This window comes from Saccopteryx leptura, chromosome 2, assembly GCF_036850995.1.
Source record: "Saccopteryx leptura isolate mSacLep1 chromosome 2, mSacLep1_pri_phased_curated, whole genome shotgun sequence".
NCBI lineage: Eukaryota > Metazoa > Chordata > Mammalia > Chiroptera > Emballonuridae > Saccopteryx > Saccopteryx leptura.
In genome coordinates this window covers 72953394-73025482 of record NC_089504.1, presented here as the reverse complement: position 1 = coordinate 73025482, position 72089 = coordinate 72953394, and the positions used below count along the sequence as shown (strand labels likewise).

Genomic DNA, 72089 nt, shown 5'->3' with positions numbered 1-72089 from the left:
TATTGAACTGGAACCTCAGTAAGCGTAAAGAAATGCAATGGTGAACACTCACAAAGAAGTTGGTGTCTAAAAAGTTTAGAGAGACTTATGATTTTCCAGAATGGTTTTGACCTGTAGATGTGACCCATGCTTTAGAATTCCCACCCAAATGTCATCACTTCATGGTCAGTGCCCATTTCTGGCAACCTCTTATTAATAGCTCAATTCTTCTCCATAATTTAGGCTTCCAGCTTCTCATTATCCTTAGTGTTATGTGGGAAGAAATGCAGAAGTGGCCTTTCAGTATTTTTAAAAAGAAGAAAATAAGAAATAGAAGTTTGTATGCATTTTTTTATGTTTGTTTTTATTTTTTGACAGAGACAGAGAGTCAGAGAGAGGGACAGACAGGCAGGAAGGGAGAGAGATGAGAAGCATCAGTTCTTCATTGTGGCTCCTTAGTTAATTGATTGCTGTCTTATATGTGCTTTGACAAGAGGGCTATAGTAGAGCGAGTGACCCCTTGCTCAAGCCAGCGACCTTGGGCTCAAGCCAGTGGCCTTGAGCTTCAAGCCAGTGACCTTTGGGTTCAAGCTAGTGACCATGAAGTCATGTTTATGATCCCACGCTCAAGCCAGTGACCCCTTGCTCAAGCTGGTGAGTCCGTGCTCAAGCCAGTGACCTTTGGATTTCGAACCTGGGTCCTCCACATCCCAGTCCAATGCTCTGTCCACTGTGCCACCACCTGGTCAAGCAGTTTGTATGCATTTAAAAATTTTTTAAAACATTAAAAGATTTTATATAAAGATACACATGAATGTTAACATTATTTGGAGGTTAAAATTCAAGAACTCCCCATGTTAGAATTTTAGATTTTAGTCTTATGAATTAAGAGCATTATTCTACAGTTGAAAGTTAGCATTCTTAAGCTATCAACATGGCTTGCTGCATGCATGGAGGGTAGGGGAGGCAGAAGGGTAAAGAGAGGAGAGGAGGGGAGAGGAGAACAGGAGAGAGAGAGAGGGAGGGAGAGAAGAGAAGAGAAGGAGGAGAGAGAATATGAATGTCATTTTCTTTTAGAAGTAGGTATGAGTCAATGCAAATACTTTTGTGACCATAATGAGATATTTTGAGCATATGTACCTTATATAAAAAATAAATACTGTAATTATGCCCTCAGAATATTAAGGCAGATAGTTACTGGTTATTATATCCATTTGACGAATCATCAAGAACAATTTTTGAAGTAGAAAAATGCTTAAATCATAGCAGCACAAATCACAGTAATAAAGTAGGGGAGACTTTGAAAAAGTGCTGGCTACACTGGGAGCTGTTATATAGTCAAGATTATTTGTGATAGAGTCTTCATGGCTTTTGTATTGTTTAAGTCTCACAGCAACCTGGAGAAACAAATAATATTAATGCTGCTCACGTAAGATTCATTTGAAGCTCCAGGAGGTAAAACTGCTTGCCCAGTATTCACTGGCATTGCGTAGGGAAGCTGGGGTTTGCCCCAAGTTATATTTTACTCCCAAACTCATGTTATTTCCATTACCTACAGATGGGTATTAGCTCCCTTTCAGAACTGTAAAGGGATTCCATTGCTGAACGTATGTTTTTAAGAAGCCAACATCAAGTCACTGTTTCCGATGTTCTGGAAGAATTCATATTCTAAATGAGGTAGAGATAAAAACTTAAATTGATTAAAAAAATAAATGCATTCCTGAAATATTTACTTATAATGATTCATTAAGGAACATTAGGATATTCTACAAGGCTGTTCCCATGCTCCACCGTTGATTTTGTGTGGATTACATTCCCTCCTCTAGCACAGAGCCAATAATTGAGACTAAATATGGCACTTGGTACAACCCAGATTTGAATAGATGGAGAATTAATTCTTTGGTTTACAAGGTGATGACCCTAAAAGAAATGAAAGCATTGGGAACAGTTTATGAAAGTTGTGCAATAATCAGGGTTGGGCAGAAAGGTTTATGATCTTTGAACCAGGGAAACACTTCCTTGCCAGTCTGATGTGGTGAATGCCAAGAGCATGGCAAAGTCACAGGGAGAAAAACCCCAGGCACCCTTCCATGCCAGAGATAAAAGGCAGTGGGAGTGCAACAATTGCTTAACCTCTTTTTCTTTTTCTTTTCTTTTCTTTTCTTTTTTTTTTTTTTGGTCATCTCTCTATATCCAACCCATGTGTTGTAGCTGATTTTGTGGTAGCTGACCTTCAAATTCCATGGTAACCTTTGTGTCATAATCTTAGGCTGTCCTTTGGTAGTTTAAAAATGTCAGTGTTTGTTTTAAGAACATGACTAAAATCTACATATTTAAGCTTCATTATGCTCTCAGAACCACTTCACATTTGGATTGATTTTGTAAGTCAATGTTGTTTCTTAGGAGGTCAATTAAAAAGATATTATCATAAATATCTGAGGTGCCATAGTATAGGATATGGTCTCAGAAAGAAACAGAGAGAGAGGGAGGGAGGAAAAGAGGAAGGAAAGGGACCAAGGGAAAGAGCAAGTATGGGAGTGAGAGAGCTCTCCCTATAGGTAAAAACCTAACAGATTCCTGCAGACAGGTGTGACTGCTCTTGCTACAATAGCAACCAATCTCATTTGACAGCTGTACAGAAATTTGGAGCAGAAACACATCCCATTCTCATTGTCTTTCTCAGTTTTGGTTTTATGTTAGAGATGATTTAGGAGAAATAATGAGATTTAGAAAGACAAATTTTGATTATTGTAAGTACATTGTTACAACTCCTTTTGCAAGCAAAACGAGAGGAGAGAAACAGAGGCAGATTTAATGGCAGGCACACCCGGTATGTGCCCTGGGCCCCGACTTCTGAAGGGTCCGCAAAATCCTAACTTTACACTTTTTCTAATGTAAGGGGCTTAATATTTTATTCTGTGCCCGGGGCCTCAACGGACCTTAATCCACCTTGGGGTGGGGGGAGCATTTATTTATTAACTTATTTACTTAACCAACCTAAAATTTAAAAACATCTGAGGTATGACAAAATCTGTGGTAAATTAAATATATGTAAATTGGTAACATTTTTGGAAGACCAATGATTAAACTTTATTTATTTTTTACTTTTATTAATTTTTAGAGAGGAGAAAGAGTGAGAGAGAGAGAGAGAGAGAGAGAGAAGGGGGGAGAGGAGCAGGAAGCATCAACTCCCATATGTGCCTTGACCAGGCAAGCCCAGGGTTTTGAACCGGCGACCTCAGCATTCCAGGTCTATGCTTTATCCACTGCGCCAGCACAGGTCAGGCCCCAATGATCAAATTTTAAAATCAGGCATATCATTAGACTCAGCAATTTATTTTCTAGGAATTTATCTCTAAAAAAAGTGATCAGGCCCTGGCCGGTTGGCTCAGTGGTAGAGCGTCGGCATGGTGTGCAGGAGTCCTGGGTTTGATTCCCGGCTAGGGCACACAGGAGAGGCGCCCATCTGCTTCTCCACCCCTCCCCCTCTCCTTCCTCTCTGTCTCTCTCTTCCCCTCCCCACAGCCAAGACTCCATTGGAGCAAAGTTGGCCCGGGCACTGAGGATGGCTCTGTGGCCTCTGCCTCAGGTGCTAGAACGGCTCTGGTTGCAACAGAGCGACACTCCAGATGGGCAGAGCATCGCCCCCTGGTGGGCATGCAGGGTGGATCCCGGTCAGGCACATGCAGGAGTCTGTCTGACTGCCTCCTCGTTTCCAACTTCAGAAAAATACAAAAAAAAAAAAAAGTGATCAGCAGTATGTAGAGAGATTTATTTATAAATATATTTAATACAGCCTGACCAGGTAGTGGCGCAGTGAATAGAGCGTCAGATTTGGATACGGAGGACCCAGATTCGAGACCCTGAGTTTGCCAGCTTGAGCAAGGGGTCACTCGGTCTGCTGAAGGCCCGCAGTCAAGGCACATATGAGAAAGCAATCAATGAACAACTTAAGGTGTCAAAACGAAAAACTAATGATTGATGCTTCTCATCTCTCTCCATTCCTGTCTGTCTGTCTCTGTCTATCCCTCTCTCTGACTCTATCTCTGTCCCTGTATAAAATATATATATATTTAATACAAATCCCAAGAAAAATGCTGAGCAAGCAAAAGCAGCTCTATAAATGTCTGGCTATAAGCAATGAGTTAGGTTATGTAAAGCCCTCACTTGGACAACTCTGCAACCAGGAAAAGGGAGGTGATAGAAAAACACTTAACAGCATGGGATATATTTTCAATATGGTGTTAAATTTTTAAAAAGCTAAAAAAATGCTGGTGTCAGCAACATATTCAAATATATGTATACACATATACTCGTATATATATATACAATATATACATACTTATACACATACATGGAGGTATATAATAGTCACCTAAGTTAATATAAAATATATATGCATATTTATCAAATAATGGAGAAGTTCTCACTTTGTGGTGAGATTATAGGTTTAATTTAATCTCTGTGCTTTTCTATTGATATTTTTATGAACTTTAATTATAAAAAGAATTCGACTTTAAAATTTCTTTTTAGTGTTTTCCATTTTATTCTTAAATGTTTTTGCATCCCTTTTTTTTAATAGGTGGGTTGTTTTAACCTTAAATAAAGAAATTAAGCCCTGACCAGACAGCTCAGTTGGTTAGAGTGTTGCCTAATATGCCAAGGTTGTGGGTCTAATCCCCTGTCAAGGCACACACAAGAATCAACTAATGAGTGTGTGGATAGGTGGGACAACAAATTGATGTCTCTCTCTCTGTTTCTCTGTCTGTCTGTCTGTCTGTCTCTCTCCCTCTCACCCCCCCTCCCTCCCTCACCCTTTCCCTCTCTCTCCCTTTCTCCCACCTTTTCTCCCTAAAATCAATAAAGAAAGAATTAAGTGGAATATTTTTGAAGGGGTGTCCTGGGTGTTTTAATAAGTGAAAATCTCATTTACCTAATAACTTTACAGTATATTAAGTATAGGAAATTTTCTAAATAGCCTTTGCTAAGGCAATTATTAAAACCCTAAACTATACAATACCAATAATATTATTGTTCTTTGGCTACTTTGTGGCAAATTTTTGTTCTCTCTCTCCCATAATGAAGCACGCTGCCTACTCTGACACATAACTATCTCTGAACTTCTTTCTTAAACAGTACCTTCCAATTTTAAATATATTAGCTAGAAAAAGTTTTAATCCATGAATGTTCAGGAACTCTTTAGCCTGGTTTCTGTTATGCTGTGTAAGTTAGCAAATAACTGGGTAGGAGGAACTGGGATACAAGATAATATTATAGGAAAGGATCAAAGCAGCCTAAGTGCCCATCAGTAGATGAGTGGATAGAAAAGCTGTGGTCCATTTACACAATGGAATAGTACGTGGCCATAAAAACAAAGGAAATCTTACCTTTGTGACAGAATGGATGAACCCGGAGAGCATTATCCTAAGTGAATAAGCCAGTCAGGGGAAGACAAGTACCATAAGATTTCACTCATATGTAGAATCTAGTGAACAAAATTAGTAACAAGTGAGGTAAAGACAGACACACAGAAAGCAGGCTGACAGCTGTTGGGGGCAGGGGTTGGGTGAGGGCGGTAGAGGGATGGAGCAAAAAAAGGGCAAAAAAAAAAAAAGAGAGAGAGAAAAACTCGTGGGCACAGACAACAGAGTGGGGATTGCCAGGATATGGGGCTGGGAGGGGGATGAGGCCGGGGAGGTATAGGAGGGTGCAGGAGGGATAAATAATGATGGCCAGAGACTTGATTTGGTGTAGTGAATACATAATGTAGTGTACAGAGATATGGTGTAAAATTGGGCACCTGAAACCTATATAATTATGTTAACCAGTGTCACCCCAATACATTTAATTAAAAAAATAATAATCTTGCCTGGACAACAAATGCGAAGTGCAATTTCACAGGCACAGCAGTAGGAAAGTAACCCTCCCTCTAGATCAAATGGAAGTCACTTTTTCATCTAATTCTCCCTAATATACAGCTATTTATTTTTTAAAATATCCATTGGCCAGCAGGAACTAAACAATGTGAAAAGCCTGTTTTCTATGCCTGAAGTTGTCTAGCTCTCTGTCTTTATAGTTTGCTCCAGACTGATGCAAACACATCCGAGACATAGGGCTCTGTTACCTTTATGTTCTGTACCAGGAGGCTAGTGCTGCACCTGGGACTATTTTGGCACTAAGTCTTAGACAGCCTCATGAAATATCCTGACTGTAGCCTTCACTAGATTCTCATACTCTGTGGAAGGGGGGCGGGGGGAGGGGGCGGAGCATCTTTAATAGATTTTAACTAATCTACATGTTTTGTATCCTTTTAATTTCACCAATGAATGCCCATTACATATATTAATATGCTAATTAGCAAAGCTTCAATGACTGATCCGTACTGGAATAGCCCCCCAGTCAGAGGAGCTGCCTCTGGAGTATGGCCTTTCTTATGTGGTGCTGGCCAGCCATCCCTGGGGGGTGGATTGTTATGAGAATAACTGACTATACCTAAAGTTAAAGCTTTCACTGGCTTGTATACACTGTTATATTCCCTCTATCTACATATTTTATTTTATTTTAAAATAGATTACAGATATTGTGACAAGGGATACCTAATATGTATTTAATGATCCCGCTCATGGCAACAACTTCTGCTTTCCTTTCAGAATTGGCCAGCTGAGGGTATTAATGGCCCTGTTCTTCTGTTCTTTTACAGTTTTCCTGTCTAAAGCCAACTGGTATTGTGGGCTTGTGGGTAATGAGTGTTAAATTATGTCCTTGTTGAAAATTCTTGTTGTTTAAACATGGTTTATCAAAATCATGTGCCTTGAAAATAAAATTATGTAATTATGTAAACACCTAGTATTCCATCAGAAATATAGTTCATCTGGCTAATAAAATTGTGGACCCTGACAAGACAGTGGCACAGTGGATAGAACATTGGCCTGGGACTCTGAGGACCCAGGTTTGAAACCCCGATGTCACTAGCTTGAGCACGGGCTAATCAGCTTGAATGCAGCAGGGTTGCTGGCTTGAACGTAGGATCATAGACATGATCCCATAGTTGCTGGCTTGAGCCCAAAGGTTGCTGGCTTGAGCTTGAAGGTTGCTGGCTTAAAACCCAAGGTTGCTGGTTTGAGCAGGGGGTCAGTGGCTCAACTGGAGACACCCCCTCCCCCAGTCAAGGCACATATGAGAAAGCAATCAATGAACAACTAAGTTACCACAACTGGGAGTTGATGCTTCTTATCTTTCTCCCTTCCCATCTGTCCCTGCTTCTCTCTCTCCCTAAAAAAATAAATATAAAATTGTGGTTATTTTTATTCATATCAATGCCTTGAAAACAAAAGGATCAAAGTCAGGACTAGAGGGTAAGGATGTGGTTGGACGACCTCTGTTGGGAGAGATAGATGAGTCCCTGGGATGTATATCCGGAGGTAGAGGGGTTTGAGAGGTGATGAGACATCAAATATAACTTCAGGTACTATACTATTTTCCCTCTTGCCAACCCCGGATGTACATATTTTGCACATGCAAAGTTTATGAAAGTGTAAATCTTAGTCTGTATAAAGAATTTCTTAAAAGAAAATCTCAACTCACAAAAAAATGCATTAAGTCCTAATTCAATGAACTGTCATCATTTATTAATATTCATTTTCTAAGCATGATGTGAGTAACTTAAATGGAAGTATTTGGGGTTTCTGTGTGAGAACTGTTGTAATCTATAATAAAGAATCAGACTCCTGAGTGTATTCATTCCAATATGCCATCAACTTCAGACAGATTCTTCATGCATTTGGATCAGAAGTACATTGAAAGAATGTTTAGTTGATATATAACCTGGCATTACCTCATTCCGAGTTGTGTATGAATAGGGATCTTAAAGAAGGATTCACTTAGTTTGCTGGAATATAGCCTCTGTTTTATAGAACTTAAGTTCCCTAGTGTAATATAATATCTTTGTTTTGTGTTATTGTACCATTCCTAATCATATACATACGTGTACTTTGTTTAAAATAGTGTATAAAGGTCAAGCCATATTTTATTAAGAAGGGTTGCAATGCACATTATTTACACAAGCATTTTTATATAGTTATAGAAATGTGAAGAAAGATGACCCAGGAAAGAATTATACAAAGTTATATTCACTCTTTTAATCAGTTCTCATATGGCCGTCACCCAGGCTTTTCCTGACTTACCCTTCTGCTCCCCAACTAAGCTTTCCAATGAGTTTTTCATTAACAGTTGTTTCCTGTTTGTCAGAATTATGTTTTATTTTGTTTTGCTCCTGTTTAAATGACAAAGGAATAATGTATGAAAATTCCAAATTATAAACATTCATTTAAGGAATTCTATCCCTGTTCCCTTTTACCAATGTTCTTTTCAACTTTTCCTGTCTCTGCTCCTTTATTCGGTTCTTTTTATTCCAGGTGTCCTTCTTTACCTACCCTTGGGGCTGTCTTATTTCCTCTCTTCTTTTCCTTCCTCCTCTGTCTCCTCCTCTTTCTTCCCTTCTTGTCTCTCTCCTTTTCTCTCTGTTATTTTTCTTCTATACTTATATTTAAAGGCTAGAAATTAGTGTGGTGTCCTTATCCAAATTACAGTATATTTCACACTGTTCCTTTTAGTAATGTTAGCGAGCATTTATTTAGTACTTACTTTGTATTTTATCATATTTTTCTAATTCTAGAAGGTAGGTTCTCTTATTGTTCTGATGTTACAATTTGTGTCTTAGCTAAATTCAGCAATTTTCCTATGGCCACACAGCTAGGAGCTGTGCTTTATTTCAAGATGAGCACTCTTCTGATTCCAGAAGTTCATGCGCTTAATCATTATTGAGTGCTTTTTAAATCAAATTCCCTGTGATGAGGTGCCTTTCTTCTACTTGATTCTAGCTCCTTATGGATCTCTTATAATTTAGAAAACCCAGTGTCCTTATCACCCAGCATCACTTTCCCCCTCCCCTCCCTATTCAACATCCCTCTGCATCTGCTGAAGCTTGTAGAACAAATCAATTAAATGTGTAGAGGATGTCTTGTTCTTTTATAGTTAGGGAAAATAGAGGTACTGGGTTGACAGAAGAAAGCTCAGCCAATCCTAGAATTTATTTTTTTAGATTTTATTTATTCATTTTAGAGAGAGGAGACAGACAGAGAGAGAGAGAGAAAGAGAGAGAGAGAGAGACGGGAGGGAGGAGCAGAAAGCATCAACTCCCATATGTGCCTTGACCAGGAAAGCCCGGGGTTTCGAACTGGCAACCTCAGTGTTCCAGGTCGATGCTTCTACTCACTGCGCCACCGCAGGTCAGGCAATCTTAGAATTTTTTATTTTCAGACAATAAATTCTTTATTCTCTGTTTGTATTACCTTCCATCTCTTTGTAAGTGAATATGGGAGATTAACATTCTGTAAGAGCCTAGAACGAGCAGAATAACCACCTTTCTATGGATCAGGCAACAATATATACCTTTGCCCCTGATCTCTGATTTATAACTTATGTAAAGTTCTGACAATTGTGACTTGACAATAACAATTCTAACAATCATCATCTTATTTTAATCTTCACAGTGTGGTAATTACAGCAGAATTTGGGTGCCATTTTACTATTTTAGGAAACAGATATGTTAAGTGATTTAATAAAATACATTTAGCACCTCAGTACCTTTTTCATGCTCTACACTGAACTAGAGACTGCTTACTTTGTCTCTAAGTGTTTCCTGTCACCCCAGCCTATGTAAAATCATCATGTCCAAAATGAAATTTGTCATTTTCTCAAACCATTTTTTTGTACTTTCTTATTTTAATTTATGACACCATGATTTGTGAGTTCAACCTCTCTCACACATTTAGAAGTTTGAAAATCTCTACTGTGTCTGTGTCCCCTTCCTCCTTACATTCAGTTAATCATTAAGTCCTGCTGAGTTTTTTCAATAAAAAATTTTCTAGCTGGTGATCAGGTTCATCACCTCATGATTACATTATCATAATTGAATCTGGACTGATTTCCTTCTTTACTGCTTCCTTTCTCATCTACCTTGCATGATGCTGTTTCTAAGCACTTTTCCTAAAAATGCTTTTCATCCTTTTAGGAACCTGTAATGACTCCACTGTCTCTAGCCCGAAGTCTAAAGTATTTATTCTAACTTTCACAGTGTGATCTCTACAGCATAAAAATATCTTACCTATTCTATATAAGCGCCATGCCATCATGAAGTAAATTTCTTGTTCCAGTTAGAATAGCTTCCCCATAGTTTCACACACATACATACTCTCACACTGCCATTTTTAACTTTTGCTGATGCTGTCCTTCTTGTCTGGAATTCCCTACTTCTTATATTTGAGTCCATTATTCAATACCCAGACTCATTTCTCCCTTCTTTGAAGTCTTCTCTTTCTATACTTTCCTTTCTTAGTCAAATATTGCTATTTCTACTATGTCAGCCATCATGCTAGGGGAAAAAAAACATGAAAAAGACACAGGGTTTATGCTTAAGAAACTTACAGTCAAAGTAACTTACATGCCTGCAACAGAACAACATCATATAAGTGTTACCCCTGTGGTTGCTCCATTCTGTGAACTCACATTTCACTAACACATGTCATTTTTATAATAATTAGGTAAAAAAAAAATCAGTGGTGCATCTTTTGTGCAAAACAAAGTATCTGGGTTTGAAGAAGTAAGAATAATCATATGTAGTTCCTGACCAAGAAACTTATGATCTAGTTGGGAAAACAAATTATAGAGTAACACATTTTAAAATTTAAAGACATGATGAATGACATAAATGTGGCTCAAATAAAAAGTGGTCATGGAAGAAGCTATGAGCTAGAAAATTCAGGGATGTTTTTACAGAGTAAATGAGAAGTTTGTTTGCCTTTTAAATGCATCTATGAGCTTTCAGGGGGAAAATGATAGCACATAAAACCCACACTGTCCTCCTCTGAAATTAGGAATTTTGTGGTAATTAATTTCAAAGAGAACCAGTGTAGTCCCACTGCTGCAATTTTCCCCTAGCCTATGGGACAGTGGAAGACCTCCTGGGGCCTCTTTAGTAAGGTTTGGGAAAGAGGCTCAGTCCTGAGCTTGACTCATTTGCTGTAGCCTTATCTCTGTATGCTGAAAAACACACAAAATGAGAAAACTTCTTTAAATGGCTAAAACACACATTTTGAGGCCCAAGGGCTGTTAACATGATATAAGGTAGCAGAGCAAATACTTAAAAATAAAGGCAGCTGCCAGAGCTTCCCAGAAAGTATGGCATTGACTCTGTTGTCATAGTAATCCAGCCATTGTTTCATTGTTTGTGTTTTGTTTGATTTTGGTCACACAAAACACCATCTACTATGCTATGAGTTTTTATCTGTGTGTGTGTGTAAGACAGAGAGATGACAGTTCCTTAAGTATTGTATTTCCACCATTTATAACACATTGCAGAAGGAGTCTGTCCCATTTACCACTATGGGACAGGGAAGTTGAACAAAGGAAGATTAAATATGAAGATTTTCTATCATTATGTTTTATTCATACTTTGCTTTGTTTCAGGTCATATATAGAGTATTTGAAAGGTCAAGTAGAGGATATTAAATTTTTTAAATTTGTATTAAAAAATGGGAATATGGGTATGATTTCTGTTTTTCTGTCAGTCATTGCTATAAATCCCTGCTTTTCATATTATTGGTCATTTTACCTAATATTCATTTATTTACTAAAATACTTACTGATGCTGACCTAAATCAGAATAGGTAGAACACTGGTATCAAAGTATCTTTGCAAACAAAATGATTGTTAGTTCCTGAAGAAATGTAAGATAAAGTATGTTAATTAAGTATCCCATTTGTGTTCGCTCAGAAAAGAAGACTTGTTCAGCGAGGTTATTTGCTTCCAGAACTGGGTCAAAAATACAATTCTCTCTATTTAGGGTTGGGAAAGACTATTCAAGTAGATGTTCATTGGATATTTAATGTGGCATAAATCTGCACTAGCTTGCAAAAGGCATTGATAAAGTCAAAGACTCAGCCTTGATTTCTGTATACATGGGCACGCATGTAATTTTTAAAGAGGTTCTAATAACATTTCTGCCATGAGGCTGTTCCTTACATGATTACTACAGCCTTTTGATTACTTAATAGGTACCATAACTATATGTTCCTATTTAACAAATAAAGACAGCATATTCCAGAGAGTTAATTTGTTCAAGATTACCTAGAATCCATACAGTTCTGTTTTACTCCAAAACCTTCTCAAATATAACACCAATATTTCTCCCAGCTTTCTGCTTTACAGGTAGGTCATTATGAGATCAAGGATAAGGCTGATTACGTATATTTGCTTACTTATTTTTTCTGCCTATGTGCATGTAGTGCCTTGCGTATAATTTATTCTGCTCTTTACTAGTCCACAGAATACAAAATAAAGCCAAGCCACAAAAATTGTTTGTATGTTTGTGTGTATATGGAGGGGAAAGGGAGACAGTGTCAGAGGTAGAAATTATTCTCTGCTAATTCTTGTGATAGGAAATAAGAAAAAGTAACAAAGTTTTAAAAACTGGTGTTTTGGTGCTCGCTTCTGCAGCACATATACTAAAATTGGAACGATACAGAGAAGATTAGCATGGCCCCTGCGCAAGGATGACACGCAAATTCATGAAGCATTCCATATTTTTAGTGACAATGTATTGTGTGAGACCTTTTCATCTTGTACATTTTCTCTTTTTTCTAAAAAGGAAATAATAAAACTTCAAAAAAAACACTGGTGTTTTAAACAAAAGAAGTTTAAGATAACTGCAGAATTTAATGCCTATTCTGTGGAAGGGAGTTGGGATTGAAAACATGAATCAATCTACCATGTACCCCTCACAGGAACAGGAAAAACAATTCAACAAACTGTTTTAGTACTTGTTTTAATAAGCATCAACATTCATATATTTTATAATAGAAATGGTGTGCTACAGTGCTGTTCATAAGTTTGAGGGATTGTAAAAGTACAGAATACATCCTTCCCAACTGACAGGAGTCTACTAGAATGTTTCCCAATATACATGATATGCAGTAGATTGGATCACAGTGTTAATGGGCTTTACCAGACACAAGAAGTTCAGTAGTCTAATCAATTTGGAGAACATTTTGAAAAAAAAAAAAAAAAAAAGATTAGAATTTCTTTATTGCAGAACCACTCAGAGCCTTTAATATGATTAAATGCATTTTAAGTTTCCAAGAGGGGAAATAAGCTTTTCTTAAATTTACGTAGCCATGTGTTACCTTTTCCTTAGAAACCTTAGTGTAACTGTTGTTCTATATAAAACATTTCATGATATATTTTTTACAGTTTAAGTAAAAATACATAGCATACATATAATCAGTTATAACAGCTATTTCGAAGTGAAATGAATCTTTAATATATACAACAAAGACAGTTAATATGACTGAAGAATAGGAACTGTTTACAAATCCTTACAGATCTTTATATTTTCTCTACATATAGCTCATGAGGATTTTTTATTCTTTGTTTTATTAGGTAAATAGAGATGCATTTTAAGGAAATATAATAAATTTCTTTCACTTACTTATCCATTTAATTTTATAAGTATTTTGAAGCTTAGAATATTGTGTACAAAATGTACAAATTATCTTTCTCACACTCTAATACATGACACCCCCAAACCCTGCAATCCAACAATACAAAGTACTCTTCTCACCATCAACATTTTACAGTAGATTAAGTTTTTTTTTTATTTTAGAGGTTCTCATTCTAGCTCCTCTTTTCAAGTTTTTCAAGTATTAGCATGCTAGAAGATATGAAATTAAGATATAGAAATAACTTATCTTGACAAGTTATTTAAAATGTGAATACTGTATTCCCTGAAGGAGTTTGACTTTAACCATACTGTATGATTTCATAAATCCTAATAATCCCCACTTTGCCAAACTTGGTAGTATTGTCAAAAATGAGGTTGAAGGATGGGCTATAGTTTGTTCCTAGTTTGGAAGCGAAGACTGAAAATACATAAAGTTCCAGAACCACAAACTCAGAGTTTTCAGGGATTCCAAAAGAGAAATTGAAAGCCTGAAAAACTAACTTGTCAAAAGCCACAACGAGAGTTGGGTCCAGGAAAATAAAGTTTGTCTATGCTTCGGCTTCCATTCTACATTACGTATGATAGAAGATTCTTTTTTTTTTTTTTTTTCTTCTGTATTTTTCTGAAGCTGGAAACGGGGAGAGACAGTCAGACAGACTCCCGCATGCGCCCGACCGGGATCCACCCGGCACACCCACCAGGGGGCGATGCTCTGCCCCTCCGGGGTGTCGCTCTGTTGCGACCAGAGCCACTCTAGCACTTGGGGCAGAGGCCAAGGAGCCATCCCCAGCGCCCGGGCCATCTTTGCTCCAATGGAGCCTCTGCTGCGGGAGGGGAAGAGAGAGACAGAGAGGAAGGAGAGGGGGAGGGGTGGAGAAGCAGATGGGTGCTTCTCCTGTGTGTCCTGGCCGAGAATCGAACCCGGGACCTCTGCACGCCAGGCCGACACTCGACCACTGAGCCAACTGGCCAGGGCTGATAGAAGATTCTTAATACTTTTTGTTTCACTGATGACATAAAGTTGAAGATTTTAAAAAAAACAATGCTCATTTAAAAAATAAAAAGGAGAAGGAAGGAAAAACAAGAAAGGAAGAAAGAAAGGAAAGAAGGAAAGATGAAGGAAGGAAAGATGAAGGAAGGAAGGAAGGAAGGAAGGAAGGAAGGAAGGAAGGAAGGAAGGAAGGAAGGAAGGAAGAAAGAATTGGTATCTGTGAACATTTTTACAATACAAAAATTAGCCTAAAATTTCAACAGATTCACAGCCTCTGAAGTTTATCCATGACTCTTGTAACCTTTCAAAGAACCAGACCTCAGAAGCCAACTCAGTCATGAGAAGTGTGTAGTAGAGCAGGAGAACTCGAGCCTTAACCCGCTAGGCAGAAAACCAGAAAGGAGTATCTGAGAGGTGAAGAGTGCTGGAGAAACTGAATGGAGCAGACAGCCTGAGAAATGATGCCTTAAAACACAAATGAGATCCTGGACTCAACCCTGAGCCATGGGTGGATCTGAAGCTAAATAGTATATTAGATGCTTTGAGAACTTTACTATGGAGTAGAATATAGCTCAGGTCCCAAATGGGCCACTGGGTGGTGAACACACACAAAAAAGTGTAAATAGAATGGTGAGGGCTCTGAATAGTGAGCTGATATAAATCATATTCTACAGAATGTAGATCAGAATATGTGGAGACCCAAATCATCCTACTGAAACAGCAATAACAAAAACAGCTGCAACAAATCAACATCTCCATTGGATTTTAGCTGGTTACATGGGTTAAAAGTAAAAGGGTAGAGAAAGATGAAATTCAAAAGCCAAATGAGCCTGACCAGGCAGTGGCGCAGTGGATAGAGTGTTGGACTGGGATGCCGAGGACCCAGGTTCGAGACCTCGCTTGAGCATGGGCTCATCTGGTTTGAGCAAAAGCTCACCAGCTAGGACCCAAGGTCGCTGGCTTGAGCAGGGGGTTACTTGGTCTGCTGTAGCCTCACGGTCAAGGCACATACGAGAAAGCAATCAATGAACTACTACTAAGTGCCACAACAAAGAAACTGATGATTGATGCTTCTCATCTCTCTGCGTTCCTGACTGTCTGTTCCTGTCTATCCCTCTCTCTGACTCTCGCTCTGTCTCTGTAAAAAAAAAAAAAAAAAAAGCCAAATGAGAGAAAGCTAGAAGAGATATATTCATATAGACAGAATAGGTTTCAGAGCAAGGAAAACTGCCAAGAATTCAGAATTCAGAGGAATGACATAGAATGATAAAAGGGTCAGTTCTCCAAGAAGACCTAATTATTCTGAATGTTCATGGTCTTAAAAAAACTTTAAAATACATGAAGCAAAAATGATAGAACTGCATAAGAAATAGATAAATCTACAGTATGGCTGTAAAGACTTCAATACTTCTCTCTTAGTATTATATTTGAAGAAATAAGTTAACAGTAAGTTAGCAAATATAAGGAATAACTGATCAACCATCAGCCAGTTAGGCCTACTTCTATATATAGGATATATATGACACTCCACATAGTAACAGTAAAACATCCATATTTTTTATATTCATCTATCATCAAGATAGAACAAATCCTGCATCATAAAGCAAGCCTTAACAAATGTAAAAGAATTGAATTAATGCAAAGTATATTCTCTGACAACAATGTAATTAAACTAGAAATTAATAATAGACAGATATTTGGAAAACCTCCAAATAAAAACATTCTTATAAATAATCATCAGATCAAAGATGAAGCCTCAAGGGACATTAGAAAATATTTTGATCTGAACCACATTGTAAATGCTGTATATGAAATGTATGGAACGAAGCTGTATCAGTGCTTGGGAGGAAATTTATATCATTGAATGCCTGTATTAGGAAAGAAGAGAGTCTCAAGTCAACAATTTAAGTTTCCACCTTAAGAAATTAGAAATTAAAGAGCAATGTTAATCAAAAGGAATCCAAATGAATTTACTAATAAAGGTAAAGTCAGAAATAGAAAACTGAACAAAATAGAGGGAAATAGCGATGAAATAAAAAGCTGTTTCTTAGAAAAGATCAATAAAATTGATAAACCACTAGCTGTAATGACCAAGCGAAAAAGAAAAAAGTCAAAAACTATCATTGTCAGCAATGAAAGAGGGTGTCATTTCAGACACTAAAATGCTAATAAGGAAATTCCAAGAACAACTCTGTGCACATACATTCAACAAAGTAGATTAAGTGGATCAATTCCTTGAAAACCACCAAAGAAGTAAATAACAAATAGGCCTATCACTATTAAAGAAATTAAATTTGTAGTTTAAATTTTCCAAAAAAGGGATGGCTTCCATGGTGAATTCTACCAAACTTATTCCAAGAAACTCATTTTACAAGGTCAGAATTACCTTGAAGAAAAGAAAACAAGAGACCAATTTATTTCTTGAATATAGCCATGACATTCATCAATGAAATGTTAGTAATTCAGGCCTGACTTGTAGCACAGTGGATAAAGCATTGCCCTGGAACGCTGAGGTTGCCGGTTTGAAACCGTGGACTTGCCTGGTCAAGACCCATATGGGAGTTGATGCTTTCTGCTCCTCCCCGTTTTCTCTTTTTTTTTTTTTTAATTTTATTTTATTTATTTTTAGAGAGGAGAGAGAGGGAGAGAGAGGAGAGAGAGACAGAGAGAGAAGGGGGAGGAGCTGAAAGCATCAACTCCCATATGTGCCTTGACCAGGCAAGCCCAGGGCTTCGAACCAGCGACCTCAGCATTTCCAGGTTGACACTTTATCCACTGCACCACCACAGGTCAGGCCCCCCTATTTTGTCTATCTCTTTCCTCTCTCGCTGTCTCTCTCCAATAAAAATGAATAAATAAAAATCTAAAAAATAATATTAGCAATTCAAATCTAGCCACATATAAAGTAAATAATATATAATAACCAAGTGATGTGGTTTTTTCTCCTGGAATGCAAGACTAGTTCAACACTTGAGAAACAATTAATGTAATCCACCATGTTAATAAGCTAAAAGGATAGAGTGCATATTTATAATGATTATGTGTAGGAATACGTTATGAAGACATGCAGAGTTAGAAAAACAATTAGAGACAGCAAGGCACCCTAGGGTGAAAGCCCTGAGTGTAGGAGAGTCCAGGGCCTCTCTGACCCTGCACTGGAAACAGCAAAACAGCAGGAGAAGATTCAGCAACAGAAAATTGTTTAGGGTCTCAGAGCAGAGATTAGAAGTCAGCATATTCCTTGTCCTTTACTTAATCCCTTGTAAACTTCTTTTGTTCCCTTGAATTATTGATACTGGCTAATAAATATCTGAGTAAGGCTGGGGAAGGGGCGTCAGTCCTTTGGTCTGCTAACCAGGCTGTTGCTTCCCCTTGACCTCTTGGAGCATGTCATCTCGTCTCCAAGTAGTTCATTGTTGCCATGACAATTATGCAATAATATTATTTGACAAAAATTAACACGTACCTATAAAAATGTATCATATTTCTACACTCTCAATGTATAATTAACAATTTTAAGTTAAATATATATTTTCTGATTAGTCCCAAATAGGGAAATATCTAAGAATAAATCCAACAAAATGTGCAACATCTGTTTGCCAAAATCTATATAACTCCCATTTTACAAAAAGAAAAAAAAAAAAATCAAACAACACCTAAATAAATGGAATGACATATAGGTCTCATGGATTTAAATACTCAACGTACAAATCCATACTGATTTATAGACTTAATACAAGTAAAAATACAAACATGATTTCTGCATGTTTAGGTAAATTGATTTTAAAATTTTTATGAAAAGGCAAAAAGAACTAGTAAGCAAAAGAATTCTATAAAAAGAATAAAGAGGATCCACGCTATCTTATTTTAAAATGTATTATAAAGCTATCAAGATAATATAATAATAGTCATCATACTAATAAAAATACTATAATATTGACAAGGGATAGACACATAGATTAATGGAATAAAATACAGTAAAAATATACTCAACATGGTCAATTCATTTTTTTACAAAGGTGCAAAGGCAATTCAAGGGAAAAAGAATAGTCTTTTCAGTAAATGGTCCTGGAAAAATTGAGAACCATCTGCATAAAAAAAAGATTAAAAAAAAAGGAAAAAACTGTGATCTTTGCTTCACACCACACAAAATTAATACAAAATAACTTATGGATGTATCTTTAAAATATAGAACTGGCCTTGGCCAGTTGGCTCAGTAGATAGAGCATCAGCTCAGTATGTGGATATCTCTGGTTCGATCCCCTGTCAGGGCACACAGGAGAAAGAACCACCTGCTTCTCTTCTTCTCCCTCTCCACCTTCTCTCTCTCTTACTGTCTTGGAGCCAGTGTCTTGGTTGGTTTGATTGTTGGCGCTAGGCACTGAGGATAGCTCGGTTAACTTGAGCATTGGCCTAGATGGGGGTTGCTGGGTGATCCTGGTCGCGGTGCATGCAGGAGTCTGTCTCACTATCTCTCCTCTCACTTTAAAATAAAATAAAATAAAATAAAATATGAACTTCAAAACTTTTCAAAGAAAACAGGAGAAAATCTTTGTGACATTGAGTTCAAGTTTTTATTGCTATGACACCAAAAGCATGATCCATAAAATGAAAAAAAAAGTATATATATATATATATATATATATTGGGAAATTAGACTTTATTATCTTAAAAAAAATCCTTTGTCTTATGAAAGCCCTTTGAAGAGCATAAAAGATAACTACAGACTGGGAAGAAATAATTATAAATCACATATTTGACAGGGGTCTTATATTTATTTAAATATATCTATTTAATATCTATTTAAAAACTTCCCCAAATTTAAAATAATAAGAGAACAAACAACATCATTTAAAAATGGGTCAACAATCTAGGCAGACAGTTCACTAAAGAAGATGTATGGATGGCAAATAAGCACATGAAAAGATGTTCAATTTTATTAGCCATTAGGGAAATGCAAAATAAATAAACCACTACACACCTATAATATTTTTTTTCATATTAATACCCATTCTAGTTTTTTAGCTAGCTTATTTTAATATAGAGATAAGAATACTGCTGATCTTAATGATATGCTTGACTAATAAAATACAGTGATATTTTGAACCTCTGAGACTATATCAAAAAAACCTTGCACCTGCTTTTGGGGCCTATTGAAACACTTTTATAATATTTTTCTGGGAGAAGCCAGCTGCCATGTAAGTTGTCAGGGTACCTTGAGTCTACCATGTGTGGCTAGCAAGCAGTGTTGACCAGCCCCCAGAAGTTACAGCTTTCCTAGCCCAGATATTGTACCTGTGAGTGGAGTCATTTTACATATATCAGCCTAAAAAACAACATAGAAAAGAACCAAGACCCTAGGAATCTGTTCACAACTGAGCTGTCCCAGTCATCTCTAACCACCCACTCACCTAAAACTTGAGATATTATGTATCTCTATTAGTTTACTACTTATTTGACAGATAAACTGTGGTTCTTTCTGCAACATTTACTTAATTTTAAGCAAACATTTTATAAAACATTACTGAGCAATAATTACATGCCAGAGATTGTGCTATTTTGTATTATCAGCTCCATTAATTCATATAGCCCTGTAAAGTAGTTACTACTATATTATCACTGCATTAGCATTTTATAAATGAGACAACTGTGACATAGGTAGAATATAAAATAGAATATATATATTTTTCTCAAGATTATTTATTTGGTAGATTAATTACTTTTGCCAAACATTATATTTCAAATTCCCTTCCTAATTGAAGATTATGCATTCTGCTCTGATGAACTCAGGAGAGGCCCTTAATAATGTCAGTGACATTCCCAGGAAGAAGCTGCAAGAGTCAGGGAATACTTTGCCGTGTGTCTTTTCCATTTGTCTCAAAGATGAGCAGTCTTCCAAATATATACGCTCCTCCACCACCCTGATTCCAGAGTGTTGCCAATGTGAAATAGGACTGTGGCTGATTCATGATGAGTCTTGTAATGTGAGTGAGATCAATGTGACTTTTGAGATCACTACTGCAGGAAACCCATCCTATCCTCACTGATACTTTCACACAGTGAGTTGGGACTTGATCTACTTATTAGTATGCTTTTTTTTTTTTTTCAGAATCTCAAACAGTATGCTGGAAGAAACTTAATTTGAAAAACAGTAGGCTACATACAATATATTTCTTTGAGAAGGTGTATGACCTACTACAATTGTGATTTCAATTTTTGTATATAAGAAAATTTCAGAAGATATACTACATAAACTGTTTTTTGTTACATAGGTAAATAAAATGTATGTTATTCTTTCATGGGAAATAATTTTTCTCCATTCGGTGATATAGGAAGATGATTAAATTTTTCAAACTGAATGGTCAGGATGTGAGATCTTATAAATATAAATATGTTTATGAGTAAAGTAATTTTACTCATAAAACATCAGAAAATTTCATTTCTTTTATCCAACAAATTTATTGTTTTAACTTATTGGGATACAAAGAAAGATAGACTAGATTTATACTAACAAAGACTCATGTTAAGGATGCTGTGTGTGGGGAGGAGAGATAAATATAGGAAGAATAATTAGAGTAATATGGGTAAGTGATATCATACATTTATGATCAGTGTGCCACAGGAGCATCTTGGAGGGGGTGTTTAACATTTATGAAGACGTTGAGAAAATCTTCCTCCGATATGAATAGCATTCCTCAGATTTCAGGATAAGAGCATTATGGATAAAGCAAATCTAGTATCACAGTCAGATCCCTGAAAGTGAGAAAAGCCTGGACTTTTCTGGGAATAGTATTTCAGAATTGTGAGGGTGTCTGTCAGGGAGTGGTAAGAGATGAGCCACATAGCACAGAGAGGGAGCAGTACTAAAGGAAGTGCCAGTGAATCAAAGCCAGCTCATCGAGTTCCTGGATGTCTGACTCATCAGGCTGTACGAATTTATTCTCTTATTCTGTGTAATGAAAGCCTTTGTCTATTGGAGGGAAATGACAACATGAGCCATATTCAACTGGTCTAGTATGACAGGCTTTTGCTGGGGAGGATGAAACAGGTTTCATATTATTGACACAACATAAAAAGTTCTTGTTTTATATTTAAAAACATAAGCATATAAAATTTTTTAAAAAGAGGTATTTTAAAGAAGTACAATTCAAGTTAAGCAATGTATAGTGGAAAAGTAATTGTTTACTTTGGGAAGGAAAAGTCTTTTCAATAAATGGCACCATATAACTGGATATCTATAGTAAAAGAAAAGAACCTTGACCTTTGTCTTACTCTATAACTCAAAACAAATTATATACCTATGATCCTAAAGATAAAACTACATAGTTTTTGGAGGAAAACATGAAGAAATCATTTTTTTGATTCAGTGGTAAACAAAGGTTACTTGTGTAATAGAAAGCAATAACCATAAAATTTAAAAAAATGATAAATTAGACTTCATTAAAATTAAGACTTCTGATTATTAACAGACACCATTAAGAAAATAATCGACTAGGAAAAATATTTGCAATACATATAGCTGACAAAGGACTGACTTCAAAAATATATGAAGAACTCTTACCACTCAGTAATAACTCAATTAAAAACAGGAAAAATATTCAGACATATACTGCATAAAAGAAATGATAGGAATGGTAATAAATACAACAAAAAATTACCAACATCATTAGTGATCAGATTAAATTCAAACTAAAACCACACCAAAATACCATTATACATACACTCACTGAGATGTGTTGAATTTTAGAAATGGATAGACCAAGTGTTGGTAAGACTGTGGAGCAGCTGGACAGCTCTACTGGTTGGCATGTAAAACAGTACAACCAATTTCAGAAAAGCTTTGAAAGTTACTTATAAATCTAAATAGTCACCTACATTTTGACCCTGCAATTTTAATCATGGGTATTTACCCAGATAAATAAAAATATATGTTTACAAAAAGACATTTTAAAGGAAGGTTACAGTAGATTTATTCATAATAACAAAAATTGGAATAGTTTAGGTATCCATCAATAATAAGAGAGTTGATAAACCACAATATAGCCGTACATTGGAATACTACTCATCAATAAAAAGGAGTTAAATACTAGTATACACAAAAACATGGGTGAATTTTAAAAACATGTTGATTTTTTTAAAAAGTAGACACCAAAAGTATATACTGTATGAATTAATTTTTATTATGTTTTAGAATGCAAAAAAAGAAAGAAAGAAAGAAAGAAAGAAAGAAAGAAAGAAAGAAAGAAAGAAAGAAAGAAAGAAAGAAAAAAAGAAAGAAAGAAAGAAAGAAAATCAGAACAGTGGTTGCTTCCAGTGAGGTGGAGTTAAAGATTGAATAGGAGGAGTTTGGGAAGTATTTCTTGGATGATAGTAATCTTTATTTTGATGGATTTGTGTTACATAGATGTATAGATTTGTCAAAACTTAGTGAATGTACACTAAAGAATTGTGCATTACTTATATAATCTTTTATCAAAAGAAAAAGCTAAACAAATATTTATTTTATTTTATGATATGTATATGAAAGTAAGCATGGTGGGAAATGTAGTGATCACAATTTATTTTGAAATGCATCAAAAATTAAGATGAATTAATAAATGGTTAGAAAGATGAATAAATGGAAAGATACATTATAAAATAACTTTTCTAAAATATTACTGATAGAATCTAGGTCATGAGTATATAGTTCACTATAATATTTTTTTCAATTTTGTTGTATATTGAAAATTTTATAATAATAATGTAGAAAATGTTAACGTCTCTCACTTTTCCAGTGCATGCTAGGTTTAGAATAATAATTTAGTCTCACATTCTTTAGGCAGACAACCCTAGAGCAATATCCACCCACTTACCCTTCCTTCTATTAAAGCAGAAATGAAGTCACAGAGTGGGTGGATATCGTTATGACTAGTTAATAAGCAGCCTCTTGCTATTTCCCATTTCAGCATACTGTTTCAGAGCTAACAGTAACCAAGATGCAACTCTCCGATAGAACACAGGCTATAAGTTAAAGGACAAGAATCAAGCCGGTATTGACAGGTAGGATTGAAGGCTCTGGTAACAAACTGTGGGAAGAGGGTTTTCACTAAAAGTGAGACATTTCCAAGTTAATAGAAATCTTACAAATCTATTTAGAATATTTTCAATGTGAAAAAAATACATATACATTACAGTCAAATTCTCTTAGTATTTTCTGCTTATTCTCTTATTTCCCAAGTAATAAATTACATGAACAATTTATTAGAAAACTGTTGAATATAATTCATGTATTTTTCCCCTCTCCACTAATTCCCTCATTCACAATCTTCTACATCATTGAAGGATTATCAACCACCCAGTAATACAAGCGAGAAAACTAGGAATCATTTCTGGTTGCCCAGTTTTTTTTTTTTTTATCCCAAGTAGTCAGCCCATCTTCAAATCTTGGTAATTCCAAATGTTCTCACATTTTTACATTTCGTGCTATCTTTACTATCTATGCCTTTGTTCCAAACCACCATCATCTTTCACTTGGACTACCTACTGTATGAGTTGCTTTATTTGTCTTTTCATTTTCTCTCTTCCATTCCCATTCATTACCGATATAAGCAGAAGTTATTTTTCTCAAAATGTAGCTGCATTATGTCACTGCCTTGCTTAAAATCTCTCATTTCTCCTGTGTTAGTCTTAATCCACACTCTGTGATAAAATATAAATTAGCCATACAGCATCTATCTAATCTCCCCAAAATCGTGCCACCCTAGTCGCACCATTGCAAGCATAGCATGCTTTTGTAGGCCGTCCACTGTCCTCAGATCGCCCCCTCCCTATTCTGTGTCTAGTTCTTTCTCCTCTTTAAGTTTTAGCATAAAATATCATCTCCTTAGAAAGATGTCCCTTCCCATTGCATTTAAGTGGTTTTGATATTCTTTCAGATGACTAAAATCTAGCTTCTGTTTAAATATACTCGTTTATCTTTTCATATTCTATTTTGGTAGTTCCCCAAACATTTTTGGAGTTATTTTTGGAGTTATTGTAAGGGATCCAGGAAACTTTGTATAAACTGAGAATTGCTTTTACGTTAAATCAGTTTTACTCTTTGTCCATAGATGCTATTTTTCAGGAGTATATTGATGCTTCTATGATTGATAAAATATAAATTTAAGTGTATTCCTATATTTCTATTAAGAGTTCATCTTGGCCCTGGCTGATTGGTTCAGTGGTAGAGCATCGGCCTGGCATGTGAATGCCCTGGGTAGGATTACTGGTCAGGGCACTCAGGAGAAGCACCTATCTGCTTCTCCACCCTTCCCCCTCTCCTTTCTCTCTATCTCTCTTATCCCCTTCTGCAGCCAAGGCTCCATTGGAGCAAAGTTGGCCTGGGTGTTGAGGATGGCTCCATGGCCTCTGCCTCAGGTGCTAGAATGGCTTTAGTTGTAATGGAGCAATGCCCCAGATTGGCAGAGCATCACCCCCTTGTGGGCATACCAGGTGGCGCATGTAGGAGTCTGTCTCTCTGCCTCCCCACTTCTCACTTAAGAAAAATACAAAAAAACAAATCAACATTGTTTTTGATCAATTTATAACTAAAAGCCAAAATAAAAAATATTCATAAGGTTTTCTTTAACAAAAAAGATTCCCATTCATTAAAAAGTTCTGAACCACTGCTCCATATTATTACAAATAAATTACAATTAAATAAATGCTTTCTTATGATGTTTTACCTTTTTACTAAGTTGGATAAAATTTTCTATATTTTATATTAAAATGTTATAAATTAAAGAAATCCTTGAGAGCCTTCTGTTTAATTTCTTTATATGATATTATAGAAAAGGAAATGGTGTGTTAGATCGAAAATTACACAAATAGTAGGAGAGTAGAATGAACAGACTGGTGGTGCCTTGTCTTGTAGTCCAGTGCTCCTTCTGTCTCCCTCAGCTTCCTTTTGACACACTGCTGTTTCAGAGATGGGACCAGAGACCAGATTCCTTAGCCAAGTGTCGAATGAGTTGTCTAGCCCATTCACTGTCTTTCTCATTCCCTCCTGACCTCTCTCTCTAACTTATTTGGTCTACAATCTCACTATATCAAGTGTTTATTTTTTACTGCTTGTTAAAGAAATATTTAACCAGCTGCATGTCAACATGAAAATGACCACACAAGAAAAAATGGTTGCTAAGCAAAGTAATTTAACTCCCCACAAATAATCAAGTAATTGTACTGAGAGCTGTAAAACATGCACAGAATCATGTACCACCACTAAGGCATCCTTTCTACTCACATTTTTCTCATCGCCTCCTAGAGCAGCATAAAACTAGTTCCTTGATGCCAATAGTAACAAACTTAAAACTTGACTTGTAATAAAACTTGGTTCCCATATGTTCCTATTGGCTTTACTGTTACATAACTGATTTAATGATCTAGTTGGGCATTAAATGCTTTCATAGATTTTTGGGGTTTTTTGCTGCAGTCAAATTAAAGTCACTTGTAATTAGGAGCATAACAACCCTAAAACTCAGATGGACCAGTATTCTACATGCTTGACTTAAATTTATTATGTGGCCTGTTTGCTCAATGGATAAAGCATAAACCCTGTGTGCAGATCTCCCAAGTTCAATCCCTGGTCAGGGCACACATGAGAAGCAACCATCTGCTTCTTTTCCCCTCCCCCACACACCTTTCCATTCCTCTTCCCTTCCCATAGCCAGTGGCTTGACTGGTTTGAGCATGGACCCCAGGCACTGAAGATTACTCAGTAATTCCAGCACCAGCCCCAGGCAGGGGTTACCAGGTGGGTCTCCTTCGAGGCACATATGGAAATCTATCTCCCCTCCTCTCAAAGATAAATAAATAAATAAAACATTATTTTTCAAGAGTCTTACTGAAGGCTACACATGAAATGATCTTGTTCTGAAAAACACTCCATTAAGGAAATCTAAAAAGTTGTGTAGATATTGCGGCTAATTATGCTTAATCACATGGTTAACATTTCTAAAAGAATCTAAAGGAAAAAGAGACTAGATTTATTTAAAGATGAACTCATTAATGGAGGGTAATACATTTCATCCCAGTAATAATAACAATAGCAACAGTAACAGTTTTAGAAATATATTGTAAGACTCATCAAACTGATTTACCTTGGGCTCAAGTTTCTTTCAAAATCCAGTCAAACTCTATGGCTCAAAATGAACTCAAGTGAAGAGGCTTTGTGTCTTCATACATACAAGTTTCTATTATTCTAAATTACCACACATTTTCTGTATTGGTACCTTTGTGTACTGGCTCTAAATAGGATGATACAGCCTTATTTTAACAATGCTCAACAGAAGAACTAGACTCTATCAGAGAGTGGATTTTGGCCTAACTTTGAGGCTGAGAACCAACTTTTTTTAAAGATAGCTCATATCCCATCTATATGGTCAGGAGCTGCCATTGTGGCCATTTACATGCAGGTTCGCATTAGATTCAGACAGACAGTAATGAAACAATGGAGCCAAGAACTGGTGGGCCGTTAGCTTTATCCTAGCTTGCACATGGCAGGCAAGTAAAACACACACTGGGCTCCAAAACCCACTCATTCAGCGCTCACAAAGCTATTGACTTATCCGAATTTCCTAGAATCAAAGGTGTCTACCTCACTAGTCTTATTCACCTCTGTTTCCCATCTCCTTCTCTCTACACAAACTCTGCACAAACTGGCTTCTTCTTCAGCACTCCGCCATCTTGGCTGCCTCTCCTCTCCTCCACGTGGACTTTTTCTGCTCTCCTTTCTCTGCTCTCTCCTTTAATGCTAATCTCAGGAACTGAGAGAGCAAGCTCCTGGTCTGCCCCACTTTATAGTGTAGAAATCAAAACTTTTAATCCAATATACAGACAAAAAAGTCTCTGATACAAAGTCACTTATCTGAGGCATAATGGGATTCCTCATGAGAGTGCACCACCCCACATCATGCAATCAGTCAAGGGTGTGGGGAAAAGCTTAGTCTTAAAACTAAGCCTTAGGCTATAACCACCCTGCCTGCTTACAGCCTGTCCCCCACACCTAATGCAAACTATAAGTGAGCAAACATATATATCATATTTACAAACTTATTTGACCAACACCATCATTAAGTCAGTATCTTAATGGACAAAGGATGATTCTCCCATTTGTAATTTCTCAGTTAATCTTACAGTTGCCATACATTCTGCTGACATTACTACTTGTGTTACACTACAGTTATTAAGTGTAGTCATTTGCAAATTATGTTTGGATGCTGAAAAGCCAGGAGGCACGGCCAGGGCTACCATCAGAGCAGCCCAGCCCATGCAGGTTCGCACTGGATTCGGACAGTCGGTAAAGAAACAGCGGAGCCAAAATCTGATGGGCCATAGTCTTTAATTCTAGCTTGCACCCAGCGGGCAAGTAAAAAAAATACACACTGGGCTCCAAAACCCAGTCACATACAGTGCTCACAAAGCCACTGACTTATCCGAGTTTCCTAGAATCAAAGGTTTCTAGCTCACTAGACTTATTCACCTCTGTTCCCCATCTCCTTCCTTATCCCAGATTCAAACTCTACACAAACTGGCATCTTACTCAGCACTCTGCCATCTTGGCTGCTTCTCCTGGCCTCCTCCACGTGGCCTTTCTCTGCTCTCCTCTGCTCTCTCTTCTAATGATAATCTCAGGAACCAAGAGCACAAGCTCCCGTTCCATCCCATTTTATAGTGTAGATTCAAACCCTTAATCCAATATACAAAACAGGGAAGTCTCTAATACAAAGTCACTTCTCTGAGGCATGATTGGATTGTACCCCCCCACATCAAACAGGGTGGGAAAGGCTTAATCCCAAAACCAAGCCCCAGGTTACAACGATCCCCAACACACATTAATATCACCTGGGCGACGGCCTCACGTGGGCAGCACCATCTTTAACAAAGTGAGCATAATACATTTTATCTGCCCAACAGATGCAATACTGTGTTTCATGACAAAATGAAATTCTATAAGAGTCTTTTCTTATACTTAGGGAAATAATATAGCAAATTAATGTATAGATATTTAAAAAAAATTTTAATAAGTTTTTGAAATCTTTAATGTCTGCCAACAGACATCAGTGTGAAGTTGCAACTGAGTGGGACCAACTTTTGCCATCTCAAAATATGACTTTGAGGAGTATTAATTTCAAGCTGGTTATTACAAAACAAAAGACTCAGAAAGAACTTTTGCCCCCCCCCCCCATCCCCATCTGTCTTAAGGAATTCAGATTAAAAAAACCTACTGAAAGGAAAGGAACATCACCTTAGCATCATAATATAAACTAAATGTGGCAGGCTGGGACAAATCTAGCAAAGCCTGTTTGCTGAACTTCCTTCTGTGTCCCCTTCTCTCTGGGTGGCCCAGCAAGAGTTCATTCACCACATTTGTTCTTTCTCATTTACCTGTAAATTGCCTACTTTCCCTTTGAAATCCCAGAGCCCTGCTCCCTCCCACCCCGTTTCCTTTGTCTGTAATGACATATAATTCTCAGCTGCCCCATGTGTCTTTGGGTCTCATTATCTTATGGCACCCCCACGTGTACATCTGTATTATATTTTGAACGTTTTCTCCTGTTCAAATGATTCATGCTAATTTGATTATTAGCCTAGCTAGAAGAACATAGAAGGTGGAAGAAAGTTACTTTTTGTGCCCCCATGCATCTCATTTAGAATAAAACAATGTATTTGATTATTTTAAGCACATATAAAAATGTTTTTTTGGAGGATTGCTAAAGTATCCATGACTTCTAGGCACCCTGCCGTCCAATGAGTGAAACTACTAGTGTGCTGATTTAAGATGTATTTATATGAATATGCCTGAATTGTAATACAGTGCCTTTACATAAAGGTTTTGGGGGCTCACCTTCAAAATGAGATCACTATTGAGGCAATCACCTGTTAAAAAAAAAAGGTTTATTCAGATGGGGAAATAGATGTGAGATGGACAGCTCTCGTGTATGTTAGCAGGGGAATCTCCAGTTCTCAGACTTAACCTTGGAGGTGTCAGGATGTCTCAATGGGCACTCTTTAGGAGGTGTCTAATTTTGTTCCCTTAATGAAAAGGTTGGGAAGTCACATCAACTGCTGTGATTCTAAAGTTCTAGGACTGCACAGAGCTAGTCTCTACACTTGGACCTGCAGATGTGCTTATATCAAATCCAAGTTCAAGCTCATAATTAGACCACCTACTGGAAGATTATCCTAGGTCCGGAGTTGCCTCACAGCCTCCACACATACATAAAGCAATTTAAATTCTTTCTTTTTCAAAAGCAATCCATTAATATTTCATCAAAACATTCTGATCATTTATACATAATTTTTGATGATTCTTATATTGATGGATTAAAAATAATTCACCATGGTGCTCATAGTTTTTTTGAAACATGATTTATTTATTTAAAAGTTGCACAGCAATAAATGAAATGAAATGGCACAGGGAAAGATGTGATTAAATATTTAAAAAACTGGTGAATAAATGTGCATGTTTGGGAATATGACCAAATTATTGGGGCAATTAACTTTTGAATAGTCTTCTATTGTCCACCCTTGCTTTATTGTCTATGATGCCTACAGGTATCCTACATAAAGCTTTTCAAATTAGCCTTTGAGCAGATGGAATTGAAAAGGTGGAACAATGGTCTTTGTCCCACTGCCCATATTTAGTGCTATTGACTCTCTTTTTGCATGTAGCACTGCATCCTGCTCTCCTGTACCAACTGCTGCTGTTTTTCAAATTAAAATCGCCTCCCTATAATTGCCTTCAGGAAATTCCCCAAAACTATTTTTGTGACTTCCTGCATCCTGAGTGCAATTTTACTTTGAATATCTTGAGAAAGGAAGAGTCCTCAGTACCTCTTATAATGCCCTGAGCTAGGTAGGTTTGCTGTTTGTTGTCTAAGAGAATGCTCTCATTAAAACATAATAATTTAAGCTGTGGTTAACATGTAACAAGTAATAGCTGTTCAGTCATTTTATTTTCACAATATCTTTGAATTTTTTCATGTATATACCCATTAGTGTACTTGTAAATTGACTTGACATGTCCTTTTTTAAAAAGACACTCAAAGGGCCTGACCTGTGGTGGTGCAGTGGATAAAGCGTCGACCTGGAAATGCTGAGGTCGCCGGTTCGAAACCCTGGGCTTGCCTGGTCAAGGCACATATGGGAGTTGATGCTCCCAACTCCTCCCCACCTTCTCTCTCCTCTCTCTTTCCCTCTCTGTCTCTCTCTCTCCCTTTCTCTCTCTTCTCTAAAATGAATTAAAAATAAATAAATAAATAAAATAAAAGACATTCAAAGATGCTCAGAATAGATTCGCCAAAGCAATATTATTCTAATGTCAAAACTACTGCAGTGATAAACATGGAAAATGTTTGACCAAGGGTTTAGGAAAATGAACGTCCTCTCTCAAAGGAAGAGAAGAACGATCATCAATGGCATGAACGTCCTTACGATAGCATGGGGCTACAAAATTTCTATTTGGCTTTCACTGTAGTAAGGGAAAAGCCATGTAAAGTCACTGTGCTCATGATGGTGGCTAGATTATTTTCTGTCAGCCTGCTGGTAACTTTCTGAACATAAGAAAAATTATAGGAGTCTGTCACATGAGAGTAAGTTTTTCCCCTTTTTACTGAATGTATTGGGCTGACACTGGTTAACAATATTACACAAGTTTCAGGTGCAAAATTCCACATCACATCATCTGTACACTGTACTGTATGTTCACTCCTTAGTCAAGTTTCCTTTCATCACCATTTATCCTCCCTAAACCCTCCTCCACCTCCTCTTACTACCCTTCCCAGTTACTACATTTTTGTCCAAATCCATGAATTTTATTCCTTTTTCTTTTTTTTTTTTTTTTTTTACAGAGGCAGAGATAGACAGGGACAGACAGACAGGAACGGAGAGAGATGAGAAGCATCAATCATCAGTTTCTCGTTGCGCGTTGCGACTTCTTAGTTGTTCATTGATTGCTTTCTCACATGTGCCTTGACCACGGACCTTCAGCAGACCGAGTAACCCCCTGCTGGAGCCAGCAACCTTGGGTCTAAGCTGGTGAGCTCTTTAGCTCAAGCCAGATGAGCCCATGCTCAAGCTGGCGACCTTGGGGTCTCGAACCTGGGTCCTTCCGCATCCCAGTCCGACACTCCATCCACTGCGCCACCACCTAGTCAGGCCCTTTTTCTTAATTCTTTCACCTCCCACCCTCTCTCCCTACCCCTGCCAACAGTGGTCAGCCTGCTCTCTATCTGTGAGACTCACTATTTTGGAGAGGAAGTTTTTTAAAGGAGCTGGGTAGAGAGTATGTGGGTAGTGTATGTGTTGTTCACAGGTGTATGGCCAGTAGTCGGGGCTGCCGTCGCTGCCAGGCAGGTGCAAGTGCCCTTTAGATTCAGACAGATGGTAGAAAAACAGTGGAGCCAAAAACTGGTGAGCCATTCCTTTAATCTAACCTCACACCCGGCAGGCGAGTAAAAAACACACTGGGCTCCAAAACCCACTCACTCAGTGCTCACAAAGCTACTGACATATCCAGGGTTTCTTAGATTCAAAGGTCCCCCACCAGTCTCAGTGGAGCTGGCAAGAGCCCTTACCTCTGTTTCCCATCTCCCTTCTCCTCTCTGCACAAACTGGCTTCTCCTTCAGCACCCGGCCATCTTGGCATCTTCTTCTTCTTCACAAACTTTTCTTGGTGCAAAGCCTCCTCCTCCAGCACATATTAGCATAACAAAGACCCTTTCCAAGCAGGAAGGTAATTGGCAGTATCACCTGGGCAACATCATTCATGTGGGCAGTGGCCATTTTTAACAATAAAAGTGAGCAAAATCAAATAACACAAATTTTACAAACTTAAAAATTTGCCCAATAACAGGTCACTTGAAAGGAAGAAAATAATTATTGTACATTGATTATGTTCCTCATACTGTATTTGGTATATTACCTTAATTACCTCAACAATACTGTGAGGTATATATTTTTATTTTATTATCTCAATTTTATGGGTTGAGAAAGTGACACTCAAAAAGGAAGTTGCTTGCCTAAGGTCAGATAGCCAAACATCTGATATTGTAACCTTATTCTGTCAAGGCAAAGAAGTTCAGTCTTGAGGAATAGAAGATGCAGGGTACAGAGGTCTGAAAAAATATGGTATTGTTCAGAATACACTTAGTAATTCAGTATGATTGACTAAAAATATAAATGAAAAGTTATAGGATGTAAAGGTAGGCAAAAGTTAGCTCTAAGTGACTTTTCACCAACTGAAAATTATGGCATTGGCTCTAATTTTTTTCAAATTCTATGAATATAAAATGGGAGCTTGACCCAAATAGGTTAGCATGCAATCAATTGGCAAATCTTATTGTCACTTCTACTTCTCCTATGTAGCCTATTGTAGTTTATTGATGCCATCCTATTCTGAATTTTTTGGCCTTCTGGTTGGAACAATTAGAACAGCTTTCTACCTCTCTATTTCACCAGTTTCATTTATTTTCAGTTCTTCCTCAGTAATACAGCAGGTTTAATTTTCTAAAGCATGTGCTACTCTCCCTTGCCAAAAGCTGTGTGTGTGTCTTTGTATGTGTATATACGTGGGTATATAATATACTTTATTTTTTAAAGTGGTTTTAATTCATTGCAAAATTGAGCATAGTATACAGAGAGTTCCCATATACCCCTGACACTACACATGCCTAACTTTTTCCATGACCAACCCACTAGAATGGTACACTTGTTACAACTGCTGAACCTAGATTGACACATCATTGTTATCCAAAATCATAGTTTACATTAAGGTTTACTCTTGGCTTTGTACTGTTTATGGTTTTTGACAAACATGTATCTACCATTACAGTATCATATAAAGTATTTTTACTGCTCTAAAACTCCTCTGTGCTCTGCCTAGTCATTTCTCTCAACCCACAAACTCCTGGAAGCCACTAAAATTTTTACTGTCTCCATATTTTTTTCCTTTTTCAGAATGTCATATGGTTGGACTGATAAGGTATATAGATAGCTTTTCGGATTGGCTTCTTTCACATAGTAGCATGCATTTATGTTTCCTCTATCTCTTTTCATGGCTTTCTAGCTTGTTTCTTTTTAGTACTAACATTACATTGTCTCGATGTGCCATAGTTTATTTATACATTCACCTACTGAAGGATCTCTTTGTTGCTTCCAGATTTTGGTATTTGTGAATGAAGCTGATATAAACATCTGTGTGCAGGTTCATTTGGGTAAAAACCAAGGAACATGATTGCTGGATTGCAATCATACAAACATAGGAGTATGTTTAATCTTGTAAGAAACTGTCATACTGTCTTCCAAAGAGGCAGCACCAGTTTGCATTTCCATCAGCAATAAATGTGAATTCCAGTTGTCCACATACTCACCAGTATTTGGTTTTGTCAGTGTTTTAAATTTGGCCACTGTAATAGGTATGCAGTGATATCTCCTTAGTTTAATTTTCAATTTCCTAATGACATGATATTAGACATCTTTTCATATGCTTATGTGCCATCTGTATATCTTCTCTGATGCGGTGTCTGTAAAAATTTTGTGCTTATTTTTCAATATGGTTGCTTATTTTCTCATTGTTGTTTTAAGAGTTCTTTGTATCGTATATAACAGTCCTTTATCAGATACCTTTTTTTTTTAAAGATAACTTAAAAAATTTTTTTTCCATTGATTTAAGAGAGAGAGAGAGAGAGGAGGGGGGTCGGAAGGGAAAGAGAGAGACAGAGAAGCATCAATTTTGTTGTTTCACTTAGTTTTTCCATTTAGTTGTGTACTCATTGATTGCTTCTCATATGTGCCCTGACCGGGGGTTGACCCTAAAACTCTGGAGCACCAGATTGATGCTTTATTCACTGAGCCACCCAAATAGGGTCATCAGATGTGTCTTTTGAATATATTTTCTCTCATTCTGGCTTATCTTTTCATTCTCTTATATTTATATTTAATTAACATTATTTATTTTTTTACTCTAAGCCCTTTTAGAACTCTTTTTAAAAAGCAGCATGTAAAATAAAAAGATAGTTAAAATATTTTCTTACTTAAAATATTTAAATTAAAATTCTTCATTATGGCATTTAAAGATATCTATTGTTCAGTCTGACCTATGTTTTCAGTCTTAATCAAATGTCATCTACTTACACTTTTGTGCCAGCCACATAGGATTTTCTTGAAAATCAGACACTACTGGAAAAAGTATATATTGGTATAAAAATTCTGGTTGGCAACGTGGCATTGCACAAAAACCTGTAACAACCCCCCCCTAAAAAAAACCTAACCATTTATAACAATCTTCTTTGCCTTATTAATTCTTGAAATGAATCCTAAGAAAACTGTTGTATACAGACACATGGTTTCTCCACCTTTCCTGTGTTATAAAGTATCGTACCTTACCTACGCCTAGTCCCAGACCAGTACCAGTTCCAAACAGAAAAGTGAAAGGCAGAAAGCAAGACAGACTAGTTACAAACAGCAAAGTAGGAGAGTGGTTCTACCTACACCTCCAGAGTTTCAAATCAGCAAAGCAGAAGATTTGTTCCACCTACACCTTTGGAGTTACAAATCAGTAAAGCAAAGGGTTTGCTTTACCTACATCTCCAGAGTTTCAAATCAGCAAAGCAAAAGATTTACCTCACCTACACCTCCAGAGTTATGAATTAGTAAAGCCACTCTGAAGGCCCTACCTACACACCAGAGTTCCACATCTCCAGAGTTACAAATCAGCAAGGCCACAAATCTACCCTACCTACAACCTAGTCCCAAACAAAAAGCAAGAATTCAGAGGAAAGCCAGAATTCAGTAAAGCCAAAGTTTTATCTACCTCCTTAATCTCTCTACCAAATTGTTCAAATTGTTGAATTTGGGAACTGGGAGGTGTCTGCCGAAGAACTGTCAAACCCACAGGAAAATGGGAGCCCTGAAAACATCTCAGGGTGTAAAGCCAGAAGCCAGGGCTGGCCCATGCAGGTTCGCATTGGATTCAGACAGTCGGTAAAGAAACAACGGAGCCAAAAACTGGTGGGCCATAGTCTTTAATCCTAGCTTGCACCCGGTGGGCAAGTAAAAATACACACTGGGCTCCAAAACCCAGTCACATTCAGTGCTCACAAAGCTACTGACTTATCCGAGTTTTCTAGAATCAAAGGTTTCTAGCTCACCAGACTTATTCACCTATGTTCCCCATCTCCTTCCTTCTCCCTGCACAAACTGTGCACAAACTGGCCCCTCACTCAACACTCCGCCATCTTGACTGCTTCTCCTGGCCTACTCCACATGGCCTCTCTCTGCTCTCCTCTCTGCTGTCTAATGCTAATCTCAGGAACCAAAAGAGCAAGCTCCCGTTCTGCCCCCATTTTATAGTGTAGAAATCCAAACCTTTAATCCAATATACAAAATAGGGAAGTCTCTAACACAAAGTCACTTATCTGGGGCATGATGGGATTGTACCACCTGTAAAGCCAGTATCCAAGGCCAGGGCCACTATCACAGCAGCTGCCAGGCCCATGCAGGTTCGCATTGGATTCGGACAGTCGGTAAAGAAACAGCAGAGCCAAAAACTGATGGGCCATAGTCTTTAATTCTAGCTTGCACCCGGCGGGCAAGTAAAAAACTACACACTGGGCTCCAAAACCCACTCACATTCAGTGCTCACAAAGCCACTGACTTATCCGAGTTTCCTAGAATCAAAGGTTTCTAGCTCACCAGACTTATTCACCTCTGTTCCCCATCTCCTTCCTTATCCCAAATACAAACTCTACACAAACTGGCATCTCACTCAGCACTCCACCATCTTGGCTGCTTCTCCTGGACTCCTCCACGTGGCCTTTCTCTGCTCTCTTCTGCTCTCTCTTCTAATGATAATCTCAGGAACCAAGAGCCCAAGCTCCCACTTCGTCCCCATTTTATAGTGTAGCAATCCAAACTCTTAATCCAATATACAAAACAGGGAAGTCTCTAATACAAAGTCACTTCTCTGAGGCATGATTGGATTGTACTGCCCTACATCAAAAAGGGTGGGAAAGGCTTAATCCCAAAACCAAGCCCCAGGCTACAAGGATTCTCCACACATTAATATCACCTGGGCGACGGCCTCCTCGTGGGCAGTGTAATCTTTAACAAAGTGAACATAATACATTTTATCTGCCCAACACCACCCCACATCAAAAAGGGTAGAAAAGGCTTAATCCCAAAGCCAAGCCCCAGGCTACAAGGATTCTGCCTGCCCACAGCCTGCCTCCCAACACACATTAATATCACCTGAGCGGCAGCTTCCATGTGGGCAGCGCACACATCTTTAACAAAGTGAGCATAATATATTTTATCTGCCCAACACAGGGGGTGCCTCTCCTCGAGATTCAAGTGGGGTTGGGCAGCTCCCCAGAAAGACCATCCAATTTGGGGAGTCTCTACCCAATGACGTGAAACACCAGATCCTAGACAAGTCCCCAAATGTTATAAAGTACCATAACCAGATTCTGAAAGGCATTGTACCTCACTTCAGTGGGTTCATGTAGAGACAAGTAGTCCATATGAATTTTGAAGAGTTTTATTGAAGGAGGATATTTGTTAAATATGCAGGCCACATATGGCTGACACAGGGCATAGCAGACCCAAATCATGCATGCCAAGTATATTTCAGAGGCTGGTTATATACCCTTTGACTACATACAGGTTGGGGGGAACATGAAAGCAGGACACAATCATTAACAAGATTAACATTAGCAAAAGTTACATTACATTAACAAGATTAACATTGGTCTAGGGGATTTACAAAAAACGTTAAAACTTTCAAGGTAATACAATCAAAGACATTCACAAATTCTTTCAGTATCTATCTCTCCTCCTTTGCCTAGAGGTACATGTTAATCTCAGATTCCAGGAAGGGAGGGAGAGCTAAAATCAGTGTAGGGTAGTATGTAAATTTTGTCTCTTATTGAAAGCAAAAGGGAGTTCTTCAGATAGCCTTAATCCTTTCAGAGAACTTAAAACCAAATGACCCTAGTCATCCTTGTAAGTCAGGAGACTTCTATATTCTTTTTCCTCCATTTTCCAAAGAAAGGACAGAAAAGCCTGACCTTTTCCTCCTAGAATATCATATTAATTTTGCAGCTTTTTGGTACCTGTTGGGCAGATAAAATACATTATGCTCACTTTGTTAAGAGGGTGCTGCCCACGTGGAAGCCATCGCCCAGGTGATATTAATGTGTGTTGGGGGTGAGCTGTGGGCAGGCAGAATCCTTGTAGCCTGGGGCTTGGTTTTAGGACTAAGCCTTTCTCACCCCTTTTGATGTGGGGTGCTGCAATCCCATCATGCCTCAGAGAAGTGACTTTGTATTAGAGACTTCCCCTATTTTGTATATTGGATTAAAGGTTATGAATCTACACTATAAAGTGGGGGCAGAATGGGATCTTGCTCTCTTGGTTCCTGAGATTATCATTAGAGGAGAGAGCAGAGAGGAGAGCAGAGAAAAGCCACGTGGAGGAGACCAGGAGAAGCAGCCAAGATGGCGGAGTGTTGAGTGAGAAGCCAGTTTGTGCAGAGTTTGTGCAGGGAGAAGGAAGGAGATGGGGAACATAGGTGAATAAGTCTGGTGAACTAGAAACCTTTGATTCTAGGAAACTCGGATAAGTCAGTAGCTTTGTGAGCACTGAATGTGAGTGGGTTTTGGAGCCCAGTGTGTGTTTTTACTTGTCCGCGGGGTGCAAGCTAGAATTAAAGATGATGGCCCACCAGTTTTTGGCTCCATTGTTTCTTTACCGACTGTCCGAATCCAATGCGAACCTGCATGGGCCAGGCTGCTGTGATGCTAGCCTTGGCTACTGGCTTTACAGTACCTTACAACATTGTTCTAATGATGGTTGTTGCATTATTTATTGTAATGAACATTATTGGTCAGATAAAAAATATTATGTTCACTTTTTTAAAGATGGCGCTGCCCACATGGAAGCCATTACCCAGGTGATTCCTTGGGATGGGCGTGATTATATTAATGTGTGTTGGGGGCGGGCTGTAGACCTGCAGGATATTTGTATCCTGGGGCTTGGTTTTAAGAATAAGCTTTTCCCTACACCCTTGACTGATTGCATGATGTAGGGTGGTGCACTCTCATGAGGAATCCCATTATGCCTCAGATAAGTGACTTTGTATTAAAGACTTCCTTGTTTGTATATTGGATTAAAGGTTTTGAATCTATACTATAAAGTGGGGCAGACTGGGAGCTTGCTCTCTCTCTGTTCCTGAGATTAGCATTAGAGAGAAGAGAAGAGAAAGGCCACGTGGAGGAGGCCAGGAGAGGCAGCCAAGATGGTGGAGTGTTGAAGGAGAAGCCATTTTGTGCAGAGTTTGTGCAGAGAGAAGGAGATGGGGAACAGAGGTGAATAAGGCTAGTGAGCTAGAAACCTTTGATTCTAGGAAACTCAGATAAGTCAGTAGATTTGTAAGCACTGAATGAGTGGGTTTTGGAGCCCAGTGTGTTTTTATTTGCCCGCCAGGTGCATGCTAGGATTAAAGGTAATGACCCACCAGTTCTTCATTCCGTTGTTTCATTACCAACTGTTCAAATCAAATGCAAACCTGCACTGGCCAGGTGGCTGTGATGGTGGATGTGGCTACTGGCTTTACAAACATCATTAGTTGCTTGTTTAACCTATTTCCCTTTTCCCCAAAATTTTTGATTTACATTCAGTTATCTATCTCATCTCTATTTCTTCAGGGTTAACATTTTTCTACTGTAATCCTAAAGTTGATCTTCGTTAGTCATTGAGTAAGTCCTTTTTCTGTTTTCAGTGGTTAATTCAAAAATACTGGCCTATGCTTACCTATTGATGGCTTTCCTACCATCACAGAAAATCGTTCATGAATGAATATATGAGACATAAGAGGATATTTGCTGGCGCCCTAAAAGAGGGGGTTTCTGTGTTTCTGGATGTGGCAATGCTTATATGTGGGACCCAGAAGTGTTATTATTATTTTTTTCACCAGCCAAAGGACTCAGCAGACCTTTTGAGAAAACCAGGGCCAAAAGATCTGGAAGAAATGGAGCCTTAGCTCTAACTTAGGGATAGTCAACCTTTTTATACCTACTGTCCACTTTTGTATCTGTTAGTAGTAAAACTTTCTAACCACCCACCAGTTCCACAGTAAGGATGATTTATAATGTAGGAAAGTGTAAAGCCAGCAGTCAAGGCCAGGGCCACTATCACAGCAGCCTTCTGGCCTATGCAGGTTCGCATTGGATTCGGACAGTCGGTAAAGAAACCATGGAGCCAAAAACTGGTGGGCCATAGCCTTTAATCCTACCTTGCACCCAGCGGGCAAGTAAAAATACACACTGGGCTCCAAAACCCCGTCACATTCAGTGCTCACAAAGCCACTGACTTATCCGAGTTTCCTAGAATCAAAGGTTTCTAGCTCACCAGACTTACTCTCCTCAGTTCCCCATCTCCTTCCTTATCCCAAATACAAACTCTACACAAACTGGCATCTCACTCAGCACTCCACCATCTTGGCTGCTTTTCCTGGCCTCCTCCACGTGGCCTCCTCCTGCTGCTGGCTCTACTCTCTCCTCTGCTGAAAATCTCAGGAACCAAGCGTCAAGTCCCGTTCTGCCCCCATTTTATAGTGTAGCTTCACAACCTTTAATCCAATATACAAAATAGGGTAGTCTCTAATACAAAGTCACTTCTCTGAGGCATGATTGGATTGTACCACCCCACACCAAAAAGGGTGGGAAAGGCTTAATCCCAAAACCAAGCCCCAGGCTACAATCCCCAACACACATTAATATCACCTGGGCGACAGCCTCTTTAACAAAGTGAGCATAATACATTTTATCTGCCCAACAATCCACCCCTATGCTCACTTTACTATCCACAATTTACATCACCAGCATTCCTGTGCAAGGAAATTAGAACATTACACAAATTACATACAGTTTCAACAATTACAAGGTACATTTCCCAGTCTCTGAGCACTTAGCCCAAAGTGCAAAATGTCCTCGGCCTTCTTTCTAGCCATGGGAAAAGCTTCCCGGGGCAGGGGAGTGCTTCCAGCAAAGCCACCCCCCACCCCCATCAGGGTATTTCACATTGTCCAAAATCCATAATCCGTAAATCCATCCAACAAAGGAGCCAGTGCCCACTCCGGTCGTAGTCCAGGAAATCAGTCCACGCACATGGGGCGTCAGCCACCCCCCTCATCCCTGCCGTCCTCGCAGGTCTTACACTGTCCCAAAGAGGAGCACGTGGCAATGGCAGTCAGCATTTCCATCTCTGCTCCGAAAAGCATGTCCAGGCCTATGTCCCAAAATCGCAGACCTACCGGGGCCGCAGTAGGTGCTCCTTCCAGCTGGGCTTCCATCTTCTGGAGACTGCAGATCACAACTCCAGTCCGATTCTCCTCATCCTCCAAAGAGGAACTGAAAACACCAGCTCCCGCTGCCAGTCTCGAGCCCCGGGCTGCCGCAGCCTTCTGCTCCGCAGACCTTGCAGCTCCGGGCCCGGCCTCAGCTTCAGCCTCAGCCCCGGCCTCAGCCCTGGCCTCCTGCCGCTGCTGGCTCTCCGCAACATCCAGGGCAAGCTGCAACTCACGAACCTCTGAATCCTCCTCCAGCGTTTGCTCCATTTCCAGGCGAATCTCGAACACCTGGTTGGCCTCCTCCTCCAGCATTTCCTCCAGCTCCAGGGTCAGCATCGGTTTCTCCTGCATTTGCTCCATCTCCTTCTGCTGCTCAGTTTGCAGGTCCTGGGCAGCCTCTTCCACAGAGCTCTCAGTTTCCTCACACATGGCTGTAAAAGTCAGCCAGCCTATAATCCCCAAAAGGACAGCCATGGGGAACCCTAACACTAGCCAGTCCTCTACTCCACCACTCAAAGGCTCCTTGCCGATCTGTATCGAATCCTGCCACAGACTACGCTAAATGTAAAGCCAGCAGTCAAGGCCAGGGCCACTATCACAGCAGCCTTCTGGCCTATGCGGTTCGCATTGGATTCGGACAGTCGGTAAAGAAACCATGGAGCCAAAAACTGGTGGGCCATAGCCTTTAATCCTACCTTGCACCCGGCGGGCAAGTAAAAATACACACTGGGCTCCAAAACCCCGTCACATTCAGTGCTCACAAAGCCACTGACTTATCCGAGTTTCCTAGAATCAAAGGTTTCTAGCTCACCAGCCTTATTCTCCTCAGTTCCTCATCTCCTTCCTTATCCCAAATACAAACTCTACACAAACTGGCATCTCACTCAGCACTCCACCATCTTGGCTGCTTTTCCTGGCCTCCTCCACGTGGCCTCCTCCTGCTGCTGGCTCTACTCTCTCCTCTGCTGAAAATCTCAGGAACCAAGCGTCAAGTCCCGTTCTGCCCCCATTTTATAGTGTAGCTTCACAACCTTTAATCCAATATACAAAATAGGGTAGTCTCTAATACAAAGTCACTTCTCTGAGGCATGATTGGATTGTACCACCCCACACCAAAAAGGGTGGGAAAGGCTTAATCCCAAAACCAAGCCCCAGGCTACAACAATCCCCAACACACATTAATATCACCTGGGCGACAGCCTCTTTAACAAAGTGAGCATAATACATTTTATCTGCCCAACAGAAAGTAACTTTACTTTATAAAATTTATAAAGCAGAGCTACAGCAAGTTAAAGCATATAATAGCCTGACCGGGTGGTGGCGCAGTGGATAGAGCGTCGGACTGGGATGCGAAAGACCCAGGTTCGAGACCCCAAGGTCAACAGCTTAAACGAGGGCTCATCTGGTTTGAGCAAAAAAAGCTCACCAGCTTGAGCCCAAGGTCGCTGGCTCAAGCAAGGGGTTACTCGGTCTGCTGAAGGCCCGCGGTCAAGGCACGTATGAGAAAGCAATCAATGAACAATTAAGGTATTGTAACGCACAACGAAAAACTAATGATTGATGCTTCTCATCTCTCTCCATTCCTGTCTGTCTGTCCCTGTCTATCCATCTTTCTGACTCTCTCTCTCTCTGTAAAAAAAAAAAAAAAAAAAAAGGCATAAAATAATAATTACTTACCAAGTACTTTATGTTGGATTTTCACTAAGTGTGGCAGAATAAATCTTTATAAAACAACTTACTATAGTTAAGTCTATCTTTTTATTTATACTTTGGTTGCTCTGCTACCACTCACCATGAAAGTTGGAATGCCCACTAGTGGGAGGTAGGGACCAGGTTGACTACCACTGCTCTAACTGAACCATAGCTGACAGATGCCCCACCTCTGGTTTTAATCTTTTATATGAGCCACAGTAATCCACTTAATGTTGTTTAAGCAATTTAAATCAGATCTTCTCTTTAGGTTAAATCCATCAAAATTTATACTTTATAGAGGAAAATACTGCAAATATCTTAAATATTTACCTAAAGAGAATTGGTTAAATAATAATTGCAAATACAATGGAATAGTAAGTAGGACTTAAAGATAACACTAGAAGAAAATATCATGACATAGAATAATATTCATAATAATTTTGTGTGTGAATGATTTTAAGGAACAGTATACATATGGTTATTAATTTGGCTTTGTGGGAGGAAGAAACTTTTCTCTACCCTAAAGGTCCTTTTTTCTAGTCTAATAATCAAATAGACATGAGACAGATTAAAAAGAGAAAATGACCAAAATTACATACATATGAATGGGAACCCTGCATGCATGAGAGAGACCCCACATACATGAGTGGTTCAAAGACAGAAAGGGGTCTGACCAGGCGGTGGCACACTGAATAGAGTATTGCACTGGGATGCGGATGGACCCAGGTTCGAGACCCCGAGGTCGACAGCTTGAGCGTGGGTTCATCTGGCTTGAGCAAAAGCTCACCAGCTTGGACCCAAGGTCGCTGGCTCAAGCAAGGGGTTACTCTCTCTGCTGAAGGCCCACAGTCAAGGCACATGAGAAAGCAATCAATGAACAACTAAGGTGTCGCAATGCGCAACGAAAAATTAATGATTGATGTTTCTCGTCTCTCCATTCCTGTCTGTCTGTCCCTATCTCTGACTCTCTCTGTCTCTGTTAAAAAAAAAAAAAAAGAAAAAAAAAAAAGAAAAAGAAAGGGAAAGTAGTGAACTCTCCATGACATTCTGAGCTGAGAATGAGGTAGGTAAAGTACCCTAGAGCTTCATTCAGAAGGTAATTGTAGGGATACATGCTCAGTAATCAGTTTCCCCTGCCATAGAGATACGCTATCTTTGATAATCTCTTACTATGGTCAAAGCATCTAATTAAAATTCCTCTGGATAGTTAAGGGGAGTGAAAGTTTCTCTTGAGCCCCCAGGGTCATTGTTGCCTTTAGTTTAAAATAATCCACATACCACTGAGGCACATCTTGGGGTAGCTTGTTTTGAACATCTACAGTTTCCTCCTCTGAAACTTCTCTAGAAATTTTACATTCCAGAAGTTGGATTGATAGATTATTTTATATTACAGTTTTGAGAAAAGTTAGCTCAGTTAAATGGCTGTCTCTTATTTTAGGTGGCAGTGAGATAGGTGGGCTTCCCAAATTAAGCCTATAGTGCAAGTAATCAGGTATTTAATAAGAGATGTCACTATGGAAACAAAAGAAAAACAAAGGATAATGATAGGAGTATACTTTAATTTCAGTTTCTGAGTTCTGAAGGCAGGCAGTCAAGACTTCTAGATGTCAGCCTTGCAGCATCTTCAGATGGAGTGAAGGCAGGCAGTGACAATCTGATAGATTCCCATGGTTTGCAGTCAGAATGTCCCTGGAGATTCTTCTGCAATAGGCATGGAGATTGTCTATATATGAGCTGTTGTGGTGATTTTTCTTAAATTAATATCAAGCAGTCTACCTTTACCTTGCATGACCTTGAGAAAAGGGCAGTTTTAGTTCTCAGTGATTCCAAGTCAAAGGATGGTGTAAAGCCAAGAGCCATGGCCAGGACCACCAAAGCAGCCCGGCCCATGCAGGTTCACATTGGATTCGGAAGGTCGGTAAAGAAACAGCGGAGCCAAAAACTGATGGGCCATAGTCTTTAATTCTAGCTTGCACCCGGCGGGCAAGTAAAAATACACACTGGGCTCCAAAACCCAGTCACATTCAGTGCTCACAAAGCCACTGACTTATCCGAGTTTCCTAGAATCAAAGGTTTCTAGCTCACCAGACTTATTCACCTCTGTTCCCCATCTCCTTCCTTATCCCAAATACAAACTCTACACAAACTGGCATCTCACTCAGCACTCCACCATCTTGGCTGCTTCTCCTGGCCTCCTCCACGTGGCCTTTCTCTGCTCTCCTCTGCTCTCTCTTCTAATGATAATCTCAGGAACCAAGAGGGCAAGTTCCCGTTCTACCCCTATTTTATAGTGTAGCTTCACAACCTCTAATCCAATATACAAAATAGGGAAGTCTCTAATACAAAGTCACTTCTCCGAGGCATGATTGGATCGTACCACCCCACATCAAAAAGGGTGGGAAAGGCTTAATCCCAAAACCAAGCCCCAGGCTACAAAGATCCTGTCTGCCCAGAAACACACATTAATATCACCTGGGCGACTGCCTCCACGTGGGAGGCACCATCTTTAACAAAGTGAGCATAATATATTTTATCTGCCCAACAGATGGGAGGAAAAATTGGAAATATTGCTTTGGAGAGTCATAGGCAGATATTGGAGGAAACTAGAAGAATATGGGATCCAGTTAGTTTACAAGTAGAAAACAAACAAACAAATAAAAACTCAGTAGACAATGAAGAGCACTTCAATATCCACAAAATTGGATTTTAATTTCTATTGAAACTCAATTTTTTTCACTAAAACAACTTTCAATTTTATCAAAGACAACCAGGTTAATACTTATTTTCAAAATAAATCTGGTTTTAATAAAGTTGGCCTCTTCCTTTGTGTAAGTCCAGAAAGAAGAGTAGTTAACCATACAAACTCTTTTAAATCTACTTTGCTGGAATTTTTCATTAGAAATCTTCAGATCAAAAAAACCTCTCAAGGCCAAAAATCCAAGCAAGGACTTGATATCAAAAGTTGCCTGAAATACCTACAGATTTGTGTTTGTTCCTCTCTTCTTAAGGTCCCCAAATATCCTGTTAGAAAGTGACCTTCTTTGCTCAACTGGGAAGACTGCTGGGGAACCTGTAAGCAAGGTAGCAGGCGGATATTTCCAAGGATTTTATTAGCTTCCAAGTCAATCATTTCCTTAAAGATGTCTGGTCACATCTGAGTCTATGACATTCTAGCCATAGACATTCAACTGACTTAATAAATAACCAGTTTCAATTGTGTCCTGTTAGAGGGAAAACAGATTTTTATTAAAATTATGCAAATAATATTGCCTTAAAAATAAGAAAACTGAAAATTCCAAATTCTGGAGGGATCAGTTAGGGAGAAATAGGCAAATGTTTTTACTTCTGCTTACAAAAGCATAATTTACTAAATTATTTTAACTCATAGCTAGCTTAAGGAAAAAAAAAAGTTTTGTCTCTGAAAAACAAAGAAACAAACCAAAAAAGGAACTAGCAATGTTTCAAAGAAAAAGTCATAAAATTTTTAGTCATTCTATCAGAGCATTCATTTCTGTGTAATTAAAACTTGTTCTGCTTGATTCCAGTTTTTCCATTTGTTCTCTTGATCTTGCCTGATGATTCCAGGTGATAGGGACAGGTCATTCCAAGAAGTCTGCAAGGCCGTTGGTCACGGCTTGTTATGATTTTTTTCCGTGAAGTGGATGCTTTGATCAGTAGAGATTGTGCAAGTTTCACCCCAAGTAGGGAACATATATATATATATATTTTTCCCCGTTGTAAGGTCATTAACCAAAATATACATGCAACAAGGACATTTTGATAACCCTTTCTAAATTCAGGTTGCATGAAGTCCCGCTTAAATGTATCATAGTGGATGGAGGAATGCAAAAAACAAAAAAAAATGGGGTTCAATGGGGAGCTGAAACAACCAAATGACTGTCTTGAGTTTCTCATAGCTCTGTTTGTTTTACATCTATTGTTTACCAATAAAATACACCCTAGAACCATGATGGCGAACCTTTTTATAAAAACCGCCCACTTTTGCAGTGCTGATGAACATGGTTCCTTCCGCTAGCTTTCATGGTGGGCGGCAGCGGAGCAACCAAACGGCTCTGTGAATGGCCCACCATGAAAGCTGGAACGCCCACTAGTGGGCGGAAGGACCAGGTTGCTCAGCACTGCAAAAGGGGGCCATTTTTATTAAAAGGTTCGCCATCACTGTTCTAGAAATTTGTCATCACTTATTTTACATGCTTCCCATGCAATCTAATAGACCACGTAAGCCTAATTAGCTTAAAGTTTTTATTTTGTAAGGAGAGAAAAATCTTTTGAGGCATTCTAGGGGGTCCCTTAAGTTCTCTCTAGTTCAAGAGTCTATTTATAATGTGAACTTTGTCAAAATATTTCTAAAGTTTTGGCATTTGACTAAATAAGATCATAGGTCATTATGAAACAATACTAACTATTAATTTAACCAAAGTGACAATAAATGATTTAAAAAATACAGAAGTTTACCTAATTTGTAGCAAAACTTAGTCCTTACAATGGAGATTTAGTTTTCTTAAGTAATCAAGGACATAATTAAGATAATCTCTTATCAGTAGCAGACCAGTAGTACGAGAAAATTTTGTCTTTTTAGTAGAACCAAATTCTCATTTTGCATCAGTTTACCGTTGCTATTTAAATTCACTTACTTGATTAAATTTATTTTAGTCTTTGAATTCAACTTGATACATATAAATTTTTCTTAAGATTTATTTCTCGCAAACCTTCTACAGCTTTCACTCTCCCTTTTAGTTTGTCTCTTGTTCTCTTACCCATTCAGAAAAAGTTAGAACAAAGTTACTTCATTTCCCTGAACAAAAACACATCTTCATAATCTTATACCTATTTTTAAGTCAAAATATATTTTCTTGTATATACAGTTGTTTCTCTATTATTATTAATTTTTGTAGCTTTAATTATACATATTAGAATGCTTTAAAATTCTTAATTTCTAGTTAAGACTAAGAAGCAATTGTGAACCATCTCTTACACCAGTAGTCTTTAGATTGACAAGTTTATGAACACATTTTATAATTTCTAGAAATACATATTTCCTCACAGCACAATCTTGTTCAATGTAGCACAAGACTTGTATACTAGACCCAAATATCTTTAGTTCCTCTCTAATAAGAAGCAAAATGTAGATGAAACTGTTCAGTAATTAATGTTTCATTATTTTATCTTACTTGGAAATTATCTAAATATCCAGTGACTGCCATTTAATTTAGCTAGCAAAACTTTAATGTTTTAGTTACCAAAAAGATTTAGAAAACCATCTTTAGTACTTGTACAATATAATTATTGCTAAAGAGTTCACCTAAAAAGAAACTTTTATCAGATGTTTATTTACTTTCTCTTAACAATCATGTTTACATTACTGGAGAAATTTCATCATACTATGTTATTTTTCTTGCTGACAAGTTTTGCAAGAGACAAACATGAACTTATCTGCCTAATTAACCCAACTAGAATAAAAGTATTATACTTAAAGCTGATGGCTTTGAACAGACCAAACTCAAGCAAGTTTTAATATCAAATATTTTTCCAGATCATGTGATTCTAAAAAGCACTGTGTTAGTTTTAGTTATATTTTTGAGAATTGTCATGTAAGTGCTTGTGTATTTAAGCCAATTTATTGAGCTATTATAAATTAACAATATTTTCTAAAGGTAGAAAATACTACACAATACACATAAACATATAGACAGACACAAACAGAGACTTCCTATTCTTCATTTTTAATTATTGCATAAGACAAGTATGATAATGTAGAAGTACATTTAGATCCAAACTGATTTTGGAAGATTGAATTAATTAAGGTTACCTGCTGTAAAGCCAGAAGCCACGGCCAGGGCCACCATCAAAGCAGCCTTCTGGCCTATGCAGGTTTGCATTGGATTCGGACAGTCGGTAAAGAAACAACGGAGCCAAAAGCTGATGGGCCAAAGTCTTTAATCCTAGCTTGCTCTCAAAAACACACACTGGGCTCCAAAACCCACTTGCATGCAGTGCTCACAAAGCCACTGACTTATCCGAGTTTCCTAGAATCAAAAGTTTCTAGCTCACCAGCCTTATTCTCCTCAGTTCCCCATCTCCTTCCTTATCCCAGATACAAACTCTGCACAGACTGGCATCTCACTCAGCACTCCGCCATCTTGGCTGCTTCTCCTGGCCACATGGCCTCTTTCTGCTCTCTGCTCTGCTCCCTCTGCTAATGATAATCTCAGGAACCAAGAGAGCAAGCTCCAGTTCTGCCCCTATTTTATAGTGTAGCTTCACAACCTCTAATCCAATATACAAAATAGGGAAGTCTCTAATACAAAGTCACTTCTCTGAGGCATGATTGGATTGTACCACCCCACATTAAAAAGGGTGGGAAAGGCTTAATCCCAAAACCAAGACCCAGGCTACAAGGATTCTCAACACACATTAATATCACCTGGGCGACGGCCTCACGTGGGCAGCGCCATTTTTAACAAAGTGAGCATAATACATTTTATCTGCCCAACACCTGCTTAGATAGCTAAAGCTTTTTCTTATTAGTATTTGCAGAGAAAACAATTACGATTTGTATTTGTCTTTGGCAAAAGAGGCTTGGAACATAGAGGCAGTTTATGCTTTCAAAAAACCCTTGTCTCTCATTTTTATTTTCTATTTTATTCAGTCTTAGGAACTGGGGAAAATAAAGATAAATAGGCTTTGGACTGCTTCTAGAGCTGCATTTTTGTTTTTGCAAAAATTTGTAAGATAAGAACAATTGCTTTCAAAATTTGTGTTTTAACTTAAGTGACATCCCAGGTTGACATACCTGTCTAACTGCATAATCTCTTATTTGCTTATTTCCCTCTGGGTATATCGTTTTATTTCAGTTCAGATGAGGAGATCTTAACATTTTTGTTTCAGTCTCTTGAATCTTCAGCTTCCAATTTTGCCAAATTTCTGATCAAAAACTTATTAAATTCTTTCAAATATCAGGTTTCAGCTGGGACAAACAGTAAGTCCTTTTAACAGTAAAAAACAATTCCATGGACTCAAGAGGATACAAAAGTCATTACCTTCCAGAGTCATCCCCTCTGATAGCCAAAAGAAAGACCTGACAGTCTTCAAGTCCCAGGTTCCAGTGAGACACAATGTCCATTTCCGTAATGCAGGCACGTATCATAGAAGAGATGCAATTACTTTACACACAGCCTGTTTAGAACATACCAATTCACCTAGAAATTTTTAGCTTAATTGATCAACAGGTTTTGGTTTTACAATACTGGGTAGCAGAAGTGTTCTTGGCCAGACATAGTATACATTCCCAGCCTGACCTGTGGTGGCGCAGCAGGTAAAGCATCAGCTTGGAACGCTGAGGTCCCAGTTCACAACCCTAGTGCTTGCCTGGTCAAGGCATATACAGGAAGCAACCACTGCGAGTTGATGCTTCCCGCTTCTCCTCCTCGTTTTCCCTCTCTCTCTCTAAAAATCAATCAATAAAATATTATAGATCTAGATACACACACACACACACACACACACACACACACACACACACACACACTCCCAGAAAACATTCAGGTGAAGTTGACATAATTTTAATATAAAGTCTGTTTAAAAATTCCCATTTTCATAATTTTATCAATCCTTACCTAGCTGCAGAGGCAGATTTAACAGTGGGCACACTGGACAAACCGGGCGTGCTTTCTGGGCCCCGACTTCTGAAGGGCCCCGCAAAACCCCAACTTTACACTTTTCTGTAATGTAAGTGGCTCAATATTTTCTTCTGTGCTGTTGGGCAGATAAAATGTATTATGCTCACTTTGTTAAAGAGGCCGTTGCCCAGGTGATATTAATGTGTGTTGGGGTGGGCTAAAGGCAGGCAGAATCCTTGTAGCCTGGGGCTTGGTTTTGGGATTAAGCCTTTCCTACCCTTTTTGGTGTAAGGTGGTACAATCCTATCATGCCTCAGAGAAGTGACTTTGTATTAAGAGACTTCCCTATTGTGTATATTGGATTAAGGGTTTGGATTTCTACACTATAAAATGGGAACGGAGCGGGAGTTTGGCTCTTGGTTCCTGAGGTTAGCATGAGAGAGCGGAGAGAGTAGAGCCAGCAGCTAAAGGAGGCCACGTGGAGGAGGCCAGGAGAAGCAGCCAAGATGGCGGAGTGCTGAGTGAGATGCCAGTTTGTGTAGAGTTTGTATCTGGGATAAGGAAGGAGATGGGGAACTGAGGAGAAGAAGGCTGGTGAGCTAGAAACCTTTGATTCTAGGAAACTCGGATAAGTCAGTGGCTTTGTGAGCACTGAGTGTGACTGGGTTTTGGAGCCCAGTGTGTATTTTTACTTGCCCGCCGGGTGCAAGGTAGGATTAAAGGCTATGGCCCACCAGTTTTTGGCTCCGCTGTTTCTTTACCGACTGTCCGAATCCAATGCGAACCTGCATGGGCCGGGCTGCTGTGATAGTTGCCCTGGCCTTGACTGCTGGCTTTACATGTGCCCAGAGACTTGTTGGTTAAATAAGTTTGTAAATATGATATATATGTTTGCTCGCTTATAGTTTGCATTGGGTGTGGGGGACAGGCTGTAAGCAGGCAGGGTTGTTATAGCCTAAGGCTTAGTCTTAAGAATAAGCCTTTCCCACCCTTTTTGATGTGGGGTGGTGACTCTTATGAGGAATCCTATCATGCCTCAGGTAAGTGACTTTGTATTAGAGACTTCCCTATTTATATATTGAAATAAAGGTTTGTATTTCTACACTATAAAGTGGGGCAGACCAGAAGCTTGCTCTCTCTCGGTTCCTGAGATTAGCATTAGAGCAGAGAGCAGGTTGGAGAGTAGAGTAAGGCCACGTGAGGAGAGGAGAGGAGAGGCAGCCAAGATGGCAGAGTGCTGAAAGAGAAGCCAGTTAGTGCAGAGTTTGTGTAGAGAGAAGGAGATGGGAGCACAAAGGAAAATGAGGCTAGTGAGCTAGAAACTTTTGATTCTAGGAAACTTGGATAAGTCAGTAGCTTTGTGAGAGCTGAATAAGTGGGTTTTGGAGCCCAGTGTGTTTTTACTTGCCTGCTGGGTGCAAGCTCGGATTAAAGATAATGGCCCACCAGTTCTTGGCTTTGTTGTTTCATTACTGTCTGTCCGAATCCAATGAGAACCTGCATGGGTCAGGCGGCTGTGATGATGGCCATGGATACTGGCTTTATAGGCCTCAACCGACCTTAATCCACCTCTGTGTAGCTGTGTTCTTTTAATCTAATTTAGGTTAGTTCAGTGCTTCAGAAATAGGTTTTGGTACCAGAGTTCATAAATTCTCATACAGAAAGTCTTGGAAATTTCTCTTTCTAGCTCCTAAACATTTACCTACTCTTGAGTAAAAATGGTTTGAGTCCCTTTGAGGTGTAAAACCAAGAAATCCTGGTAGTGCTGCATTTAAAACCTTTGTTTTAGGCCCTGGCCAGTTGGCTCAGTGGTAGAGCGTTGGCCTGGCGTGCAGAAGTCCCGGGTTCGATTCCCGGCCAGGGCACACAGGAGAAGCGCCCATCTGCTTCTCCACCCCTCCCCCTCTCCTTCCTCTCTGTCTCTCTCTTCCCCTCCCACAGCCAAGGCTCCATTGGAGCAAAGATGGCCCGGGCGCTGGGGATGGCTCCTTGGCCTCTGCCCCAGGCGCTGGAGTGGCTCTGGTCGCAACAGAGTGACGCCCCGGAGGGGCAGAGCATCGCCCCTTGGTGGGTGTGCCGGGTGGATCCTGGTCGGGCGCATGTGGGAGTCTGTCTGACTGTCTCTCCCTGTTTCCAGCTTTGGAAAAATACAAAAACAACAACAACAACAACAACAACAAAAAACTTTGTTTTAACACCATCAATGTCTGTTTTATGTATATCAATTTTTTTTCGAAGTAACCACCAAGATTTCCACCCTGCTGAGACAAGTGCTATAACTATCTGTAAGGCCAGGTGCTGCCATTGTGGCCATTCACATACAGGTTCACATTGTATTCGGACAGATGATAATGAAATAACAGAGGCAAAAACTGGTGGGCCATCATCTTTAATCCTAGCTTGCACCCGGCGGGCAAGTAAAAACACACACTGGGCTCCAAAACCCACTCATTCAGTGCTCACAAAGCTACTGACTTTATCCAAGTTTCCTAGAATCAAAGGTTTCTAGCTCACCAGACTTATTCACCTCTGTTCCCCATCTCCTTCCTTCTCCCTGCACAAACTCTGCACAAACTGGCTTCTCACTCAACACTCCACCATCTTGGCTGCTTCTGCTGGCCTCCTCCACATGGTCTCTCTCTGCTCTCCTCTTTGCTTTCTCCTCTAATGCTAATCTCAGGAACTGAGAGAGCAAGCTCCCGGTCTGCCCCCATTTAATAGTGCAGAAATCAAAACCTTTAATCCAATATACAAAATAGGGAAGTCTCTGATACAAAGTCCACCCCACATCAAAAAGGGTAGGAAAGGCTTAGTCCTAAAACCAAACCCCGTGCTACAAGGATCCTGCCTGCCCACAGCCCACCCCCAACACACATTAATACAATCACGCCCATCCCAATCAGTCCCCTGGGCAATGGGCTTCCATGTGGAAGCACCATCTTTAACAAAGTGAGCATAATATATTTTATCTGCCCAATACTGTCCTATCTATTTTCTCTTTGTTTCAACCTTATCAGTATCTAAAAGTATTTTATTCTGTTTATTTGATTTGGAAGCCTTTGTTTTGTAAGTGTAATTTACATGATCTCATCTAATTAGAATGTTTCTCATAATTGCCTTGTAATTTTAGGTTATAATTTCCTTAAGAGCTGGCAGCAGTTTGGTAGGACCCTCACCGTATGTAAGTGGAGTTTAGCTACTTCTTTTGTCCACCTACATTTTAGAGCTTCCAACCTGACAGTTACCAAGTTGAGTTCTTAGGTGTTGGGCAGATAAAATATATTATGCCCACTTTGTTAAAGATGGCATTGCCCACGTGGAAGCCCGTCATGCAGGTGATATTAGTTGCCCTTCTTGCTTGGAATGGGTGTGATTATATTAATGTGTTTTGGGGCAGGTTATGGGCAGGCAGAATCTTTGTAGCCTGGGGCTTGGTTTTAGGACTAAGCCTTTCCCACCCTTTTTGATGTAGGGTGGTGCACTCTCATGAGGAATCCCATTATGCCACAGATAAGTGACTTTGTGTCAGACTTCCTTATTTGTATATTGGATTAAAGGTTTGGATTTCTACACTATAAAATGGGGGCAGACTGGGAGCTTGTTCTCTTGGTTCCTGAGATTAGCATTAGAGCAGAGAGCAGGTTGGACAGCAGAGTAAGGCCACACGGAGGAGGGGAGAGGCAGCCAAGATGGCAGAGTGCTGAAAGAGAAGCCAGTTAGTGCAGAGTTTGTGTAGAGAGAAGGAGATGGGTAACAGAGGGGAATAAGACTGGTGTGGTAGACACCTTTGATTCTAGGAAACTCAGATAAGTCAGTAGCTTTGTGAGCACTGAATGAGTGGGTTTTGGAGCCCAGTGTGTGTTTTACTTGCCCGCCGGGTGCAAGCTAGGATTAAAGCTAATGGCCCACCTGTTCTTGGCTCCACTGTTTCATTACCGACTGTTGAATCAAATGCGAACCTGCATGGGCCAGGCAGCTGTGATGGTGGCCGTGGCGACTGGCTTTACACATACATGGTATGGAGGTACTGCTCCTGTCTCCCATAAAATTGTGATATGCTTCCATTCACAAACCTGCTAATTTGTGACACTAGGCAGTTAATACTGGTATGAGATTTTTCTAGCATTAACAAGCAATGAAGGTTGAGACAGCAAAGACCCATTATGGGCTAAGGCTCCTTATGACATATTTCCCTGACTGTTGCATGACTAGACAAAGGAGGGCCAATTAGCCTTCAGTGGCTTAACCAAAACTTGGGAGCCCAGTCTATTTGACTGGGCACTAGAGGTTCCCTGATAAGTACACAATCCAGATGATGGAGACAAGAGAAAATATTCTCACTGGTCACAATGGTGATGCTCTCAGGAATGAGATAAATGGAGAAAACTAGGCAGAGAGAACAGAGGGGAAAAAATAACAAAATTCACGAGTATTCATACCAAATAACCAAAGGTTGCTAGGCCTAAAAACTTAGTTTCTCAAATATTTACTCCCGCAAAACTAAATTTAGAAAAGAATAAAAGACTCTCACCACTTTGTGTTCTCTAAAGTTTATAAGTAGAGATCAGGGAGTTTGACCTGGCAAAAATTCTTACCATTGCTGGCATGCACCAACTGTGGAGATGAAGAAACTTTCTTCTACCCTCAAGGTTATTTTGCTTTGTCTAATAATCAAATAAACATGAGACAGATTAATAAGAGAAAATAACCAAATTTAATTACATACATATATATGGGATTCCCACATACATGAGAAAGTTAGAGATCCCACCTACATGAAAGGTTCCAAGACAGAGTAAGTGAGGTTTATAGACATGGTGAGCTAAGGATGAGGTAAGGTACTTTGAGGCTTCAGGAGGTAATTGTAGGGAGAACACATGTTCAGTAATTATTAGTTTGTCATTTCTGGTGATTACTCTTATTATGGGCCAGAACCCTTAATTTAAAATTTTCTAGATAGGTAAGGGGAGGGTGGAAGAGACCTTTCTCTTGAAACTGTAGGTTTGGCCCTGGCTTGTTGGCTCAGTGGTAGAGCATTGGCATGGCATGTGAGTGTCCTGGGTTCAATTCCCAGTCAGGGCACACAGGAAAAGCAGATGGGTCCTCTCCCTCTTGCTTCTTCTTCTCTCTATATATATATGCCTCCTGTACCATGGCTTAGTTGGAGACTTGGCCCTGGGCACTGAGAATAGCTCTATGACCTCCACCTCAGGCACTAAGAAGAGCTTTGTTGCTAAGCAATGGAGCAATGCCCAGATCGGCTGAACATTGCCCCCTAGTGGGCTTGCTGGGTGGATCCCATTAAGAGCACATGTAAGAGTCTATCTCTGCCTCTTCTCTCACTGAAAAAAAAAAAGAAAAGAAACTGTAGGATCAAGAGGTGTATTTTAAATAAAAAATAATACACATACCACTGAGGCACATCTTGAGGTAACTTGTTCTGAAGCCCTACAGTTGCATAATAACAATTAGCTTAGATGGCAGTTGCCCTTTGAAAGTGTTTGTTTCCTGAAGTATTTCATTCATTTTTATTATCTTCTGGTTGTGTAGACTTTTGACTCCTACCATAGCTTGGTGGGACAATTAGCACAGCAAGAATATTTTGATGCTTATTTATTATATATTGCTTTGCATGGTTGTTTTTTTAAAAATTATTTATTTATTTATTTATTTATTTATTTATTTTGTATTTTTCTGAAGCTGGAAACGGGGAGGCAGTCAGACAGACTCCCACATGCGCCCGACCAGGATCCACCCGGCATGCCCACCAGGGGGCGATGCTCTGCCCATCCAGGGTGTCGCTCTGTCGAGACCAGAGCCACTCTAGTGCCTGGGGCAGAGGCGAAGGAGCCATCCCCAGTGCCCGGGCCATCTTTTGCTCCAATGGAGCCTCGGCTGCAGGAGGGGAAGAGAGAGACAGAGAGGAAGGAGAGGGGGAGGGGTGGAGAAGCGGATGGGCGCCTCTCCTGTGTGCCCTGGCCGGGAATTGAACCCGGGACTTCCGCATGCCAGGCCGACGCTCTACCACTGAGCCAACCGTCCAGGGCCTATTTATTTATTTTTTACAGAGACAGAGAGTGAGTCAGAGAGAGGGATAGACAGACAGGAACGAAGAGAGATGAGAAGCATCAGTCACTAGTTTTTCATTGTGTGTTGCAACACCTTAGTTGTTCATTGATTGCTTTTTCATATATGTGCCTTGACCACGGGCCTTCAGTAGACCAAGTAACCCCTTGCTGGAGCCAGCGATCTTGGGTTAAGGCTGGTGGGCTTTTTGCTCAAACCAGATGAGTCCACGCTCAAGCTGGCAACCTCGGGGTCTCAAACCCGGATCCTCTGCATCCCAGTCCGACGCTCTATCCACTGCGCCACCACCTGGTCAGGTGGTTGTTTTTTATATGTAGGTTTTCTATAAGTCTCCTTGGACCAAGGCCCATGTCTTACACATATTTGTAAACTCATAGTGCATTATATAAAGTAAGACTTTAATGCATTACTTGTTGAATGACTTGAACCAATGAACAAATAGTTGAAGCTGCCACATTCTATACATTCTTTACATGAAAGAAGATTCTTTTTATTTCTGTAATTGCTTAATTAGTCAACTGAAGAAAGCACATAAGACAACCATATTTGTGGACAAATATGGTCACACCATGGATCACAGTTACTGAATGGGCCCTGTATCATTGAATTTTAAGAAAGTGGTTGATTTTTAAACATAGTATTTTAGATAGGCCTCTCATTGCACTAATAAACATTTGTTTATAGAAAATTTCGATGAATTTACTTTTGTCCTTTTACTGGAAGAAATATGTTTTATTACCTGTCAAACAAGACTGTGATAGAAATGCTGAAAACTTCAGGATAGAGCTTTGACCTTTCCAAAATACTATTAGTTATTTCAAGCTGTGAGGGTAAAAGATTGGTAATAGCAGTCAGTTTGAATTTCTGTATTTAATTTTATGAAGAAAGACGGTAGAGTATCATTCTAGATTTCCTTACAACATCTCTTATAATTGTATTTGTTTTAGTATAAGGCAGAAAAAGTTGAGTAGCAAGTGAAATAATTTTTTTGCATGTGGGAAAATGTTCACAAAGTAATTAACTCCTAGTTACATTTTCTGTGAATGCTCATAGCTGCTGGAAGGTAGTCTAGAATTTAAAACACTGTAAAGCCAGTAGCCACGGCCACCATCACAGCCTCCTGGCCCATGCATGTTCGCATTTGATTCAGACAGATGGTAATGAGAACAGTGGAGCCAAGAACTGCTCCATTAGCTTTAATCCTAGCTTGCACCCAGTGGGCAAAAAATACACACAATGGGAAAACACTTCCCTTTCCATTCAGGGCTCCCAAAGCCACTGACTTATTCAATTTTTCTAAAATGAAAGGTTTGTACCTAACCAGCCTTATTCACCTCTGTTTCCCAACTCCTTCTCTCTGCACAAACTGGCTTTTCCTTCAGCACTCCACCATCTTGGCTGCTTCTCCTCTCCTCCACGTGGCCTTTTTCTGCTCTCCTCTCTAATGCTATTCTCAGGAACTGAGAGAGAGCAAGCTCCCGGTCTGCCCCATTTTATAGTGTAGAAATCAAAACCTTTAATCCAATATACAAACAAGGAAGTCTCTGATTCAAAGTCACTTAGGATGGAAAAAGCTTACTCTTAAAACTAACTTAGGGCAACGGTAGTCAACCTGATCCCTACCTCCCACTAGTGGGCGTTCCAGCTTTCATGGTGGGTGGTAGCGGAGCAACCAAAGTATAAATAAAAAGATAGATTTAACTATAGTAAGTTGTTTTATAAAGATTTATTCTGCCAAACTTAGCAAAAATCCGACATAAAATACTTGGTAAGTAATTATTATTATATGCTTTAACTTGCTGTAACTCTGTTTTATAAATTTTATAAAGTAAAGTTACTTTCCTACTTTATAAATCATCATTACTGAGGAACTGGTGGGTGGTTAGAAAATTTTACTACTAACAGAGATACAAAAGTGGGTGGTAGGTATAAAAAGGTTGGCTACCCCTGCCTTAGGGTATAACAACCCTGCCTTCTTACAGCCTGTTCCCCAAACCCAATGCAAACTATAAGCGAGCAAACATATACATCATATTTACAAACTTATTTGACCACCCCTTTTACTCGCTTACAATGTAAAGCACAGGTATTCCGGCACAAGGAAATTAGGCACATTACATAAATTACAACAACATGACAAATCATACAATTTCAACAATTACAAAGATACACTTCACCAGTCTCTGAGCACTTTGCCAAAAGCACAAAATGTCCTCAAACTTCTTGCTATCCATGGGAAAAGCTTCCTGGGGCAGGGGGAGGGCCTCTAGCAAAGCCACCCCCCACCCTGATCAGGGTATTTCACATTGTCCAAAATCTGTAAGTCCATCCAACAAAGGAGCCAGTGCCCACTCAGATCATAGTCCAGGAATCAGTCCACTCACATGGGGCCTCAGCCAACCCCTCATCCCTGCCATCCTGGCAGGTCTTACACTGTCCCAAGGAGGAGCACATGGCAATGGCAGTCAGCATTTCTATCTCTGCTCCAGAGAGCTTGATGGCACCCACCCCTATATCCCAAAATCACAGATCTACCAGGGGCATAGTAGGTACTCCTTGCTGCTGAGCTCTCACCTGCTGGAAACTTTGGATCAAAACTCCAGACTGATTCTCCTCATTCTCCAAAGAGGAACTGAAAACATTAGCCCCTCCACCTGGCTCGAGCCCCGGGCTGCTGCCGCCTTCTGCTCTGCCAGCCTTGCAACCCCAGCTTCAGTGTCAGCCCCGGCCTCCCACCATTGCTGGCTCTCCACAACATCCAGGGAAATCTGTGAATCACGAACCTGTTATTCCTTCTCCAGGCTGCTCCATTTCCAAGAGAATCTTATAAACCTGGTCGGCCTCTCCGGTGCTTGCTCCAGCTTCAGGGTCAGCATCTCTTTCTCCCACGTTTCCTCCAGCTCCTCCCACTGCTCAGTTGCAGGTTCTGGGCAGCCTCTTCTACAGAGCTCTTGGTTTCCTCATGTGTAAAGCCAGAAGCCAAGGCCACTATCAAAGCAGCCTTCTGGCCCATGTAGGTTTGCATTGGATTTGGACAGTCGGTAGAGAAACAATGGAGCCACAAACTGGTGGGCCATAGTCTTTAATTCTAGCTTGCACCCGGCGGGCAAGTAAAAATACACACTTGGCTCCAAAACCCGCTCACATTCAGTGCTCACAAAGCTACTGACTTATCCGAGTTTCCTAGAATCAAAGGTTTCTAGCTCACCAGACTTATTCACCTCTGTTCCCCATCTCCTTCCTTATCCCAGATACAAACTCTACACAAACTGGCATCTCACTCAGCACTCCACCATCTTGGCTGCTTCTCCTGGCCTCCTCCACGTGGCCTTTCTCTGCTCTCCTCTGCTCTCTCTTCTAATGATAATCTCAGGAACCAAGAGAGGGTAAGCCCCTGTTCTACCCCTATTTTATAGTGTAGTTTCACAACCTCTAATCCAATATACAAAATAGGGAAGTCTCTAATACAAAGTCACTTCTCTGAGGCATGATTGGATTGTACTGCCCCACATCAAAAAGGGTGGGAAAGGCTTAATCCCAAAACCAAGCCCCAGGCTACAAGGATTCTCAACACACATTAATATCACCTGGGTGACGGCCTCCTCGTGGGCAGCACCATCTTTAACAAAGTGAGCATAATACATTTTATCTGCCCAACATCATGCATGGCTGTAAAAGTCAGCCAGCCTACAGTCCCCAAAAGGACAGCCACGGGGAACCATAACAGCAGCCAGTCCTCGACTCCACCGCTCAAAGGTGGTAGTGACTCCATACCGAACTGTATCGAATCCTGCCACAGACTACGACAAATGTATGGCCAGTAGTCACGGCCACCATCACAGCCTCCTGGCCCATGCAGGTTCACATTTGATTCGGACAGATGGTAATGAAACAATGGAGCCAAGAATTGCTGGGCCATTAGCTTTAATACTAGCTTGCACCCAGTGGGCAAAAAATACACACAATGGGAAAACACTTCCCTTTCCATTCAGGGCTCCCAAAGCCACTGACTTATCTGAGTTTCCTAGAATCAAAGATTTCTACCTCACCAGCCTTATTCACCTCTGTTCCTCATTTCCTCCTCTCTGCACAAACTCTGCACAAACTGGCTTTTCCTTCAGCACTCAGCCATCTTGGCTTCCTCTCCTCTCCTCCACGTGGCCTTTTTCTGCTCTCCTCTAATGCTAATCTCGAACTGAGAGGGAGCAAGCTCAGGTCTGTCCCATTTTATAGTGTAGAAATCAAAACCTTTAAGCCAATATACAAACAAGGAAGTCTCTGATTCAGTCACTTAGGGTGGGAAAGGCTTAGTCTTAAAACTAAGCCTCAGGGTATAACAACCTTGCCTGCTTACAGCCTGTCCCCCACACCCAATGCAAACTATAAGTGAGCAAATCTATATATCATATTTACAAACTTATTTGACCAGCAAACAAGGTCTTCAAGTTTCTCACATGGTAAATTAAATTTATTAACATGTGAAATGACAAAGGAAGGAAGATCTAGATGTACAGATAAGGGCTGTAAAGTTAGGGTTGCTATTTTAACAAGAGTTCCTTATTTAGAGAGTTCCTTTTCCTTTAATGTCCCTTACCTGGCAGCCTTGTGGCAAAATGAATTGGGAAAGGCAGAGCACCCAACACAGAACTGTGGCCTTGATAAAATCCGTCTAGTCTTTGGTCTCAGAGTCTGATGTTGGGCAGAAAAAATATGTTATGCTCACTTTGTTAAAGATGGCACTACCCACGTGTTGGGCAGATAAAATGTATTATGCTCACTTTGTTAAAGAGGCCGTTGCCCAGGTGATATTAATGTGTGTTGGGGTGGGCTAAAGGCAGGCAGAATCCTTGTAGCCTGGGGCTTGGTTTTGGGATTAAGCCTTTCCTACCCTTTTTGATGTAGGGCGGTACAATCCTATCATGCCTCAGAGAAGTGACTTTGTATTAAGAGACTTCCCTATTATGTATATTGGATTAAGGGTTTGGATTTCTACACTATAAAATGGGAACGGAGCGGGAGTTTGGCGCTTGGTTCCTGAGGTTAGCATGAGAGAGCGGAGAGAGTAGAGCCAGCAGCTAAAGGAGGCCACGTGGAGGAGGCCAGGAGAAGCAGCCAAGATGGCGGAGTGCTGAGTGAGATGCCAGTTTGTGTAGAGTTTGTATCTGGGATAAGGAAGGAAATGGGGAACTGAGGAGAAGAAGGCTGGTGAGCTAGAAACCTTTGATTCTAGGAAACTCGGATAAGTCAGTGGCTTTGTGAGCACTGAGTGTGACTGGGTTTTGGAGCCCAGTGTGTATTTTTACTTGCCCGCCGGGTGCAAGGTAGGATTAAAGGTTATGGCCCACCAGTTTTTGGCTCCACTGTTTCTTTACCGACTGTCCGAATCCAATGCGAACCTGCATGGGCCAGGCGGCTGTGATAGTGGCCCCGGCCCTGCCTGCTGGCTTTACACCACGTGAAAGCTGTCGCCCAGGTGATATTAATGTGTGTTGGGGGCAGGCTGTGGGCAGGCAGAATCCTTGTAGCCTGGGGCTTGGTTTTAGGACTAAGCCTTTCCCACCCTTTTTGATGTGGGGTGGTACAATCCTATCATGCCTCAGAAAGTGACTTTGTATTAGAGACTTCCCTATTTTGTATATTGGATTAAAGGTTTGGATTTCTACACTATAAAATAGGGGCAGAACTGGAGCTTGCTCTCTTGGTTCCTGAGATTATCATTAGAGTAGAGAGCAGAGAGGAGAGCAGAAAGAGGCCATGTGGCCAGGAGAAGCAGCCAAGATGGCGGAGTGTTGAGTGAGAAGCTAGTTTGTGCAGAGTTTGTGCAGGGAGAAGGAAGGAGATGGGGAACATAGGTGAATAAGTCTGGTGAGCTAGAAACCTTTGATTCTAGGAAACTCAGATAAGTCAGTAGCTTTGTGAGCACTGAATGTGAGTGGGTTTTGGAGCCCAGTGTGTGTTTTTACTTGCCCACTGGGTGCAAGCTAGAATTAAAGATGATGGCCCATCAGTTTTTGGCTCCATGGTTTCTTTACCGACTGTCCGAATCCAGTGCGAACCTGCATGGGCCGGGCTGCTGTGATGGTGGCCGTGGCTGCTGGCTTTACATCTGAACTTTGGATATGTATGATTTGGAGGTACAGATTTTTCAAGCTCTACCATTTGATGTTACATGACTTCTCTAAACTTTATTTTACCTATACAATGTAAGTAAATATCTTAAAAATATGACCTTCACAACATGGTTGGTAAAATTGGAAACCATGAATTTTGTGTACTCCAAACAGACTCACTCTTACCCTCACCCCTGCTCTCACCCTCATCCTCTATGTTTTAGAGACTTTAGGCTTCTTCCACCTTTACCCTTCAAACCTGCTTTAGGGGGTAGGGATCTGATAAAGCCACTGGTATTTAGATGCAAATAACTGATTAGACTTCAAGAGTAACCTGCCCTTATATTTGTTTACTGGAGGTCAAAGGTTTTAAGTGAAAAGAATGAATCTTTAATTGTGGAACTTTAGGAATTAACTACTTACTGAGGGATATATCCATTGCTTAGATATTCACTTCCCCATGCTTTTGTGTTTCAAACATGGAAGTGGTAGGCGGTCTGCTTACTTAGACTAGCCAACACCCAAGTGCACTAATATTAAAAAAAAGTAATAAGTAATATTAAAAAAAAGATCATTCTCTAGGTAATTATACTTTTATTTTAAAGATGCCAGAAGTCTTCTGTAAGACACCAGGATTCTTCTGTGGCTGCTCAATGATTAAAAAGTAAATATGTAATCTCTATTTAAGAAGGGCTGATCTTCCAAACGATTACATTGTTTCCAAACATTTTTTACCCAAATGGGGTGACTACTAATGTTGGTTAAATAAGTTTGTAAATATGATATATATGTTTGCTTGCTTATAGTTTTCATTGTGTGTGGGGGACAGGCTGTAAGCGACTGGGTCATTATAGCCCGATGCTTAGTTTTAAGAGTAAGCTTTTCCCCACACCTTTGATTGATTGCATGATGTGGTGTGGTACACCCACATGAGTAATGCCATTATGCCTCAGATAAGTGACTTTGTATCAGAGACTTCCTTATTTGTATATTGGATTAAAGGTTTTCATTTCTACACTATAAAGTGGGGCAGACCAGGAGCTTGCTCTCTCAGTTCCTGAGATTAGCATTAGAGAGGAGAGCAAAGAAGGCCATGTAGAGGAGGCCAGGAGAAGCAGTCAAGATGGCGGAGTGCTGAAAGGGAAGCCAGTTAGTGCAGAGTTTGTGCAGAGAGAAGGAGATGGGGAACAGAGGTGAATAAGTCCGGTGAGCTAGAAACCTTTGATTCTAGGAAACTCGGATAAGTCAGTAGCTTTGTGAGCGCTGAATGAGTGGGTTTTGGAGCCCAGTGTATGTTTTTACTTGCCCACTGGGTGCAAGCTAGGATTAAAGGTAATGGCCCAGCAGTTCTTGGCTCCGTTGTTTCATTACCATCTGCCTGAATCCAATGTGAACCTGCATGTGAATGGCCATGATGGTGTCTCCTGGCCTTACAACTAGCATGAGAATTCAGGTTGCATTTGTCATGTAAATATACAGATCAGGCAAAAGGCTTTGCTTCCTTAGTGTAAAGAACACCTTCTTACAGATGAGAGTGGTCACCAACTGTACATTGTTTAATTTTTAAACCCCATCACAGGACATAAATATAATTTTTTGAACCCAGAACCATTAGTGGGGTTAATGTTTTAAACTGAACTGTGAGACTTGGACCATGTTTTGGGACAACAAATATAGCTTTGGATGAATAATTTGCTCAGCTAGACTTCTACCACTCTTTCTCCACTATTACCAATAAACTAATAGCTCATTTTTAAGTCAAATCCCATTAACAGTCAAATGAGGCTGGGATTGCTACAGGGTATACTTTATAACTGAGAAAAATGAGGCTTAGGCGACTTATCACACATAAAGAAAGTAGTTGAAATAGATTCCAGCCCATGCTATCTGTTGGGGGGGAAAAAGCACTTTGAATTCTTTGAACTTGTTAAATTAATTAAATGAGGAGGCTTAATGTGGCTTTTCTGCTTTGGCAGTCTGTAGTATAAACAAACTAAAGTCTAAGCCTATAAATGCCTCATAGTTACAAAATCAAAACACTAAGGACCACGAATCACAAACAGCTAAATAATTTTCATTCTTCCACACTTGATTTGTTGAAATCTTCTTTTCTGGTTCTTGCTAGCAAAGTGCTCCTAACCATACTTGTTTTGATGCTTCCTGATTTCAACAGATTTCTACTCAAACTCTTAAAATTTTTAATATGCTTTAGTTTAGCATTTAACTTTAAGGCTAGGTGAAATTTATGTTTCCTGATTCATCTAACTTTCTCTAGTAATAATTATTATCACAACCTCAGTTTCTTCACTGTGCCTGGTACTTTAAATGTATTTTAGGTCACATAATATTTAATCTTTCCATCAGAATTTAAAAATAAGCATTATTATCCACTTGTTATACTTAAAACTATGAATCTTACAGGGTTAAATTTGTACCCAGCAAGGGACTCTGTGCTTATAAGTTCCCAGTCTTTTCATCCTATCTCTCTAGTTGGGAATAACTTAAATCATCTCAAGAGGAGAAACTCACTGTCATCTCTACTCCTGAAAACCTTTAGGTGAAAATACTACAAATGAAAAAGACACCAGGTCCCTTCTATTTAGAAATATTGACTACAATAACTGCCTAGTAATTTAATATATTTTTCACTCTGCTTTTGTAAAGATCAAAAATGAAATACTAGGCCTGACCTGTGGTGACGCAGTAGATAAAGCGTCGACCTGGAAATGCTGAGGTCTCCTGTTCGAAATCCTGGGCTTGCCTGGTCAAGGCACATATGGGAGTTGATGCTTCCTGCTCCTCCCCCCTTCTCTCTCTCTGTCTCTCTCTCCTCTCCCTGTCTCTCTCCTTTCTAAATGAATAAATTAAAAACAAACAAACAAACAAAAAAATTAAAAAAAAAATGAAATACTAAAACTCACCATCCGTATTTTACATATATAGGTAGCGGTGAGAAGAGTTCCACTCTATATGTGCATAATAAACACATGCATGTGTGTATACAAGTACACTGAACATCATCCTTGCACTTCTAGTTTTTGTTTTCTCTATTTATTGTAAAATGAAATAGTGCCACCTGGTGGAAGTTAGATGTATACGTGGCTCCTTCAGGTTTACTCTGTTTTGTTCAATTCGATAAATACCTATTTGTTTCAACCCTGTGCTAGGTAATCTCCAGGCTATCTGATCGCAAAAATAAGTAACACATAGTTTCTGCCCTCAAAGAACAGCAGTATCATGAGGCTGCCAATGTAGAAATGGCTGAGGGTATGGCTTCTGCAAATTGCCATGCAGAGGAGGACTTGCGCCCTGGAGGAGGGGTAGACTTTAGTAGGGCTTTTCAGGGAGGCTACCTTGCGTGGATGACTCTGGTCTCAGCAGACAGCAAAGAAGTCAGGTGCAAAAATGGTGGACCAGAGGTAATATCATGAGCAATGGAACAGAAGTAAGCAAAATCATTGCTTTTGTGTGTGTTTTGTTTTTGTTTCAGAAAAGCAAGCAGTTTGTATGTAGTCTTGTAACTTAAAACTTAGGAAAAGGAAGAGACAAAAGATGATTTGGCAAAGTATCCTGGACTGTCACAGAAGGCATAGACACCATGCTAAAGAGATTGCACTTTACTGACTTTTAAGTGGGGCAGGGAGATAGTTAAGATTTAGTAGATCAGTCTGTTGGCTAAGAAGAGGGTAGATTTGAGAGGGGGAAGGAGAGTTGTGGTTGAGCAAGCTTCAAATCTTCTCAATGAGAGAGAGACAGGGCAGAGAGAAGTCACAGGAAAGCCATGTGATATTGGACTCCATGCACAAAGGGCCTCCAGTGTAGACTTTTGATAGCCTCTCCAAGTGAGATTATGCATCCAGACTTAGACAGATGTTGATAAGTTTGAAAGAATACAATATAAAAAAAAAAGTAAACTTGTCATACATTACATTAGTATTTCTTGTCATACAGTCTGAATTTATGTTTTATAGTTTTCTCATGAATGTTTTCTCTCAATGTTACTTACATTGAGAAGATTATTCAACCGAAGTATTTAATATATACTTTATGGTTTATAACTGATAAAACTTGCCCCCCCACCCCATATATACACACTTATTAACATGCTGAAAGTCTCACAAAATGAAAATATCTAAGGCCTTTCTGAAGTTCTGGAAAAATCCAGCTAGGCAGTGGTAAAAGGATTAGAAAAAGAGAAGATGATTGAAAACTATTTTGGAGGATAAATGAACAGAGAATTGTGCAGATTGATTATAAAGATGGGATAGCCAACTGGCAGATGAAAGAGAAAGGAGGAATCCAAAGTTACTCCCAGGTTTCTTCTTATGTGACTCATGGATGCTGGCACTGCAATTGTTTTTGTTTGTTTGTTTTTCTAAAGAGAGAAACATCAATTTGTTCCACTTACTTACACACTCATTGGTTGATTCTTGTATGTACCCTGACTGGGGATCAAATCTACAAACGTGAGGTACCAGGTCAATGCTCTAACCAGCTGAGCTACCTGGCCAGGGCTGTATGATAGAGCCTTTTAAATGAGGCACAGCATAAAGAAGAATGAGACATTTTTATGTAGGGAAAAGAAGTAGTTTCATTTTAGATATATAGAATTTGAAGTTCTTAAGAGCAAGTCAAATGAATTTGTCTAGCTCACAGTTAAATATGTGAAACAGAAGCTCATGGCAGTGTCTAAGGCTAAATAGAGAGATTTGGCAATTGTCAGCATAGAACAGTGATTAAAACTCCTAGAGTGGTTGATAAAACCTAAAGGGGAGGGTCTTAGTCTACAAAGACCAATGGACTGAGGGTGCCCCCTTGTGACTTTTTCTATGTTTGAAATATTTTTTAAAAAGTTTCTTTTTTTTTTAACTTTTCTTGTGAAAACTGTGACACATAAAGCTATCTTGATTACATGAATGTTTAAAGAAACGGAAAACTAAAACTAAGATTGGTGGAAGAATTTGAAAATTTATGATAATTGGTTAAACCAAAATGTTTATCACAGGTAGTTTGAGTTTGAGTAGAAACACAGCAGAAAACAAAGATTCTTTGTGGAGAGGAGGGAAAATAATTGGAGAGTAGGAAATTCACAGAAGATTTATGAAGATACAGCAGAATTCCTCTGTCAGTTTTATAGTCTTGATTTAGTGTCTTCTATCACTGCCAGAAGAGAGGATAAAGATAAACTTTCCATGACAGTTTAATGAAGAAAAAAAGAAGAATTTGAAACTGGCTTTGTTTTTCTCTATTGGTAATAACTGAGCCAATTTCTCAAAATGGGCACACAACAAAAGTATTTGTGGTAGGCTGAAAAATGGCCCCCAAAGTTATCCAGGTCCTAATCCTTGGAATTTGTGAATATTGCCTTATATGACGAAATGTATTTCACAGTTCTGATTAAGTTAAGGATCTTGGGATGGGGAGATGATTCTAGATTATCTGGGTGGGTCCTAAATGCAATCACAAGTGTCCTAAAAGGAAGGCATAGGGATATTTGAGGAACACAGCAAAATCAGAGAGACATACCTTTCTGCCTTTGGAGGTGGAAAAAGGGGCCATGAGCCAAAGAATGAAAAGGATGAAGGTCTATAGAAGCCAGGAAAGGCCGGGAAAAGGATTCTCCCCTAGAGCCTCCTGAGGAAACCCAGTCTGCCTGCACCTTGATTCCGCCCTGTGAAACCGATTTTGGACGTCTGCCTCCAGAGCTATTGGAAAATAAATTTGTGTTGTTTTAAGCGTTCAAGTTCATGGTAGTTTGTTACAGTGTCAAGTAGGAAACTAAAAGAGTGTTTTAATCATAAAATAATTGCTCTAGAAACCTCTCAAAATATTTTTTAAAAAGAGAAAAAATCCTTTAGGCAAAGATTAAAAATTTTTTTTTTAATGATTTGACAAAGTACAAAATAAAGCCTCAAGAATGTCCACACATTTCCCACTTTGTTTTCTGGAGAAATTTGATAAATGAACTTTAACCTGCTACTATGAGAATGACAGAGATCAGTAGAATTGGTCATAGACTATGGTAGCAAATTGAGGAGACTAAAATTTGGTGCTCAGAATCGGCTAATAATTTTTCAGCTATTTGAATTAATAAATGAATGAGTATATATACATTTGTTCAGTAGACAGGATCACTTCCATCATGAAGTTTAGAGTCATTTTTGTTTGTTTGTTTGTTAAGGTTTCTGTCTCCTTTGATCAGTGAGGGCTACTTTACATTTTGCCATAAATGGAAGGAGTTGCCTGTGAGGTCATTAGAACCATATTTCTGAATTTTCCAGTGATGTCTTCCAGATCCTTACAGATTGGTAACTCAGTTTATCTAGCTTTCTCCATAATTTTCTCCCTCTTCAGAAGACAGAGTAATGTCAGTGATGTGAGACCTGACGTGCCCTGGGTATTCAGAGGAATAGAGGTAGGGCTGGCTCTGTAGTGTGAGTTTGGCAAGGGATTGCACAGGTCCTATCATCTTGTTTCCTGATTGCTCTGTGTGATTATCTGCCTGATCCGGAGCTCCGGCCATTTTGGGGGATGAAAAATTATAGCAGTAGGCATACACACACACACACACACACACACACACACACACACACACACATATATACACAAACCCTTTATTTGTCATATAGTATAAGAACTGAACTGAAGATTTCATGAAAACAGTCAGGGTTATTTATAATACCAAAGGTCTAGGTTAACAACAATTTTCTATGCCTCAGAAATATGTTCTACTTAAAATTAAATGTCAGTGTATTTGCTTAGAGAGATAAAACATGATTAACAAAATAGATGAGTGTATATAAGTATTCATTGTTTTGCTTTTTCAATTTTCTGACAGTATGATATTTTTCAAAAAAAAACTGTGGAGAAAAACTAAGAGGTAGGGTGTAATAATGAACTTCTGAAATGTAGTAAATCTATAGGTGTAGAAATGTCACTATTACTTCTCTGGTCTGATTATTGGAAGGCATCCAGATGGTATACAGACTCCTGAGGAAACTTAATTTGAAGTGAAGAAAGAGAAAAAATCTCTATAGCTGAAAGAATGGGGATTCCAGCATTTTAACAGAGTACATGTTATGATGCATGTCAACTACACACTCATTCAAATCTTTGTATTACTTTTTAAATTCTATGTTAATTTAATTAAACAAATCTATACTGGAGGTGATGAAGATATAATAAGTCAAGACTCCATGCCAATAAGCATGTTAGATTGAGGTCTATTATTATACTGAATATTAATAATTATCTAAGATAAAAATTTGAAAATGTTAATGTCCCTATAAAGGATAACGTAAATTATGATGTCCAACAATGAATGGTAGGGTCTTATAGTGCCAAAAAAGATATGGAAAACAATGTGTGTTTGCAGAAATACATCACCTACTTTTGTTCTTTACAGTACAAAACCCATTCTCTCATCTCCAGATGAACATCCACAATTACAAATTTAGCTCAATTTTCAAGAGAAAAATCTTTTCAATGCATTAATAAGTGTGGAGCAACATAAATGTAAACATTACTGTGCTCTTATTTTTTTCATTAATACTAAGATTTATGAGTCCTGTGACTATACTGACATCTAGAGGAAATTGTTTTAAACATCACTAATTTCCAGTGGTTTTCACAGTCTGGGGTGGATAAATTTTCCATGGTTGGGACTTACGTGTAATGCCTATTTTTCCTTTGTGTCTAAGCAAACTTTGAATTTAGTATCTATAGAAGTACCTGACAATAAAAAGTATAGCATAATGTAGAGAAAAAAGAAGAAAGCATTAAGAAATTTCACCAGATAATGAAATAAAAATTCATACCAATATTTAACCATATCCCTGTTTTTTAGTAAAGCATTGTTGCAGATCCATAATTGCTTTATGAATTTATTATTTGAATAAATTTTTAAAATTTGAATCAAATTTGTTTTTTTTTAAGCATATATTATGCTATATATTTGGAAGAACAAAGTTTATAATGGAACAAATATACATTATACATGTATGCCTAACAGTTTAGGACTCATGTCTACACATGCTTTAGGAATTTATTTATATATTTTAAATATAAACTTGGAAGTCAGTTAAGGAAATTGATTTCTTCTTAATTTGGAAAACTAGATATGCATAGTCTGATTCTATCTTAAATATATGTTCTTTTAGTATTTAAACTGAACCATCAAAATCACTGAACGGGACCCGTTAAACATATTGAGAAGAGTTGTAGTCTTCCCGTGCTAAAGGGACACAAATGCAGTATGAATATGGGAGAGATCTGTTTCGAGATCGCCTCACGAAGCTGTGAAAGCACAAAAGAGGCAGACGGTGCAGACACAAATGAGGCTTCTGAAAAGAAATGTTGCCAAACCCAGGAGCTCCCATAGCTATTTGCATAAGTGCTAGCAAAGTTCCTCAGCCGATCTGGTCCTGCACCCCAGACGCCAAAAAGCAGATGAGGCAGCAGATGACCGTTTACACTGCCAGGGTGTGTGAACCAGCGAACATCCCTCGCATTACTCACTAAGTAATGAGGAGGGGCCTTAGATATGTTCCACAATTCATCTGGGCCTGCCAGTTGGCCGCTGGGCTTCATTCTGTGTGATCCATACACAGCAGAGACACTCAGGAGGCAATGCAAATGAATCAACAGACAGCATGGAGGTCCCAGCAGCAGCAGGCAAGGTACTGCCTATGCAACAGGGCGTGATGACAGATAATTAGCTGTGACATGCCCCTCGATGGCAGTGGGATGAGAGCGTTCAGTTGGAAACGAATGTGCAACATGGCATCATGAACCATAACACTTAACTTTGGAGAATGAATTCCTTTTTGTCAAACCTTTTCTTTTTTTTAAGGAGGTTGTTAGAGTTTTCATATGATTCTAGGAATGAAAGTTAAATTTATTAAGCATTTACTATGTATATTCTAGGTATTGGGGGATATACTTGCCACCAACTGTTATTTTTAATGTTCTAAAATTCTTTGTATTGTAAAAATTGACTTTATTTCACAGGTAAGAAAATGCTGTCTATCATAAACAGTGTTGACTTTATTTTTTTAAAGGAAATTTGACAGACAGTCCTTCCCCTCCCCCTTTCTCCCTTATTGGGTTTACCTGGTTTTACTCAATTTGAGTTTAGATATAAGATTTTCTTATGTTTTTTGATATTTTTATATCATACTATTTTCATTTCTTCTTCAAAGTGTTGAATTGGCTATTTAAAAAATAAATAAATGAAATAAAACTGCTCTACCCTGACCTGTGGTGGTACAGTAGATAAAACCTTGACCTAGAATGCTGAGGTTGATGGTTTGAGAACCTGGGCTTGCCCTGTCAGGCACATATAGAAAGCAAGTTGATGCTTCCTGTTCCTCCCCCCAATCCTTTCTCTCTCTCTCTGTTTTCTCTCTAAAATTAAGAAATAATTTTTTTAAATCTGAAAAAAAGCTGCTCTAAAAGACTATTGGCAAAATTGGAGCAATTTAATATGGTCTATATATTAGGAAATTATATTGTATCCATGTTAAAATTCTTGAATTTGACAGTTTTACTGTGGTTTTATAAGAGAATGCCATTCTTCTTAGGAGATACACAGAAATAGGGACATTAGGTCATGATATCTATTACTTACTTCCAATCTTGTTAAGGAAAAATCTTACTGTGTACAGAG

At 39.2% G+C, this 72089-nt stretch overlaps 2 non-coding genes across 2 annotated transcripts; one reads left to right on the top strand and one right to left on the bottom strand.

Moving 5' to 3' along the window:
* Positions 1–12518: 12518 nt before the first annotated feature.
* Positions 12519–12625, top strand: LOC136396406 (U6 spliceosomal RNA). Its single transcript, XR_010749694.1, has one exon. It is a non-coding gene; the product is annotated as a U6 spliceosomal RNA (small nuclear RNA).
* Positions 12626–56196: 43571 nt separating this feature from the next.
* TRNAA-GGC (transfer RNA alanine (anticodon GGC)) lies at positions 56197–56272 on the bottom strand. Its single transcript has one exon. It is a non-coding gene; the product is annotated as a tRNA-Ala (tRNA).
* Between the last annotated feature and the right edge of the window lie 15817 nt (positions 56273–72089).